Source organism: Martes martes (genome assembly GCF_963455335.1).
Source record: "Martes martes genome assembly, chromosome: 3".
Lineage (NCBI taxonomy): Eukaryota > Metazoa > Chordata > Mammalia > Carnivora > Mustelidae > Martes > Martes martes.
This window is the reverse complement of record NC_137890.1, coordinates 81,372,399-81,444,487: the sequence shown is the minus strand read 5'-3', so window position 1 is coordinate 81,444,487 and position 72,089 is coordinate 81,372,399. Positions and strand designations below refer to the sequence as shown.

Below are 72,089 nucleotides of genomic sequence, written 5' to 3'. Positions count from 1 at the left end.
TGCTTCTCCCTCTGACCTTCTTCCCTCTCATGCTCTCTCTCACTCTCTTTTAAATAAATATATAAAATCTTAAAAAAAATTAAGAACTTGTTCTTTGTAAAGCTAAATTGATAAACCTTTAGCCAAACTCATCAAGAGAAAAAGATAAAGGGCCCAAATAATATAATCAGACATGAGAGAGAAGGAGTTACAACCAACATCATGAAAATACAAAGGATTATAGGAGACAACTACAAAAAAATTACATGCCAACAAATTGGATAATCTAGAAAAAATAGACAAATATCTAAAAACATACAATCTTCTAAGAATCTGAAAGAAATATAAAATCCGAACAGATTGATTACTAGTGGTGTAATTGAATCAGTAATCAAAAAACTCCCAACAAACAAAAGCCCAGAGATAAATGCTTCATAGGTGAACTCTATCAAACATTTAAAGAAGAGTTGATACCTATCCTTCTCAAACTATTCCAAAAAATTGAAGAAGAAAGAATGCCTCCAAATTCACTCTACAAGACAAGCATTACTCTGATACCCAAACCAGACAAAGACACTACAAAAAAGAAAACGACAGGCCAGTATCTCTGATGAACACAAATGTAAAAATCCTCAACAATACATGCTAAAATATTAGTAAACCAAATTCAACTATACATGAAAAGGATCATTCCCCATGATCAGGTGGAATTTATTCCAGGGGTGCAAGCATGGGTCAATATCAGAAAATCAGTCAATGTTACTCATTATATAAACAAAATAAAATATAAAAAAATCATATGATCATCTTAGCAGGTGAAAAAAAGCATCTGACAAATTTCAACATCCACTCATGATAAAAATTCTCAACAAAGTGAATGTAGAGGGGACATACCTCAACATAATAGAGGCCATATATGAAGGGCACCTAGGTGGCTCAGTCAGTTAATCAAATGCCTTTGAGTCAAGTCATGATCTCAGAGCCCTAGGATTAAGCCCTGAATCAGGTTCCTCACTCAGTGGGGAGTCGGCTTGTCCCTCTATTCCTCTACCCACTTGTGTTTTCTCTCTCTCAAATAAATAAATAAAATCTTAAAAAAAATTGCAGCCATATATGATAAACCCAAGCTGACATACTCAGCAGTGAAAAGGTGAAAGCATTTCCTCTAAGATCAGGAATAAGAGAAGGATGTCCACTCTCATCACTCTTTTCTTTTTTTTTTTTTTAAGATTTTATTTATCCATTTGACAGAGAGAGAGAGAGCACAAGCAGGGAGAGCAGGAGGCAGAGGGAGAAGCAGGCTACCCGCTGAGCACGGACCCCAATGTGGGTCTCAATCCCAGGACTCTAGGATCACGACCTGATCCAAAGGCAGACACTTAACTGACTAAGCCATCCAGGTGCCCCTCACTCTCCTCACTTTTATCGAAGATAGCTCTGAAAGACCTAGACAAAGTATCAGAGAAAAAGATTCCAAATTGGTAAGGAAGAAGTCAAATGGCCACTATTGAAGATGACATTCTATATACAGAAAATCCTAAATATTTAGGGACACCTGGGTGGCTCAGTCGGTTAAGCAACTGACTCTGGATCTCAGCTCAGGTCATGATCTCAGGGTCATAAGATCAAGCCCCACTTTAGGCTCTACACTGGGAGTGAAGCCTGCTTAAGATTCTCTCTCTTCCTCTCCCCCTCTGCTCCTGTATACGAGTGCTCTCTCTTTCTCAAAGGGAAGAAGGAAGGAAGGAAAGAAGGAAGGAAGGAAGGAAGGAAGGACAAACCTTAAATGTTTTTTTTAATACAAAAACTAGGGGTGCCTGGGTGGCTCAGTGGGTTAAAGCCTCTGCCTTCAGCTCAGGTCATGATCCCAGAGTCCTGGGATCAAGCCCGCATCAGGCTCTCTGCTCAGCAGGGAGCCTGCTTCCTCCTCTCTCTCTGCCTGCTTCTCTGCCTACTTGTGATCTCCGTCCGTCAAATAAATAAATAAAATCTTTTTAAAAAAATGAAAAAAATAAATAAATACAAAAACTAATAAATGAGTTCAGTATATTTGTAGGATACAAAATTAATATATAGAAATCTGTTGTGTTTCTATACATTAATAATGAACTAGCAAAAAGAAAAAGTAAGGAAAAAGTAAGCAAAAAGGAAAAGTAAGGAAATCACTTAAAATTGCTCAAAAAGAGTAAAATACCTAGGAATAAATTTAACTAGATGGGTGAAAGACCTATACTTTGAAAACTGTAAGACATTAATGAAAAAAATTAAAGATGACACAAATAAATGGAGAGGTATACCATGCTCACAGATTGGAAGAATTAAAATTGTTAATATGGCCATACTACCCAAAACAATCTATAGATTCTATGCAATCCCTATCAAAATACCAATGGTATTAAACACAAAACTAGAATAAATAATCCTAAAAGTTGTTTGGAACCAAAAAGACTCCAAATACCCAAAGCAATCTTTTGAAAGAACAACAAAGCTGGATGTATCACACTCACAGATTTCAAACTATACTACAAAGCTATAGTAATCAAAACAATATGGTACTGGCACAAAAAAAGATGCATAGATCAATAGAACAAAATGCAGAGCCCCGAAACAAATCCACATGCGGTCAATCAACCTATAATAAAGGAGGCAAGAATAAATAATAGGCAACAGATAGTTTCTTTAATACATGGTGTTGGAAAAACTGGACAGCTGTATGCAAAAACTCAAAATGGATTAAGGACCTAAATGAAAGACTTGAAAGTATAAATATTCTATAAGAAAACGTAGGCAGGGGCACCTGGGTGGCTTAGTCAGTTAGGCATCTGCCTTTGGCTCAGGTCATGATCCCAGGGTCCTGGGATCGAGGCCCACACTGGGCTCCCTGCTCACTGCAGAGTCTGCTTCTCCCTCTCACTCTCCCTCTGTGCTCTCTCTCCCTCTGTCTCTCTCTCAAATAAGCAAATAAAATCTTTTTTTTTTTTTAAAGGAAAACATAGGCAGCAATCTCTATGATATTTGTGGGATCTGTCTCCTCAGGCAAGGGAAACAAATGCAAATACAATTGGGACTACCTCCAACTAAAAAGCTTTTGTACAATGAAGGAAACCATAACGAAACGAAAAAACAACTTACTGAATGGGAAGATACTTGCAAGTGATATATCAGATAAGGATATATAATATATATATAAAGAACTCATGCAAAAACCCAAACAATCCAATTTACAAATGGGCAGAGGAACTGAATAGACATTTTTCCAAAGAAGCCATGCAAATAGCCAACAGACACATGAAAAGATGTTCAACAACACTAATCATCATGGAAAATGCAAATCAAAACCACAATGAGATACCACTTCACACCTGTCAGAATGTCTAGTATCAAAAAAACAAGAAGTAGGGCACCTGGGTGGTGCAGTCCTTAAGCATCTGCCTTTGGCTCAGGTCACCATCCCTTGGTCCTGGGATGGAGGCCCACATCAGGGTCCCTGCCTGGGGGGAAGCCTGCTTCTCCCACTCCCCTTGCTTGTGTTCCCTCTCTCTCTGTGTCTCTCTGTGTCAAATAAATAAAATCTTAAAAAAAAAAAAAAGACAAGAAGTAGCAAGTATTGGTAAAAACATGGAGAAAAGAGAACCATGGTGGTGGGAATGTGAAATAGTGTAGCCACTATGGAAAATAATATGGAGTTTCCTCAAAAAATTTTTAAAAAGGGCACCTGGGTGGCTCAATGGGTTAAGCCTCTGCCTTTGGCTCAGGTCATGATCTCAGGGTCCTGAGATCAAGCCCTGCATCTGGCCCTCTGCTCAGGAGGGGGCCTGCTCCCCCCACCCCCCGCCGCTGCTCTGCCTACTTGTGATCTCTCTCTGTCAAATAAATAAATAAAATCTTTAAAAAAATTAAAAATAGAAATGATCCAGCTATTCCTTTTCTGTGTATTTTCTCAAGGAAAGTGAAAACACTAATTCAAAAGTATCTATGCAGCAGCCATAAAAAAAAAAAAAAGAAATCTTGCCATTTACAACAATAGATGGGACTAGAGGGTATTATATCAAGTGAAATGAGTCAACCAGAAAAGACAATTATCATATGATCTCACTGATATGTGGAATTTAAGAAACAAGGCAGAGGATCATAGGACAAGAGAGGAAAAAATGAAACAAGATGAAACCAGAGAGAGACAAACCATAAGAGACTCTTAGGAAACAAACTGAGGGTTCCTGGAGGGGAGGGGTGTGGGAGGATGGGTAGCCGGTGATAGATGTTGGGGAGGGTATGAGTTGTGGTGAGCACTGCGTGTTGTGTAAGACTGATGAATCACAGACCTGTATCCCTGAAACAGTAATACATTGTATGTTAATTAGTTGAATTTAAATGAAAAAAGATACATGCACTCCTATGTTTATTGTAGCATTATTTCAAATAACCAAGATATGAAAAAAAACCACCAATAACCAAGATATGGAAGCAACCCAATGTCCGTTGATCAATGAATGGATAAAGAAGATGTGGTGTATACATATAATATATATTGTATATTATTGTATATGTTATATACACACATATACAAACTCTGTTGATAAGTGATACTATATATGCTATATGTGATATGTGATATGGAATATTGCTCAGACAAAAAATAATGAAATCTTGCCATTTGTCACATGGATGTACCTAGAAGGTATTATGCTGAGTGAAATAAGTCAGACATAGAAAGACAAATATCATATGATTTCACTTACATGTGGAATCTAAAAATCCAAACAAATGAAACAAAGAAGAGAAACAGACTCATAAATACAGAGAACAAATTGGTAGTTGCCAGAAGGGATAAGAGTTTGGAGATGGGCCAAATTAAGAATTACAAACTTCAAGTTATAAAAAAATAAGTTGTGGGGATATAAAGCATAGCATAGGGAATATAATCAATTATACTATAATAACTTTGTACGGTATCAGAAGGTAACTACAACTGACCCTTAGACATTGTGGGGGTTGAGGGGACTGACTCCCGTGCAGTCAAATATCTGTGTATAACCTTTGACTTGCCCAAAATATAACTACTGATAGCCTACTATTGACCAGGAGCTTTACTGATTACATAAACAATTGATTAACACGTATTTTGTATGTTATATGTATTATATACTATATTCCTACAGTATGGTAAGCTAGAAAAAGAAAATATTATCTAGAAAATCATAAGGAAGAAAATACATTTATAGGGCTATGCTGTATTTATTTAAAAAAATTTTATAAGTGGACCCACACAGTTCAAATATGTGTTGTTCAAAGATCAGCTGTATACTTGTTAAGAGGAGAATTTTGTAATATATTTAAATGTGGAATCTATGTTATACACCTGAAACTAATATAATATTGTATTTCAACTATACTTCAATTTTTTAAAAATTAAATAAAAAGAAAAAGAAAACCACCACAAAAATTATGAAATGCCTTTCTTCGTCCCTGATAACTTTCTTTGCTTGGAGGTCTGTTCTGCCTGAAATTAATATAGCTTATTCTTTCTTTTGATTTGCATTAGCATTGAATATCTTTCTCCATCCATTTGGTTTTTTTCTTTAAGATTTTATTTATTTGAGAGAGCATGCACAAGCAGAGGGAGCTGCAGGCAGAGGGAGAAGCAGACTCTCTGCTGATCAAGGAGCCCAGCTGGGGGTTTGATCCCAGGATCCTGGGATCATGACCTGAGCTGAAGGCAGAGGCTCAGTCCGCTGAGCCATCCAGGTACCCCACCAATCACTTACTTTTAATCTGTATATGCTGGAGTGCCTGGGGGGCTCAGTAGGTTAAGCCTCTGCCTTCAGCTCAGGTCATGATTCCAGGGTCCTGGGATGAAGCCCCACGTTGGGCTTCCTCTTCAGCAGGGAGCCTGCTTCTCCTTCTCCTTCTGCTGCTCCTCTTGCTTGTGCTCTCTCACTCACTGTCTCTGTCAAATAAATAAAATCTTTTTAAAAAATCTGTATATCCTTTATATTTAAAGTGGGTGTCTTTTTCTTTTTTTTTTTTAAGGTTTTATTTATTTTATTTGACAGAGAGAGAGAGACAGAGCACAAGCTGGGGGAGCAGCAGGCAGAGAGAGAGAGAGCAGAGAGAAGCAGACTCCTCCTTAGGGACCCCAATGTGGGACTTGATCCCAGGACCCCAGGATTGTGACCTGAGCTAAAGGTAGAGACTTAACCACCCAGACCCTCTTAAAGGGAGTTTCTTTTACACAACATGTAAGTGAGTCCTGTTTTTTGTTCCACCCTGACAATCTCTATCTCTTAACTGGTACGTTTAGATCAGTGATGTTCAAAGTGATTACTGATATAGTTGGATTACTATCTACCATGTGTTTTTGCTGACTTACATTTGTTGTCCTTGTTCTTTGCTCCTATTTTTGTATACCATTCTTTTTCTGCCTTTTGTGGGTTTAATTTAGGGTTTTATGATTCTATTTTCTCTCCTTCTTAGCATTAAGTTGTACTTCTTTCTCTACTTTTTTAAGTGGTTGCTCCAGAGTTTGCTGTATACATTTACAATTAATCAACAACAACCCAGATGTCCCAATTTTTCTTCTCTTTAAAGAACATCTTTGGGGCACCTGGGTGGTTCAGTGGGTTAAGCGGCTGCCTTCAGCTCAGGTCATGATTCTGGGGTCCTGGGATCAAGTCCCACATCTGGCTCCACCTGCTTTGTAAAGAGCCTGCTTCTCCCTCTGCCTGCTGCTCCCCCTGCTTGTGCTGTCTCTCTGTCAAATAAATAAATAAGATCTTTTCAAAAAAATTAAAAAGATAAAGAACATCTTTTAACATTTCTTTTTTTTAAAAAGATTTTTAAAATTTATTTTAGCAGAGGAGGGTCAGAGGAAGTGGCAGATAATCTCAAGCAGACTCTTTACTGAGCACAGAGCCCCACAGAGGGACTCAATCTCATGAACCTGAGATCATGACCTGAGCTGAAATCGAGAGGCAGATGCTTAATGGACAGAGCCACCCCAGTGCCCTAAAGCACCATGCTTTTAGCATTTCTTACATGGGGGAAAGCACACACATTTCTTACATGAATGCACTACTTAAAACAAAGTCTCTCAAATTTTGTTTGTCTGAGAAAGCTGATTTCTCCTTCACTTTTTGAAGGTATTTTTGCAGGATACAGAATTCTATACTGGTGAGGTTTTTCTCTCCACATTTTAAATATTTCACTCATTCTCTTCTTGCTTGCATGGTTTATGAGGAGAAGAAATAACAAAAATAATTGTTATTTTTATTCCTCTATAGGCAGGCTGTTTGTTTTCTCTTCTTCCAAGATTTTTTATTTACTTTGATTTTCTGTAGTTTCAAAATGATATGCCTAGCTGAATTTTTCTTAAAGATTTTATTTATTTATTTGACAGAGAGAGACACAGTGAGAGAGGGAACACAAGCAGGAGGAGTGGGAGAGGGAGAAGCAGGCTCCCCGCTGAGCAGAGAGCTGGACATAGGGCTCAATTCCAGGACCCTGGGATCATGATCCCAGCTGAAGACAGACGCTTAATGACTGAGCCACCCAGGTACCCCATGAATGTTTTTAAAATTTTTTCCTGCTTGATGTTCTCTGAACTTTGTGGACTTGTAGTTTGGTACTTGATATTACTTTGGGAAAATTCTCAGTCATTAATGTTTCAAGCTTTTCTTCTGTTTCTCTCTCTTCTTTTTCTTCTGGTCTTCCCCCTGCTCATTTTAACACCTTTCATAGCTGTCCCAGGATTCTTAGATTTTCTGTTCTGTGTTGTTGGTCCCCCCCCCCCACCCCGCCCATTCCTTGTTTTCTTTGCTTTCAGTTTTGGAGGGTTTTTGTTTGTTTTGAGATATCCTCCAGTTCAGGGACTTTTTTCTCTTTTTTAACATACTGTGTTATATTAGTTTCAGGTGTACAATACAGTAAGTCAATATTTCCATACACCACCTAGTGCTCATCACAAGTGCACTCCTTAATCCCCATCACTTATTCAACCCATCCTTCTAACCCCCTTCCTCTCTGATAACCATCAGTTTGTTCTCTATAATTAAAAGAGTCTGTTTTTTTATTGGTCTTTCATTTTTCCCCCTTTGCTTATTTGTTTCTTAACAAATATATATACACAAACAATCCACCATGAGCAAGAATCAGTAGGGAAAAAAAATAGGACTTCAGGCACTGGGATGATTATAGCACATAAAATAATTTTATTTAGAGTGTTCACAGAAATGAAAGAGGGAACTAACAATAAAACAAAAAGAAAAGATCATTAAAAATGAGAAGTTACACTATCAAGGAAAGTGAAAAGACAACCCACAGAATGGGAGAAGGTATTTGCAAATCATACATCTGGTAGGGGATTAATATCCTGAATAGATAAAGAATCCCGGCAACTCAACAGCATCCATTAAATAAATAAATAGATGCACAAATAAATGTAAAAAATGAGCAAAAACTTGAATAGATAAGTCCTATGTAAGTCCCAAATAAGATACACAAATGACCAACAACCAAATGAAAAGAAGTTCTACGCGACTGGTCATTAGGGAAACACAAAACCACAAGAAGATACCACATCCAATTCAGTTAACAAGAACCTGGGATTTTTGGAGAAATGTCTGATTCTAGGGCTGGAGCAGGAAAAGTACAAAAGCCTGAAACATCTTATAATGCCAGAAAATGTGAAAAGCAAATGGAGATATGTCAAGAGGCATACGAATCTTAAAGAGAGCCCCAATGGCCAAATCTGAGAAAATTTAGGCAACAAAATAAATGATAGTAATGGATTATAATCAATAGAATTAAATCAGAATCTGTTAACCCATTCAGATATAAATAAAATAATTGCAGCCCTGGGGACCCAGAAAATGCCTCCCAGAGGAGGTGAGATAGAACCATTTGTCTGGCTTTGCTTTTGCGCAGCGGCTTTGGACAACACAAAGGAGCTGGCCCCTACTTCCCCTGGCCCCCAACAGCCCTCTCTACCCTGCGCCTCCGCGGGGCCTGCAGTCCACACCACACCCGGAGGCTGTGACCAAATCGTTCGGGTTCCCCGGGCGTCTCTACACCCCTTAGGGAATGGTGCCCTCCTCTGGTTCAGAGTCAGCTGACAACGCTATCCCATTCTTCTGGGTTAACCGCTCTAGGGAGGGGGCAGTTCTGAACCCGGAAGAGGTGAGGGTGTGCCAGGCGGGAAGGGCCAAGCTACATAAACGGTACCACCCAGCTGCAAGTCGCCTGAACCGGGCTCCACAAATCAAATTTGTAGCCAGAACCTAGGAAGGACCAAGCCGAAGCTGTGGCCTCCAGGGATCCGCAGCCCATTGCAGAGGCTGGAGGCACTGTAGGACCAGGGTTTCCAGTGCCAGGGTGTGCCTTGGTGTTCTCCAGCATTCACCAGCCCAGAACGCCCGCATTGCCTGAAGTCTCGGACCCTCCCCCCTAGAACTAGCCACAGTATTAACGGCGTCTTCTTACATGGGGCTCCCTGAGGGCCTGACCAGACCAACGCATCTGAAAATTCCAAAGCACACTCTGTACAGGGAATACAAATCTAGGATACCAGTGAAGCTGGTGACTTCCCGGATAAACAAAATTTCACCCATAAAAGGAAAATGATTCAGGAAGTTTTTAAACTTTCAATGGAGCTATTTATTTTATTTATTTACTTGTTTTTTTTTTAAGATTTTATTTATTTATTTGACAGAGAGAGAGCATAAGTAGGCAGAGAAGCAGGAAGAAGAAGGAGGAGAAGCAGGCTCCCCAATGAGCAGAGAGCCTGATTCCGGGCTCAATCCCATGTGATCATGACCTGAGCCAAAGGCAGAGGCTTAACGTCTGAGCCACCCGGGAGTCCCCTCAGTGGACCTATTTAGAGAAAGAATGCAAAGAGATTACGCCGGATTATTCAGTTCAAGGAATGCAATATAAATCTGCAGAGATTTATAATCCAAACCAGCCTTAATAACAGAAAAATCACTCCTGCTTAGAATCCTACAGCTCTGTCTTTGGCACTACCTCCTTATCATGCCTTTTGCCTATTCAGAAATTGCCGGCATGAAGATGGATCTTAGCCTGCTGTAATAAAGCTTGGGTACTATGGGCCTCTCCAGTGCCTTTCAATATTGCCATTTATCTCCTCGTGAATTACAAAATATGTGTGTGTGTGTGTGTGCGTGTGTGTATACATATACATATATGTGTGTATACATATACATACACACCATTTCCTCAAGCTTATCAATTATGAACACAAAGAGTGTTACGCACTCAAATAAATAAATAAAATTAAGGGAGAAGAGGAAACAGCAGTCAGTCAGGGGGATGACTTTTGAAAAACCTAGAGAAGGCAAGGCTGTGATAGAAAGTAATCAAAAGATGAAGTTGGTGGTGGCTTGTAGGGCCCAGTAGTAAATATCCTTCTATACCAAGCTGTTGTGTCCTTTCAAAATTCATATATTGAAGTTTTAACCCTCAGTACCTCAGAGTGTATTTGGAGATGAGGGTTTTTGTTTTTGTTTTTAAGATTTTATTTATTTGTCAGGGGAACGGAGAGAGAGAGCACATAAGCAGGGGGAGCACCAGGCAGAGGAAGAAGCAGGCTCTCCTCTGAGCAAGGAGCCTGATGTGGAACCCAGTCTCAGGACCCTGGGATCATGACCTGAGCCGAAGGCAGATGCTCAACAGACTGAGCCACCCAGGCATCCCTGGAGATGAGGTTTTATAGAGGTAATTAATTTTAAATGAAGTCATTAGGGTGGATCCTAATCTGATATGACTATCCTTATAAGAAGACAAGGTTAGGACACAAATACATGGAGAAAAGACTGTGAAGACAAAGGAAGAAGACAGTCACATGCAAGCCGCAGCGATAAACCTCAGGAGAAAACAACTCTGCTGACACCTTGATCTTGGACTTCTACCCTCCACCACTGTGAGGAAATAAATTGCTGCTGTTTAGGGCACCCAGGCTGTGGTACTTTGTTATAGCAGTCCTAGCAGACTAAAATAGTAGCTAATAGAAGTATCGAGGTAAAAGACAGGAAAAGGCTGCCTTTGTTGTTTTTTGGGGTTTTTTTTTTTTTTTAGGTAGTAGAGTGAAACCTGGACTGTAGCGGAGAGGCACAGATAAAAGGGAGATAGAACTTGTATAGGAAATTCTGGCACAAGGGTAAGAAAAATATGATTAGGCTTGGGCCAAGGAAATAGTGGGAATGTTAGAAGACAGGCTTATTTCAAGAAGAAAGGGAGAAAAAATCTGTAGGATTTGATCTCTGGTTGTCTTGTCAGGGAGAAGGTGGAAGAAGAAGAGACATGCATTATAAGAGCGAGCCAAGAGGGGTGCCTGGGTGGCTCAGTTGTTAAGTGTACGCCTTTGGCTCAGGTCATGATCCCAGAGTCCCGGGATAGAGCCCCACATATGAGCCCCACATTGAGCTCCCTGCTCAGCGGGAAGCCTGTTTCTCCCTCTCCCACTCCCCCTACTTATGTTTCCTCCCTTGCTGTTTCTCTGTCAAATAAATAAAAATCTTTAAAAGAAAGAGCCAAGAAATTGAGCAAAGCAACAGAGTGTCAACTGCGTACATTGAATATTTTAATTAGGATTAAAATTAGAACAGAGGCAGCCAAGGCATATTAGACTGAAGGATAAACCAGCAGACAGGTGAACTGGATCAACCCTATTAGCTTTAGGACTTTGAGTCAAGATTATGAAAATGTTTGGCTCAAGGCATTGGCACATTGGCACTCAATAATAAACATTTGTTTTTAAGGATGCCTGGGTGGTTCAGTAGTTGAACATTTGCCTTCAGCTCAGGTCATGATCCCAGGGTCCTGGGATTGAGTCCTGCTTGAGGCTCCCTGATTAGTGGAGAGCCTGCTTCTCCTTCTGCGTGCAGCTCCCCCTGCTTGTGTGTACTCTCTCTCTGACAAAATAAATCTTTAAAAAAACAAACATTTGTTTTTAAAAGACAATCCCAGCATCAAAAATTATGAAATACATATGAGTAAACTTAATTGGTGAGACAAAAGACTTGTACATTGAAAACTATAAAACACCGGATCTCCTTTGAAAAAACTAAACTGGTTGGTTTGGTTACAGCATAAATTAGGAAAAAAATACATTCCACTTCATATTTAGAAACTAAAATGAAATAGGGATAGGTTGTGTTACTTGTTAAATACATTAATTAAAATTCTATCTCCTGGGGCACCTGGGTGGCTCAGTCTGTTAAGCATCTGCTGTTGGCTCAAGTCATCATCTCAGGGTCCTAGGACTGAGCCTGGTGTCAGGCTCCCTGCTCAGTGGGGAGCTTGCTTCTTCCTTTCCCTCTGCTGTCCTGCTAGTTCTCTCTCTTAAAAAAAAAAAAAAAAAATCCATCACCTAAGTTAAATTTAAAGCCTACAGAGAGTGGAATGTAATAAAACACAGTATATAAATTAGATATAGTCGAAAAATGGCTATGGCATTTGTAGAACACAAAAATTCAGAAGTGGCAGGTAGCATTTTGTTGTCACAAGGAGCTGCAAAAACAGGAAAGAGGAAGCACACATATGCCAAATTCGGCTGCCAGTAATCGGTTCCCCTGGCCCAGTTTCTTAAAGTGTGATCTAGTGGCAGTCTGCACCAAAATCCCCTACAGAATGGTAAAAGTAGAGGCCCCAGGGCCCCACATCAGACATTTGCAGTTTAAACAAGCTCCCAGGTGTTTCTTAGGTTTCCTAAAGTTTAAGAACGCTTCTCCAAATCTCTGAAGACAACTGTTTTTCTGAGAAACCCATAGGAAATATTTGTCTCTAGTCAGAGCAAATTAAGGATGATAATCCACAAGAAACTTATTTGACTATTCTGAGATTAGAGAGTCTAAGAAAGTCATGGGTTTCACTTTAATATTGTGGGATTTTAGGAAGGAATATAAAAGATATAACTTCACTTATTGTTTAGTAAAGAAAAGATGTTTCTTGGAATGAAAGAGTTCTTCTACTCACCCCCCCCAAAAAGAAAAAAAGGTCAAGCTATAACAAATTCATTCTTTGTTCTAGTATTCCTTTCCTGAATAAACTCAGTTTCTCTACATGCATGTTTGTTTTGTTGTTGGGTTTTTTTTTGTTTGTTTCCTGACAAAATGTAGAATGAAGGTGGTAGACACTGTGCTTCTTAACTTCTGTGTTTTCCATGTTCTTGGTCCTTTGAATATGTACTGTTTCATAGACTCTCACAGGTCCTCCTGCTCTGCAGTTAAGTCTGCTGGTCACCCCTTCCAAGGCACCTTGGCCATTCTTCGCACTGGATGACATAGTGCTTGCCTTTAAATTTTTCCATATGCCTCCGTAGGCTAATTCCTTTCACAGTAATGATAGCTTCTTGTATCAGCATGGTCATTCCAAGATTCTCTAGATGAGGAACATATACCGACCTTTTATTAACTGACACTGAATTTGTGAGTGTGTGTGCGCATGTTTTTTTTTTTTTTAATCCCATGTTCTTTACCTCTGGATCCACAATAGAATGTTCTTGATATATATCAAAGATACACTAGTTTCCAAAATCTGAAGGTTCAACACTGTTGCAAGAGGGTACATCCCCCACTCAGTCGTGAGGTATCAGTGGATATGAAGCCTGTGGACAAATCAAAATTCTGATTCAACACATCTCTACTTCCATTATTCAGGTAGTTTCTCATAGCAGCTATACCCTGGGTGTCTCCATGGGTCCACCATGGCCCCAAGGGTGGGAAAATCTTTTATCTTCATGAGCCGTGGGCATGGGGTTGATGGGCCACTGGTTGTGACCTCCATTTCTTTTTTATTTTTAAAAATATCCCCCATTTAGGGGCACCTGGCTGGCTCAGTCAGTAAAGCATGAAACTCTTGATCTTGGGGTCGTGAGTTCAAGTTTAACAGTGTAGCGCTTAATTAAAAATAAAATAATGTAAATATATATAACATAGTATATAATATATAATATAATATAATATATAATATAATAATATAAAAATAAAGTAACAAGGGGTTCCTGGGTGACTAAGTCTGTTAATCATCCAACTCTTTTTTTTTTAAGACTTATTTGTTTTATTTATTTTTTTATTTTATTTATTTATTTGACACACACAGAGAGAGAGAGATCACAAGTAGGAAGAGAGGCAGGCAGAGAGAGAGGAGGAAGCAGGCTCCCCGCTGAGCAGAGAGCCCGATAGAGGGCTCGATCCCAGGACCCTGGGACCATGACCTGAGCCGAAGGCAAAGGCTTTAACCCGCTGAGCCACCCAGGCACCCCAAGCATCCAACTCTTGATTTCAACTCAGATAATGGTCTTGGGGTCCTGGGATTGAGCTCCAAGTCAGGCTCCGTGCTCAGCACAGAGTCTGCTTGTCCCTTTCCCTCTGCTCCTTCTCACTTACAGTTTCTCTCTCTCAAATAAAGTCTTTTATTTTTTAATTTAATTTTATTTTTTTTTAAAGATTTTATTTATTTATTCGACAGACAAAGATCACAAGCAGGCAGAGAGGCAGGCAGAGAGAGGAGGAAGCAGGCTCCCTGCGGAGCAGAGAGCCCCATGCGGGGCTCGATCCCAGGACCCCGGGATCATGACCTGAGGCGAAAGCAGAGGCTTTAACCCACTGAGCCACCCAGGCGCCCCTCAAATAAAGTCTTTTAAAAAAATAAAAAATAATAAAAATTTTTAAAAATTCAAACTTTTTTCTTTTAATGCACTATGTGTTGTGTTTGTTCATTCTTGTGTTCCATCTACCTTAGTCTTTATTTCTAACATTTTTTATTTCTAATTTTTTCTTGACATCTGTGCCTTCATTTCTGATTTTTCTCTAAGGCTCTATAAAATTGGGAATCATTTTCTTGAATTTTTTTCCTTTTTGAATCTTGTTTTTAAGTAATACGTTGCAGTTTTGATGTTATCTGAGCATGTCTTTCTAACATATTTTCATTATCTCTTCGGATTTCTGTTCCTTATTCTCTTTTATAATAATTTTATTAGGGTTTGGCTTTGATATTTTTGTTGCTTTTTTGTAGGTTGAATTTAGTTTTTCCGAATTATTAGGAAATGTAGTTCAGGATAGCTTTTGTACTTCAGAGATCTTTCATCTATTGTCCTTGAGTAGTGTTAAAAAACTATTTCAGCCTGCTTTCTTGGATTACTTGACTCTGTTCCCATTTTACATTTTAACCCAGACTTCTCTTTGCTTGGTCTCTATTGTTCCTAATCTGCTTAATTTTGATTTCTCTGTGTGGGACCCTGTCCTTGGAGGGACCCTTAACTGTTCAGTTTCCAGAATTTATATGGTCTTCCTATGGACTCCTTACACCCATCAGTTACTTAATTAGGAAAACCCCTTCCAGTGTCAGTTCTTGGATTGGCCTGCTGTAAATCTTCCAGTTAACACTTGTTGGCTCTCTTGAGGTTCTATTCTCAGATCTATCAAATGCCTCTTGCTTTGCTTTTCCTCATTCAGATGGCTGGTACTAGTTTGTGAGACCACTCTGTTATCTAGTGTAGTAAAAATGGTTTTATTTTAATGGGTTTTTGGTTTTGCTATTTGCTTTGTTTTTATTGGTGATTAGGGATAATCCAAAAACTACGTTGCCACTGCTGCTGCCATATCTTAGTTCTTAGTTCTGAATGAAGACCAATTTGCCAATCTGTTTTTAATTAATTAATTAATTAATTTGTAAAGGTGATCCGTGCCTTTTTAAAAAAAATTTTATTTATTTAACAGAGAGAGATAGCGAGAGCAGGAACACAAGCAGAGGAAGTGGGAGAGGGAGAAGCAGGCTTCTCACTGAGCAGGAAGCCTGATTGGGGCTTTATTCCAGGACCCTGAGATCATGACCTGGGGTGAAGGCAGACACTCAACTGACTGAGCCACTCAGGTGTTATTTTTATGCCCATTGCATTTTGAGTACTGTTTAAGAAATTTGTGTCTTGGGCCCCTGGGTGGCTCAGTCAAAGGTCTGCCTTTGGCTCAGGTTACCATCCCATGGGCCTAGGATGGAGTCCTTGCTCCCTGCAGAGCAAGGAGCCTGCTTCTCCCTCTGTCCCTCCCCCGACTCGTTCTGTCTCTCTCTCTCTCTCAAATAAAATCTTTTTTAAAAATTTGTGTCTTCCAAGGTCATGAAAATATTTTCCTGTGTTTTCATATAGACGTTTTATTGTTTTACTTTTCATATTTAAGCCTGTGATCAATCTTGAATACATTTAGTGCATGGTGTGGATAGGAGTCAAGGTTTACTTTTTCATATGGCTATCCAATTTATCTAGCACTATTTTTTTACAAAACCATCAATCATCCTTTCTTCATTGAATTGCAGTAGTACCTTTACTGTAAGGGTAGACCAGTTGTTTATATATTTGTAGTTTAGTTTCTGGGCTCTCTTTTCCACTCTACTTACTGGATCTATTTGCTATCCTTTCCACAAAATCAGACTTAACTAGTTTTATAATACATATTGATAGGGCAGGATAAGTAGATCCTGCACAAATTTATTGTTTTGAGAATGTTTTGGCTATTTTTTTTTTTTGAGATTTTATTTAGTAATCTCCACACCCAATGTGGGGGTTGAAGTTACATCCCTGAGATGAAGAGTCACATGCTCTACTGACCAAGCCAGCTGGACACCCATATTTTGGCTATTATTCTAAGACTTTCTATTTCCTATAAACATTAGAATCAGTTAATCAATTTCCACCAAACCACAAAAACTGAGATTTTGACTGGGACAGTAATGAATCTAGATCAGCATTGGGAGAACTGACATATTTTATGTAAGTCTTTCAATCTAGGAAAATGGTTATTCATGTTTTCTTCAGTGTTTTATAGGCTAATGTGTGGAGTTTATACATCTATTTTATAATAATTATTATTTTATAATAATACTTTATGTAAGTCTTTCAATCTAGGAAAATGGTTATTCATGTTTTCTTCAGTGTTTTATAGGTTTTTCTTCAGTTTTATAGGCTAATGTGTGGAGTTTATACATCTATTTTATAATAATATTTCCATGTATGTAATTTTTTGATGCTATTATAAATAGGACTTGGCTTCTTTTCTTTTTTTTTTTTTTTAAGATTTTATTTATTTGACAGACAGAGATCACAAGTAGGCAGAGAGGCAGGCAAAGAGAGAGGAGGAAGCAGGCTCCCTGCCGAGCAGAGAGCCTGATGCAGGGCTTGATCCCAGGACCCTGGGATCATGACCGGAGCCAAAGGCAGAGGCTTTAACCCACTGAGCCACCCAGGCGCCCCACTTAGCTTATTTTCTAACCATTTATTGTTAATATATAGGACTACAATTAATTTTAAAAATTTAAAATTTTTTTTCAAGTAAGCTCAACACCCAGTCTGGGGCTTGAACTCATAACCCCGAGATCAAGGGTCACATGCTCCACTGACTGAACTGGTCAGGCACCTCAGAAGTACAGTTCTATTAATATATTAACATTGCGGGGCGCCTGGGTGGCTCATTGGGTTGAAGCCTCTGCCTTCGGCTCAGGTCATAATCCTAAGGTCCTGGGATCGAGCCCCACATCGAGTCCCACATTGGGCTCTCTGCTCAGCAGGGAGCCTGCTTCCCTTCCTCTCTCTCTGCCTGCCTCTTTGCCTGCTTGTGATCTCTGTCAAATAAATAAAATCTTAAAAAAAATAAAAAAAAATATTGACATTGCAACCAATTTCCTTATTAAATTCTTATTAACTCTAATAGTTTGCCAGATTCTTCTAGTCCTTCTCCATAGACATGTCAAATGCAAATGAGTTTTATTCTTCCTTTCCGATTTTTACACCTTTATTTACCTTGCCTTATTAAACTGACTAGAACTTCAAGCAATGTTCAGTAGAAGTGGTAATAGTATACATTTTTGTCTTGTCCCTTAACTCAGAAAATTGTTATTTCATTCACTATTATGATGTTAACTACAGAGTTTTTTGAGGTTCCCCTTTTCCTAATGTTTCCCTCTATTCTTAAGTTTGCTGAGTTTTTACTATGAATGGCTGTTGAGGTTTTTTTTTTTTTTAGATTTTTTTTATTTATTTATTTGACAGACAGAGATCACAAGTAGGCAGAGAGGCAGGCAGAGAGAGAGGGAGGAGGAAGCAGGCTCTATGCCGAGCAGAGAGCCCGATGTGGGGCTCGATCCCAGGACCCTAGGATCTGACCCGAGCCGAAGGCAGAGGCTTTAACCCACTGAGCCACCCAGGCGCCCCATGGCTGTTGAGTTTTATCAAATGTTTTTTTCCTATCAAGATGGCTTGTGGGGGGGGCGCCTGGGTGGCTCAGTGGGTTGGGCCGCAGCCTTCGGCTCAGGCCATGATCTCAGGGTCCTGGGATAGAGCCCCGCATTGGGCTCTCTGCTCAGCGGGGAGCCTGCTTCCCTCTCTCTCTCTGCCTGCCTCTCTGTCTACTTGTGATCTCTGTCAAATAAATAAATAAAATCTTAAAAAAAAAAAAAAGATGGCTTGTATTGTTTTCCTCTTACTGTATGGTAAATTGCATCAATTATTTTAAATGTTAAACTAGCCTTTTATTTCTGAAATAACCCTACTTAGTTATGATGTATCATCCCTTTTATTACCGGAATCAATTTCTAATATTTTGGTTAGGACAGTAGTATAAAAAAGAGATGGTCTATAATTTTTTTTCTTATATTATTTTTGTCAGGTTTTGTTATCAGGGTATTTCTGGCCTTTTAAGACCAGTTGGGAAACACCCTTTCTTTCTATTCTCTGGGAGTGTATATTTTTAAGATTGGTATTATTTCTTCCTTAAGGAAGATTTCATCAGAAAATAGAATCTGACCCTATAGTTTTCTTTGTGGAAAAGCTTGTAATTTCAGAGTTAATTTCTTTCTTTTTTTTTTTAATTTGACAGAGATCACAAGTAGGCAGAGAAGCAGGCAGAGAAGGGGGTGAGGGGGTGGGGAGCAGGCTCCCTGCTGAGCAAAGAGTCCAGTGCAGGCTTTGATCCCAGGACCCTGAGATCATGACCTGAGCAGAAGACAGGCTTTAACCCACTGAGCCACCCAGGTGCCCTTGAAATCAATTTCTTTAATAAAGACAGGGCTACTGAGATTTTCTATTTTTTCCTGGGACAGATTTTTTTTTAAAGTAGGCTCCACACCCAGTGCAGAGCGTAACTGTGGAGCCCAGTATAGGGCTTGAACTCATGACCCTGAGATCAGAGACTCAAATCCAGATCAGAGACTCAAGTCCAGATCAAGAGTTGGACACACAAGTAACTGATTGAGCCAGCCAGGTGCCCCTCTTGGCACAGATTCAGTAAGTTGTGTTTTTCAAAGGACTTGTGTACTACCTCAAATTTGTCAAATTCTTTGACCTAAGGTGTTCATAACCTTTTGTTCTTAATGTCCACAGGATCTCCAGTTTTTTTGGTTTTTTTTGAAGTAATCTCCACATCCAACATGGGGCTCAAATCACTACCCCGAGATCAAGCATCGCATGCCTTACTGAGCCAGCCAGGCATCCCTCCAGTGATTCTTTAGATATCAGTTATTTTTTTAAAATTCCTTGATCTGTTTTACTAGGGGTTTATTAATTAGGTTTATCAATTTATAAGCATATGATTTATGAGTCTTTTTAAGTCAGCTTAAAATATGGGGTTTGAACGCAAAATCATGAGATCAAGAGTGACATGCTCTATCAACTGAGCCAGCCAAGAGCCCCATGAAAGTCTTTTTAACGTCCATGTGTGGGGCGTTAGTCTGATTTCCCAGGTTTTAGGTTTCTCTTGCTTTATTCATGTGTAGAAGCAAACTGATTAACTGCTCTTCATTCTAGATGTGACTTACAGAACATTATTCATAATCATCTGATCTCTACATTTAAAATCACTAGCTTCTGAAAACCTTGTCCTCAATACTACAACACTATTTTCCTTAACTAGCTTTGTCTTTTCTTTCAGCTTAGCTAAATTCTCAAATTATTTTTTAAAAGATGTTATCTATTCGAGAGTGAGCATGAGCAGGGGAAGTGCAAAGGGAAAGGGAGATGCAGGGTCCCTTCTGAGCAGGGAGCCTGCAGTGGAGGATCGACCCCAGGACCTGGGATCATGACTTGAGTCGAAGGCAGATGCTCAACCTGTTGATCCACCCAGGTGCCCCTAAATTCTCAAATTCTTAATCTCATTCTAAAATGGTCACACTTTAGAATTCAAAATTATAGAGCACTATTCACATCTACAATTTTGTACTTCATGTCATCTTTGTCTACAACCGCTTTTCCTATTATCTGCCACTCATGATCACAGCTACTTATGTGCCAAGGAGTTGGGAGGTTTTTTTATTTTTAAAATATTTTATTTATTCATTTGAGAGAGAGAGAGAGAACACAAGCAAGGGGAGAGGCAGAGGAAGAGTGAGCAGCAGACTCCCTGCTGAGTTGGGAGCCCTATGTGGGACTCGATCCCAGAACCCGGAGATTATGACCTAAGCTAAAGGCAGATGCTTAATCCCCTGAGCGACCCAGGTGCCCCGAGTTGGGAGTTTTAAACTAAAAGCAAAGGGGAACTTCAAAACTTTGAATCAGAAGAGTGCGATGACCTGAAATGATAAAGCATTATTTTTTCTACAGAACTTGAGCTCTTTACTTCACTTATTCACTTTTACATCCTATGTAGCAAGCTGTACCTTGTACATATAAAAAATTTATGAATTTCACTTGTCCTCTGTGAAAAGAGAAAACCAATAAACTGCCATTTCTTAAGGACTGTTATTCTGAACTGTACTTCCTAATTTCTCATATTAAATTAATGGTAGATGTTTCCTAATGCCTTTTCTCAATGAAATTAGAAAGATGAAAATAAACCCTGCGTGCAGTCCAGATCACTGATGACAAGTCCTTCAGCAGGGGAAACAGATGATAAACAAAACTGAACTGTTTTCTTCTTTCCTTCTATAGTAACAACATAGTAATTTTATAATTTAAAAAACCTGATAATGGAAAAAATATTATTCCCCTCGCTAGAATATTCTTATTATGTTCTGAATTTTGTTAATTTTTCCCTCAACATTTTGTAACAAAAAATTTCACATACCAAAGAGTTGAATGAAATTTATGGGGAACATGGATAAACCCAGCATCTACATCTTTTGAATTTTTCACATTTACTTCATTACAATATGAAGAGCTTGTCATGCCTTACAGGTATGCAGTATGTTGAAGAAAGAATTTTTTAAAGATTTTATTAATTTGTCAGAGAGCATGGGTGCGTACACAGAAGCAGGGGGAGCAGCAGGCAGAGGGAGAAGCAGGTTCCCCGCTGAGCAAGGAGCATGATATGCAGGACTGGAGCCCCCAGGACCCTGGCTGGGATCATGACCCAAGCTGAAGGAAGATGCTTCACTGCCTGAGGCACCCCAGGTGTCCCAGAAATGAGAGAATTTAAAGGAGATGATTTAATTTTGTTTTCTTGATGCATAAATTCAACGTTTTAATCAAATTATCTTAAGTAGCCACTGGTTGATTTAATTAGTTTACTCAGATAATCACTGATACAAAGGGTCTATCTAATATAATGTCATTCAATTAACTGTTAAGTTTTAATGAAATAATGAGCCCATTAATCATTTGGAAAGGAACTTCAAAACCTGCGTTATATTCTCTAGAGTAACCTCTTAGGCCTCCAAGAGTAAACTGGATTTTTGGAAACATCCCAAAGCTTCATTCAAATCCAACTCTGAAAGACTGAAACGGTCCAGTGTCAAAAACCAAAATGGTTATAAATTAATGAGAATGATTTTCCTAGGTATTCTAAAATTAATTTTATCCACTGTCATCACAGAGTCTACTAGTGTCACCCCAACAAAAAGAATGCACCTTGATCTGCTCTAGTTGTTGCTCATATGCCATTTTACTCCACAGCTTTGAGACAAAACCCAAGTATATGTAAGAATTTAATATATGATAAAGTTGGTATCTGAAATCAGATACAAGGGGAGAATTACTAAATATAGTGATGGGAAGTGTTCTTTTGAAAAACAAACAAACAAACAAACAAACCAACAAAAAAAAACCAGGGATCCTTAATTTTCATTAGTGTATTTCTCCAATTTAAGCATGTAGTCTCCTTTAGAGGAAAAAAAATTGCCACAATACCTAAAGGTTGACTTAATATATTTTTAATATTTCTCAGATTTGTACTAAGATAAAAATAGGTATACACTCTTTATTCTTAGAGTTCTCATACAACAGAAGCTAAAACATTTATAAATTAAGACCAATAAAATGCACACTAATCACCTTAATATATAATGTAACAAATAATGCTGTTTTGCTCAAATAATAAAAAAATGTTTTGCCCAAAAGAAATAAATCAGATATTTGGTTTAATAGCAAAAAGCTGCAGTTTCAGACTCCATTCTACTTTCAAACTGTTTCTGAAAGTTTTTACAGTATCTTGTTCAAACTAGTACTGATAAACTGAAGCCTTTTTCTCCTTGCAAAGTAATCAGAAAATGAACCAAACATGTTAAATGTTAGCCCTCAAATGCCAATTTTAAAAGGTGTGAATTGACAGAATGAAAAAATAACAACTGACTTTATTCATATCTGCATTAACTACTACTGAATCCAATTAGTTTTAGAATTTGGAACAGAAACATTCTTTACTATTTGCTATTATACTTATTGCCAACGAACTGCTGAGTTATAGGATCCTCCCAACAAAAATGGTGCTGACCATTAGGGTACAGATCTTTTCTGAATAAATTTAAGCCCCTATGTCAAGAACCACATCAGGTATATTATGTGTACAACAACAGCACACCATCATTTTTCTCGTTCTCATGTAATCCATGTCTTGCAGATTCCACAGTTTTATATTTTTTCAAATCAGATTTTAATTTTGAATACTTAACACTATTATTGATGTGCATTTCACTTTCCTCATGTTTGCTAAGAATATGTGATAAATGCTGCCAATCTTTGCACCCATTCTCATTCTTCAGTTGATTTTTCCCTTCCCCAAAAAGTTTGCAATACAAACAAAACACAGAATCTTTTGAAGTAGAATAAAGTAACCAGGACCGAGTGGTTTTATCACCATTTGGAAGAATTCGTGTGTAGTAAGTTTCTGAAAATTTCCTCCCTGTACTGTCTTTTGGAAAGTTAAAATTTCTTACTTGAGGCGGATCATTTTCAACAAGAATGTCCCGTTGTTTAGTATTTAAAACTCGGGGCCATGTACCTGGGTCTGTAGAAAGTACAACTGATATAATGCAGTCTTCTGTTTTTTTCTCTTCCAGTGGCTCTTGAAATTTATCAGCTATGGTTAACACAGAAGAAGTTAAATTCACACTCTGTTTGATCAGTGATGTATCTGTGCTATATTCTGCCAAAACCTGTAGCTCTGGAGTCTTTTCCTTTTTATTCGGTATTCCCTCTTTTTTTTCTAAAACAGTATCCAATGGCCCATATAATTTTCTTTCATTTTCTTCTCTAACAGCATTCCTTTTTCTGTTTTCTGATGCTGACAAATTTTTTGATTTTGTTTCCATCATCTGGGGAGAAATAGATTACAATTTTATCTTAGATTTGTTGAAAGGAGGGACACCTGGGTGGCTCAGTCAGTTAAGCGTCTGCTCTCAGCTCAGGTCATGATCTCAGAGTCCTAAAATCGAGCCCCAGTTGGGATCCCAGAAGGAAGCCAGCTTCTCCCTTTGCCCCTCCCCTCCACTTATGCTTTCTCTCTCAAAATAAATAAATAAAAAGATCTTTAAAATTAATGTATATACAAATGCCCAATAAGCACATGAAAAGCTAATCATTTGTCATCAAAGAACTACCAATCAAAACCACCACATACCACTTCACAACCACTATGACGGCTATAATAAAAGGATATATAATGACAAGTGCTGGACAAGATGTGAAAAAACTGAAACCTTCCTAGGGCAGATGTAGAATGGTACATGTGCCTTGTAAAACAGTCTGGCAATTTCTTTCTTTCTTTTTTTTTTTTTTTTTAAAGATTTGAGAGAGAGAGATCACAAGTAGGCAGAAAGGCAGGCAGAGAGAGAGGGGGAAGCAGGCTCCCCACTGAGCAGAGAGCCCAATGAGAGGCTAGATCTCAGGACCCTGAGATCAAGACCTGAGCTGAAGGCAGAGGCTTTAACCCACTGAGCCACCCAGGTGCCCCAGCCTGGCAATTTCTTAATTAGTTACCATATGACCCACCAATACCAGAATGAAAATGCAGGTCTAAAAAGACTTGTACAAATTATTCATAGCAACATTATCATAATAGCCAAAAAGTAGGAATAATTCAAATGTCCATTACTGATAGATAAATACAAAATGTGGGTGTTATCCATACAATGGAATACTATTTGGTGATAAAAACAAGTTATATGCCACAACATGGATGAACCTTGAAAACAGTATGATATGTAAAAGCCAGTCACAAAGTATCACATATTGTGTGATTCCATTTAATAAAAACACATAACTGATTTTAGAGTCAATAAAATCTAAAAAAAATAAAAATAACAAAAATGTATACAATGTGAATGGCACCCTATTAGCTGTAATATTTTTGTATACAGCACAACTTGAACACTGCATTTGGTAATGTTTAAAAAACTAAGAACCTTGGGGTACCTGGGTGGCTCAGTCGGTTAAGTGTCCAACTCTTGATTTTGGCTCAGGTCATGATCTCAGGATTGTAAGATCAAGTCCCTCATCGGGCTTTGTTCTCAGGGCAGAGTCTGCTTAAATTCTCTCTATCTGCTCCTCCTACCTCTAAAATAAATAAATTCTATATACAAAACAAACCAACTAAAAGCTTTGTTTTGATTTAACCCTGAAAGCAACACTGGCAGCATGAAGTAAAAAAAGCAGAAGCAACATAATCAAATTCATACTTAGAAAGGTTGCTCTGATTGTATTATGGATTTTTTTTTTAAGATTTTATTTATTTATTTGAGAGAGACAGATAGTGACAGAGAGAGAGAGCGCAAAAATGGGGAGGAGACGGAGAAGCAGGCCCTCCGCTGAGCAAGGAGCCCAATGTGGGGCTCAATTCCAGGACCCTGGGATCATGACCCAAGCTGAAGGCAGACACTTAATCGACTGAGCCACCCAGATGCCCATATTATGGATTTCTAGCTGTAAGGAAGACCAAGGATACAGAGACAATCAGAAGCTACGGTAGTTTAATTCTGGCAAGAGATGATGGTAGCTATACATCTAGGGCTGTAGGAGTAGAGACAGGATAGAGTTGAGAGATATCTGGATTATTGGTACTGAGTGGCTCTGGAGGCTAAGGAAGAGGAAGGAGTAAAGAATGACCCTAAGTTTCTGCCTGGGCATCTGATTGAATGGTGGGATCATTTACTGATAGAGGAAACAGAGCAAAAACAGGTCTGGAGTTTCAGTTTTAGACAAGGAATTTGTGGAATATTCAAATGGATATATTAGTCTATAATTGAAAAAAGATCTATCTACACACAAATGGAAAAAATTAAAATAAAAAAAGGAAAAAAGGAAATACCACCTACAGATATATTTTGGAAGTTACCAAAATCTATTCATTGAATTATGGGATTGGATGAAACTGTATTGAAAAGGCATATAAAAAGGCCAAAAGAAGGTCAGTTACTATAGTTAGTGTTATCTTTTATATAACCAAACCCAAGCTTAGTCTTGTTTCTCCTTCCTGAGTTTTCCAGTAATGAACAGATATTCAACTTGTTATAGCCATAATTCTCAATGGATGGGCCATGTCCCAACTGTCTGACCTCGGGCAAGTTACTTGACCAATGAAGGTTCAATTTCTTTGGCAATAAAATGAAGATATCAACTGCACCTAACTAGGGAGACTGTTTAGATGATCAAATGTAAAAATACATGTAAAACTGTATTGGGCACCACAGTAAAATTATGTTAGCTATTATTACTGGCATGAACGCTAACAATGATACTGTGATCATTTGATAATTACTGAATATGGTCTAATATCAAGAACTGATAATAAGAAGACAAAGGTGGCTCATCTAAACACTCATGGGTTTTCTGCTTATTCTAGGTTCCAAGATTAAACTGGTTATCTCTTTTCCTATCTGTGTCTTCAGGTATCTTTCTGGGGACATTCAACTGAAATTCTCTGAAAATGAAGTTCAAAAATACCCTAGTGCAGTACTACATCTCTCATAACCAAAATTTTTACTGGTGACCTGAATGAAAACTGAGGCTAAGTAAAAACAGGTGAGCAGGCACCAGTTTAACTAAAACACTGAAAAGAAAGGTACCAAGATGAAGAGCACTGTATTTATTGACAGAATCTCTTTTCACTCTCAATAGTGTCCCAGTAAAATGGTTAAGTCACCCCACATATAAGGCTACTAATTCTGAAGATTACTAAACTGAATGAGATATAGATCCTGGCTTCAGGGAACCTACCACTTATTAAGGGCAATAAGGCACATGTATAATTAAATATTCATGTCAGATGCAGTAAAGCCAACTAAGGTTTTGGACTGAGGTCAAATCTTATTTGGGGTATAAGACACTTTCTCTGAACTTCAGTATCTTTAACATATTGTAAAAGTTTTATTCAATCAAAATTGAATATACATTTAATATAAATCAACAACTAGCTATATCTGGTTAATTAAACAGCACTCCCCTTCCACCTTTACCCATTTTTGCTTTCCCAGAAGTTAATCACTTTTACCACTATTAGCTAATTCGCTTGGTGTTTATGTCCAAATCTCAAAGTAATATGTTTTATCACTATTTACGGGCTTTTCCTCCTAGTTTCAGACATCACAAATTGGCTTTTCAATAAGGAAGATAGAAATTTAGTTTTCTTCCTTCTCAGTGTATTTACCATGTGTACCATCCAGCCACCTATTTATCCTCTGTTGTAGGATTTCTTTTTTTTTTTTTTTTTAAAGATTTTATTTATTTATTTGACAGGCAGAGATCAGAAGTAGGCAGAGAGGCAGGCAGAGAGAGAGGAGGAAGCAGGCTCCCTGCTGAGCAGAGAGCCCAATGTGGGGCTCGATCCCAGGACCCTGGGATCATGACCTGAGCCGAAGGCAGAGGCTTTAACCCACTGAGCCACCCAGGCGCCCCTGTTGTAGGATTTCTTAACTGTCATGCTATTGACATCTAGAGCCAGAAAATTCTTTATTGTGAGGGCCTGTTCCATGCATTGCAGGATGTTTAGCAGCATCCCTGACCCCCCACCCAGTGGATGCCAACTATGATAGTGAAAAATATTTAGATGTTGCCAAATGTCCTTAGGGGGAAAAATGACCCTTGGTTAGGTCATTGGGTAAAATCAAGATTCAAACTTTACATTTATAACTGTGTATGCTATTCTCAGATAAACCACTAACTGTAAGATTTCAGTTTTTCCTTAAAGTCTTCTACTATTACTAAGACTTTTTATTGTGAAAAGGCCTGTCACTAACCATTAATGTGGTGGTGTGGGGGGGTACATCATTTATAAAACATCTATATTTTACGGAAATATTCTTGTATTTGCCAACTGTTTATGAGGTATTTTGCATCACTGAGATATACACAGCAGAATGGAGAGACTTTCTCTTGCGGATGAGAGTGGCAGATAATATAGTAATTCAAGAAAGTCTGGATATATAATTGCTGCCTATTTTGACTATGTGTATTTTCTTGTTTTTACTTCCTTTGGTTTTCATTTAGGAGTAAAAAGTGGGTCATCTATGTGCAAGCTTCATACTCTTCAGATAATAAGCATTACATGTGTGTAAAGTTTATGAGCTCATTGCCTTTAACAAAAAGTCATAGTCGAAGCAGATATAAGTAAATCATCCATTAAAAAAAAATACTTGTAAAAATATTAAGACCTTATAAAAACACTGGTTCACTACCAAATTAGTTCACTGTATTTTTACCATGCACTCATTTGTTGTTTTTTTTTAAAGATTTTATTTATTTATTTGAGAGAGAGAGAGATCATAAGTAGGCAGAGAGAGAGAGAGAGTGGGAAGCAGGCTCCCCGCTGAGCAGAAAGCCCTATGTGGGGCTGGATCCCAGGACCCTGGGATCATGACTGGAGTCGAAGGCAGAGGCTTTAACTCACTGAGCCACCCAGGTGCCCTGCCATGTACTCTTCTGAAAAGATAACATCTATGCTCAATTGTTTTTGCCTATTTTGTTTTTGAAGATTTTTATTCATTCATGACAGACAGAGACAGACAGAGGGAGAAGCAGGCTCCCCAAGGAGCAGGGAGCCCAATGCAGGACTTGATCCCAGGATTCTGGGATCATGACCGAGGCCGAAAGCAGACGTTTAACCATCTGAGCCACCCAGGTGCCCCATTTTTGCCTATTTTAAACTGTTCATTGTTCTCGTCTATAAGCCACATCCAAAAGCTTTACTAAAAATGAGGTACGGTATATATAAAGAAAATAATAAAGGTAACATATAGAAGTCTTCCTTTAAAAACTTAAAAGTTAACTATAGACACCTATTGTTTCTTCTATAATAAGTCTTGCACACTTCAGAGTTACTTTTCCCTTAAACTAACCACTAATATCCTCATCCAGTGAAATAGGGGTTACGAATATTCCTGGTTTTGCATTTATGACCCATCTTGAATAAATTTTTTTGTATGGGAAAAAAAATGGGGTCAAAGCTCATTTATTTCCAAATAACCAAAAATGCATCCAACCTTGTTAAAAAAATCTTACTTTTCTCATTAAAATTATATGGTACCAATTGATGGAAGATAGTAGAGTAGGAGGGTTTTGAGCTCACCTTGTTCCATGGATGCAAGAAGAGAACAGCTATACCCAACACAACTAACTGGAAATGACCTAAAGACTGGCAGAATACATCTTCCATGGCTAATCATAGAAGCCCACATCGAAAAGAGATGTACTTGGGAACCAAATACCTGGTGTAACTAACCACAACTAGGAGGGACATCACAAGCGTGGAGAAGAAAGGCTTAGATTCCACACAGGGCACCCTTGACACTGGGGACCTGCACTGGGAAGATGAGTTGCTGTAATGTATAGCTTTGAAAACCAGCAGGGGTTAACTCCAGAAGCTTTAAAAATCAGTGGGCTTAACTCCAGGACAGCTGGAGGGTGATAGAAAACTAAGTCCTCGCCCTTAAAGAGGCAGCATACTAAATAATGACCTGAAACATAGAAGAGAAGTAACAGTTTGAAAGGCATCTGAGGTACACATGAAGATTTATTGACTTGTCTGAGAAAGTGTGCCAGAGGGGCAGGATCTACAGATTACTCTAAGAAAAGTGCTGGTGGGTACCATTCCTCCCACCCCTAGCTTAGATAACTGGTCATTTGCAATGGCCAACACAAATACTCTCCATTTACCTTGCTAGCACTGTGTGCCCTGCCCCATCCAACCAGGCAGCCTCAGCTGGGACTGACATTACTCTAAAGTGATTCCCACCCTGGGAAAGTGGGGGGAAATAAGCCCACCCACCATGCCTACAATTCTTGTAGCTGGGAATCTTAGCTGGCAGCACAGGGAGCAAGACCTGCCCTTTAATGCACTTATAGCTGTGACAGAAAGGGAAACTGCAGACTACTAGGCTGATGGCTGCCCCACCCATCAATGAGACCACAACAGCTGCCTGCAGCAGCCATGAACAGGTTCCTCAAGAGCACCCGGAGCAAACCCTGCCCAGTGCACCCACACCAAACAAAGTGGGTCATTATAGGTGGGTGGAATGAAGGCAACTGTGGCTCAGTTACAACAGGAGGGTACACACAGCCCACACAAGGGACACCCCTGGAGCATTTGATTCTGGTGACTAGGAGAAATTGTGTTATAGGGCACCACAGGACTTCTACATAACACCACCATTTTCAAGACAAGGATATGTAGCTGACCTTAATATGGAGAAAAAAACACAGAAAATTAGATAAAATGAGACAGAGGAATGTGGCCCAAATGAAAGAACTGGACAAAACTACAATAAAAAAGCTAAATGAAATGGAGATAAGCAATGTGCCTGACAAAGAAGTCAAAGTAATGCTCACAAAGATACTCACTGGACTTGAGAAAAGAGTAGATGAACTCAGTAAGAACTTCAACAAAGGGACAGAAAATACAAAAAAAGAACTAGTCAGAGCTTAAGAATTCAGTAACTGAAATAGATTAGAAGAAGCAGAAGAACAGAGCAGCAATCTGAAAGAGTACTGGCAATCATTCAAGCTAAACAGCAGAAAGAAAAAAGAAAAAAAAACAAGAAAAGGTTAGCAACATCATTAAGCATAACAACATTTGCAGTGTAAGGATGCCAGAAAGAAACTTATTTCAATAAATAATAGCTGAAAACCTCCCTTATATGGGGAGGTAAAAAGGTTTAGGAAGCAGAGAGAGCCCCTAACAAGATGAACCCGAGAAGGTCCATGCCAAGACACATAATAATGAAAATGGCAAAAAGTAATAATAAATACAGAATTTTTAAAGAAAAGAAAATAGTTACAGAAAAGGGAAACCTAAGGCTATATCAGCTGATTTTTCATCAGAAACTTTGCAGCCCAAAACAAAGTGGTATGATATATTCGAAGTGCTGAAAGAAGAAACCTATAACCAAGAATACTTTACCCAACAAGATCATCATCCAGAATAGGAGAGTTTCCCAGACATACAACAGTTAGAGTTCATCACCACTAAACCAGTCTTAAAAGAAATGTTAAAGGGAAATTTTAACAGATGGTCTTAGCCAAAAGGCCGAGAAGTGATTAAAGGGAATTTTTAAAAGATTTTATTTATTTCTTTGAGAGAAAGAGAGCAAGAAAGAGAGAAAGCATATGAGTGGAGAGGAGGGACAGAGGGAGAGGGAGAAGCAGACTCCCCACGGGGCTCCATCCCAGGATCCTGGGATCATGACCTAAGCCGAAGGTAAAAGCTTAAGTGCCTGAGCCACCCAAGTACTCCAGGAATTCTTTCTTTTAAAGATTTATTTATTTTAGAGAGTATATGTCGGGGGAGTTCAGGGGGAGAGGGTAAGAGAGAAGGGAAGCAGACTCTTGGTTGAGCATGGAGCCCGATGCAGAACTTGATCCCAAGACTCTGAGATCACAACCTGAGCCAAAACCAGAGTCACACACTTAACTGACTAACCCACCCAGGGGCCCCACAAGAAATGTTAAAGAGAATTCTTTAACTGGAAAGAAAAGGTCATAAGTTACAGAAAATTACGAAAAGAAAAAAATTCACAGGTATAATCTAATATATAGTAAAGGTAGTAGATTAATCAATTATAAAGCCATTATGGAGGTTAAAACACAAAAGAAGTAAAATCTATTGCACCTACAAAAATTAGTTCAGGAATATGCAAAATAAAAGGATGTAAGTAAAATATGACATCATATACATAAAATGTGGAAAGAAAGTAAAAATGTAGTGCCTTCAGAATGTGTTTGAAATAACGCAACCATCAACTTAACAGAGACTGCTATACATGTAAGATGTTAAATATGAACTGAATGGTAACCACAAATCAAAAACTTGTCATACACAAAAAATAAAGACAAAGGAATTCAAGCATAACATTAAAGAAATCCATCAAACCATAAGGTAAGACAGCAAGAAAGGACATACAGTTGTAAATATCTATGCACCAAACACAGGATACATAAATACATAAAATAAGTGTTAACAGAAATAAAAGAGAAATTGATAGTAATAGAGTAACAGAGGGGACATTAACACCTCACCTGCATCAATGGATAAATCATCTAGACTACAAATCAACAAGAAAACTATGGTTTTGAATAACACATTAGACTGGATGGGTTAAACAGGTATATACAGAACATTCCATCCCAAATCAGCAGAATACTTTCTTTTTAAGTGCACAAGAAAACACTCGCTTGGACAGATCACATGTTAGGCCACAAAATAAGTCTCAATAAATTTAAGACTGAAATCATATCAAGCACCTTTCCTGAGAACAGAGTATGAAACTATAAGTCAATTGTAAGAAAAAATGGGAAAAAGCCAAATACATGGAGGCTAAAAAACATTCTACTAAACAATCAATGAATGGGTCAATGAAGTTACGAAGAGAAAATAAAAATAAATATGGAGGTAAATGAAAATGATAAATGAAGATGGCCCAAAATTTTGGGAAGAGGAGAGTTTATAGCAACACAGGCCTACTTTTTTTTTTTTAAGATTTTATTTATGTATTTGACAGGCAGAGATCACAAGTAGGCAGAGAGAGAGAGAGGAGGAAGCAGGCTCCCTGCCAAGCAGAGAGCCCGATGTGGGGCTCGATCCCAGGACCCTGGGATCATGACCCGAACCGAAAGCAGAGGTTTTAACCCACTGAGCCACCCAGGTGCCCCAACACAGGCCTACTTTAAAAGAGCAAAACAACGGGGCGCCTGGGTGGCTCAGTGGGTTAAAGCCTCTGCCTTCAGCTCAGGTCATGATCTCAGGGTCCTGGGATCAAGCCCCGCATCAAGCTCTCTGCTCAGCAGGGAGCCTGCTTTCCCCTCTCTCTCTGCCTGCCTCTCTGCCTACTTGTGATCTCTGTCTGTCAAATAAATAAATAAAATCTTTATAAATAAATAAATAAATAAAATAAAAAGGCAAAACAAATCTCGAACAATCTACCATAAACTTAAAAGAGCTAGAAAAAAGAACAAAGCGAGTCCAAAGCCAGTAAAATGAAGAGAATAACAGAGTAAAAATAAATTCAGAGATTAAAAACACAACAGAAAAGACCATTTGAAAAGATAAAATAGAATAATTGATAAAGCATTAGCCACCCATCAAGAAAAAAAGAAAACTCAAATAAAATCAGAAATGGAGAATAATGACACTACAGAAACACAAAAGATTTTAAGAGGATATTACAAAAAATTATATGCCATCATAGAGACAACCTAGAAGACATGGGTAAATTCCTAGAAAAATATAATCTTCCAAAACTCAATTAATATTCAAAAAACTCTCAACAAAAGTCCAGGACTGGCTTCGTAAGTGAATTCTACCAAACATTTAAGAAAAGTTAATACCAAAAAAGAGAGAGAGAGAGAGAAAGAAGAAAAGTTAATACCTATTCTCTAAGAGAAGAAGGAAAATTAGCTTAAAATTAACCAATAGATTTCAAAACTCATTTGAGATGGGAGCTGAATGACAGATCGACAAAAATGGAACTAAATGAGATTCTAAGATAAATTTGGTTAATGTAAAGCTAACAGGAAGAAGCTATTGTATACTTGATCATTTAAAATGCACTGAAAAGGGGTGCCTGGGTGGCTCAGTGGGTGAAAGCCTCTGCCTTCAGCCCAGGTCATGATCCCAGGGTCCTGGGATCAAGCCCTGCATCGGGCTCTCTGCTCAGCAGGGAGCCTGCTTCCTACTCTCCCTCCTACTTGTGATCTCTGTCTGTCAAATAAATAAATAAATAAATAAATAAAATCTTTTTTTTAAAAAAAATAAATAAATAAAATAAAATGCACTGAAAAGAATTACCTGTTTATATTCATTGACACAACCTTGGCAGCAAAATCTTGTCTGCTGACCTTCAATGATCAGGACATTGTTTCCAGCACTTTTACTGGGCAAGTACTCTCCACACTGTTCACAGCAATTCATTATCAGACCATTGGCTAACCTGTACTTATTAAAGCACTGGTTACTGCACAGCTTATGTATTACATTATTAACGCTGACTTCATGGCGAATCTAAAAGAAAAGCCAGAATTTATTAAATAGAGTCAGATTAACACAATAAGCAATGAGACAAAAATACAACTCCCCCCACCACTCCAAAAAAACCTCAAAACAAAAAAATCAACCTCTAGTAATTTCTCAGTGGAAGAAATATTCAGGGAAAAGACTGAAAAGCACATTTTGTCATTCTTTCATTTTTATCTCTGATTTCTTTGTAAAACCGATTTTACAAAAGAAAAGATTCGTAGAACAAAAAAAACACCTATAAAATCAGTAATAACTTCTCCAGAGACACTTAAGAACTAGAAGAAATGAAGTGGTTTAGAAGACTTTGATATGACCTTCTTCAAAGAAATGGATTAGGAATTTCTGGTATTAAAATTCATTGTCCTAGAAAATTTATGGGAGGGGCTAAAGAAATAATATTACCATATTCAGGATGGTATCTGTATATAAGCAAGGTGGTTCTTGCTTTGCTCAGTTCTGTAGTAACTAAGATAAAATCATGTCCTCAACTTGCAAGACTCTGGGAAACACCAAATTCAGTCACCAAGGACTGTGTTAAGTGAAGACTGCCTTCTTTCAGCAACTGGAAAGATGGCAATACCACTTAAGAAATATGAGGGTATCAACACACTTCCACTCCACTTGTTCTACATGTTCTTGTACCAGGATTGGTTGCATCTTTCACATCCTGAACCTATACTTTTATTTAGAGTGACTAGTAAGAACAAAATTCACCACAGAACTATTGCTTTGTTTAGGAGCATGTTCAATTTCATGGAAACAGCAGTGTACTTTCCATAGCATACAAACGGGGTATCTGTTCCTAAGAGAGTTAGTTCTAACATATCCTTATCCTTCCCCTTAATATCCAGGGCATTATTATGTAGATGGCAGAGCATATAATAACACTGAAAAGCTAAAATTATCCCTGTTAACCTAGATAATAACTGAAGTAAGATATAAAAATCCAGACCTCTGTTAGTTTACTACAGATTATACATCTTGATTTATTAATTCTTTTTCTAAGATTCTGGTTGTCTTCATAGGGAGGCAAAGACGTACTACAAAATTCTTGGGAGGAGTCTCTTGACTCAACTTGAGGAACAGTAGTAGCCTTTTTTGTAGGTACATCTCTGAAACCAAAGATACAGACATAATCTAAGAATACTGCACTTTAATAAAAGTCAAGTATATGAACAATAAACAACATTTTTTGTTTTTTCATGATTTAATCCTAGGAATCAACTATAACTTTTGGATCTAACAAAACCTATTTTTTTGGTTTCATTGTCAAGTGTTCCTAATTAATATGGCAAGAGATGATTTGGAGGTAAAAACATTTTGTAACAAAGAACCTTATCACAGGTTATTATGACTTTTTGAAGCATTCAAAAAGGGTGGCAACAACTTGGTAGAACTAAGGTAAAAGATGGGAAAGGGATGAGGCAAAGACAGTGGCAGGGAGAGGGTCAATTTATTTCTATATCTACATTCCATTTCCTGCCAAGAATAAGGACAGTACAAATGAACCCATAGCTCTGATACACTTTAGGATAACTCAAGCTCAAAAACCTGAAGATACCTTTGCAACAATTGTATCCATGAATCTGTGCAGCTCTCCAATTACATTCAACATACATCTATACTGCCACAATTCAACTATATGAAGCCATGTTGAAAAGTACAGCTTACTTTTTACTTGTAACATTGCGTTTCTGTGGAGTGCCCTTATGAGAGAAAGAAGAAAGGCAGGTGGTAGAACAAAAAAGGTGAACTGATCCTTTTCGTTGATAAGCTGTCTGTCCCTTCTGTAAAGGTTTTCTGCAGTGTGCACAAGTGATTTTAGCTGGTTTTGTAAGTTGCTGTTGGACTGAAGACTGGAAAATCTGTTTAGGAAGGGAGGCCACTGGTGCTAAAGAATCCACACCTGGCTGTTTCTGATTACGGGGAAATGATGCTGACTGGGAGATCCAAGAATCTTAAAAATAAAACATACAAGAAAAAGTCATGGAACAAGTCAAAATCACATCAGAAAATTATGTTAAATTTTCATTTTGCGTAAGTTTAACAGAATAATGACGAAGCCCTATAAGCAAGTGGTTAAAGTCAGGCAGCCCTGTTGCACAATCCCAGGGGAATGCCTCACTTTGTGTTTTTTTTTTTTTTTTTTTTTTTTTTTGTGAGAGAGAATCTTAAGCAGGCTCCAAGCCCAGTGAGGAGCCTGATGGGGGTGGGGATGGATGTGGGACACTCGATCTCATGATCCTGATATCATGACCTGAGCCAAAATCAAGAGTTGGATGCTTAACCGTCTGAGCCACGGAGGTACCCCTTCACTTTGTATTCACAGTGAACGATACTCTATTGTGAAAAATGTAGTATGTGTTGACCCTTGAATCAGGTAATGCGGTAATCATCACTTAAGTCAGAGACCCCAAGTTCAAAATGCATCTTTTTTTTTTTTTTAAAGAATTTTATTTATTTAACAGAGAGAGAGACAGCAGGAGAGGGAACACAAGCAGGGGGAGTGGCACAAGGAAAAGCAGGCTTCCTGCTAAGCAGGGAGCCTGATGAAGGGCTCAATTCCAGGACCCCAGGATCATTACCTAAGCTGAAGGCAGATGTTTAACCAACTGAGCCATCCAGGCACTCCCCACTCCAAACACTTTTTAAAGCAACTATTTCTACAATTCCTTCTCAGCCTTCTAAATATTATTCCATAATCATTAATACAGGTGATAGGTTAATCTGGAAGACTCAGTTTTCCTAACTTCACGACAGGGACCCCTCCATCATATATTATTGTTAGCTTCAAAATGGTACAGTATTATGTAAAGGTAACAGTGTTTCTCAAACTTTAACATGCATGAGATCACTTGGGAATCTTTTTTAAACAGAGATTCTAGGGTTGCCTGACTGCCTGTTGGTAGAGCATGTGACTTTTGATCTCGGGTTTGTGAACTTGAGCCCCATGATGGATGTAGCAATTACTCAGAAATAAAATCATATATATAATATGCATTTATATACACACGTGTATATACATGTATATTCATACACACACATCTATATAAATATAAATCCATTCATTCAAAATCAACAGGTCTAGGGAAGGGTGTAAAGTTCCCCATTTCTAACTCCTGCATGATGGTAAAGCTTTGAGGCCCCAGAGTACTGAATTATTCTATCACTATCTTCAAAAACAGTTTTTGTAGGAGGGCCTCGGTGGTTCAGTTGGTTGAGCATCCAACTCTTGATTTCAGCTCAGGTTGTGATCTCATGGTAGGATCTAGCCCCAGGTCAGGCTCTGAGCTCTGCCAGGAGTTTGCTTGGAAGTTCTCTGCCTCTTCCCCTCCTCTGGCCCCCACCCACCCTCCATCAGGCACTCTCTCTCTAAAATTAAAAATTAAATCTTAAAAAAAGAAAAAAAAAAGCTTTTGTCATTAGTGAGAAATCTATTGCCCCCAAAGGCGTCTCACAGTATTAATACTGAGAACTATATTTTCATTCCTAAATTCCTAACTACTGCTTCTAATTTTCTTTGTCCTATTTCAAGATACCTTTATCCTTTTGAAAAGATTTATTTATTTTTACAAGAGAGAGATTGAGTGTGTGCACCAGTGGCAGAGGGGGTAGTGGGGGGACAGAGGGAGAAGCAGACTCCCCGCTGAGCAGGGAGCCTGGTGCAGGACTTGATCTCAGGACCCTGGGATCATGACCTGAGCCAAAGGCAGATGCCTTTTTTTTTTTTTTTTTCAAAGATTTTACTTATTTATTTGACAGACAGAGATCACAAGTAGGCAGAGAGGCAGACAGAGAGAAAGGAGGAAGCAGGCCCCCCGCTGAGCAGAGAGCCTGATTCGGGGCTCCATCCCACAACCCTGAGCCGAAGGCTTTAATCCACTGAGCCACCCAGGCGCCCCCCAAAGGTAGATGCTTAACTGACTGAGCCACCCAGGTGCCCAAGATACCACCATCTTACAAGCAAAAATAAAACAGATAACAAATACAATTCTTTCATTCTACAGAATGACAAGCTGGCAAGTATGGAATGTAGTATAATAAAGTTTTTTTTTAATCACCTAGGGCTAAGTTTGATTACAGATGAATTTTCCTACTTTCTGAACCACTCTAAAGAAAATAAAATTACAGGGGCACCTGGGTGGCTCAGTGGGTTGGGCCTCTGCCTTCGGCTTGGGTCCTGGGATCGAGCCCCACACGGGCTCTCTGCTCAGCGGGGAGCCTGCTTCTCCCTTCCTCTCTGCCTCCCTCTCTGCCTACTTGTGATTTCTCTCTCTGTCAAATAAAAAATTAAATAATTAAAAAAAAAAAAGAAAATAAAATTCAGATTCATCTATAGAACAAACATAGGTTGCACTCTGGGACCACTTTTTTATATATCATCCAGATGCCACACTAGATTGAATAAATAACAGGAATAAAAAAAGCAACAATTACAAGATTTTTCATTAGCATTAAAATGGGAGAAATAGGGGTGCCTGGGTGACTCAGATGGTTAACTAGCAGCCCTGGCTCAGGTCATGATCCTTCTCAGCAGGGAGTCTGCTTCTCCCTCTGCCCCTCCCCCCACTCTTGCTCTCTTTCTGTCCCATTGTCTCTCTCAAATAAATAAAATCTTAAAGAAAAAAAAAAATTCCCTCTGCCCCTCCCCCCATGTGCACATCCTCTCTCTCTAAAAATAAATAAATAGGTGCTCCTGGGTGGCTCAGTCAGTTAAGCGGCTGCCTTCAGCTCAGGTCATGATCCCAGGATCCTGGGATCAAGCCCCACATAGGGTTCCCCACTCAACAGAAAGCCTGCTTCTCCCTCTCCTTATGCCTGTCACTCCCCCTGCTGTGCTCTCTCTGTCAAATAAATAAATAAATGAATAATCTTTAAAAATATATTAAAAATATAAAAATAAACAAATGAATCTTTTAAAAATACGGGAGAAATAAAAACTCTGAGCAAAAAATACTGGGCTTTTAAATTTTGTGGACATATCCATAAAGGCAGCATACACAAACACACACACACACACACACACACAATTATGGAATGTGAAACAGCTGCTTAGAACAATAATTAGATTCTGAAAAAAAAATTTAAGACTTTATTTATTTACTTGATAGAAGACACAGAGAGAGAGGAAACACAAGCAGGAGGAGTGGGAGAGGGAGAAGCAAGCTTCCCGCTAAGCAGGGAGCCTGATGCGGGGCTTGATCCCAAGACTCTGGGATCATGACCTGAGCCGAAAGCAGACACTTAACAACTGAGCCACCAGGCGCCCCCTGAAATTTTTTTTTAATATTTTATTTTTAAATATTTACATCTAACATGGGGTTTGAATTCACAACCCTGAGATTAAGAGTCAAATGCTCTTCAAACTAAGCCAGCCAGGTGCCCCAAGATTCTGAAATATCGTTTTCACAGTAGCTTTGATGGCTACATAAATAAAACAAATGTTTCCTTTGTTAATAGCACAACTGTTTTATTTCTCCAAATTTCAAATTTTCTTATTTCATCAATTTTTAAATTTCATTTTATTTTTGGTATTTGTATCTCCAGCTTAAACTTAACCTTTTAATCAAATTCTTCCATGTCCTATCCTAAGAATGTTTTAAGAGGAGAAGGGCCCTAGTAGGTTACTTAGTCCAAATCCTGGTTATATACAAGGAAAATTGAGCCCTAGAAGTTACGTGATTTATCCAAAGCTTAATAAATACTAGATACCCTACTGACTTTTAGACGTTATTCGTTTGTTCTCACATCTAAACTCTTCTGCCTAAAAATATTTCAGCATTTCTACTATAGTGTTGGTGTGCTAATGAGAAAAGTTCTTTTGGTGTCTCACATAAAGAGACACCAAACCCACTTTTGGTGGGTTTTTTGTTTTTGTTTTTTGACTGTTAAAGAATAATGTACACATAAAAGTTTATAAATCTTTATGTGTGGAGCTCAATTAAATTTTTTAAAGTCTTTTTTTTTTTTTTTTTTTTGAGGGGTGGGGAGGGAAAGAGAGAAGGTGAAGCAGGCTTCACACCCAATGCAGAGCCTGATACAGGGCTCAATCTTGACTGAGATCCCGACCTGAACCCATATCAAGAGTTGGATGCTCAACAAATGAGCCACCCAGGCACATGGCTCAATTAAACTTTTTACAGTGAATATATCTGCCTGACCACCACCCACATCAACAAACAGAAAAAGTCCAATATCCCAGAAGCCTTGTCTTTTCTCAATAATTTCCTTCTTTTCCTGTAAGCCATCCCTATTCGGACTTCAAAGATTAGTTTTCTCTTATTTTGAAATTCACATATACTAAAAATCATACAGTATGTACAATTTTGTGGCTGATTCCCTTAACTCAACATCTTGTCTGTAAGGTGCAGTCACATTACGTGCAGTAGTATTCCACTGTGTGGCTAGAACTATTTATCAATCCTACTGTTGATGGACATTTGATTGTTACAAATTTTGACTATGATTTCTGTACACGTCTTTTTTTTTTTTTAAGATTTTATTTATTTATTTGACAGACAGAGATCACAAGTAGGCAGAGAGGCAGGCAGAGAGAGGAAGAAGCAGACTCCCCGCCGAGCAGAAAGCCCGAAGCGGGGCTCGATCCCAGGACCCTGGGATCATGACCTGAGCTGAAGGCAGAGGCTTAACCCACTGAGCCACCCAGGCGCCCCACTGTACACGTCTTTTAATGGTTTCTTAAGGTATTTATCCTGCATAGGGTTTGTAAATGTTCTTGAATTTGTAGGCTAATGTGTTTTTTTTTTGCCATTTTAGAAAATTCTCAATGGTACCTCTTCTGTCTCATTTCTCTCCTCCTCCTCCTGGAACATTAAACACATGGGGCTTTTTGTCAACTATCATAGACATCTTACATTCTTTTCTGGTTTTCCACCTTTCTATGATTCAATCTGGACTTTTTCTTATTTCTTCCAATTCACTTATACTCTTCTTCAGCTATGCCCAACCTGCAGTTAAAACATAGTTCCTTAAAATCTTTATCTAATAATCCTATTATCTGGATCTCTTGTAGGTTCACCTCTACTGTCTCTTCCTTTTCATTTTCTGTGACATGGCCTTGTCTCCTCATGTTCCTGATTGCTTTTTATTGTGCTTATATGGAAAGCTGAGGCTCTGTATTATACCAGCAACCCAAGCCAGAGGTTGGAAGTAGTTTTTCGGGGGGGGGGGGGGGTGTTTGTTTTTTCTACCAGTATCCCTCTTTGTGAACTCCCGTGAATCTGTTGAAAGTTCTTACAGCCTCTGTGTTTTTTCTAGAACTGTGCACCCATAAGAGAAAAGCGGCTTCAAATGACAGATTACTTCTCTGGGACTCCTTCTCTTAGATCTTAGGACATTCATTTTCCCACTGTATTTATGCTCTGTGATGCTTTTGATGCACATTTTATATATTTTGCCCCTTCTCCCCAGTAACTTTCTGCAAGAGGGACTGGAATTACCTTGTCTTTTATTATCAGAAATAGAATGCCCTAGAATCAGAATAATAGCCAGAAATGACTATACTGCAATAAAAATAAAACAGAGGCAAGAGCGATTTCTACATTAAGGTATTTTCTGTGATGAGTTTTTTGCTGTTTATATAAAGATTTGTGATGAGTAGAAACCTTTTGCTGAAAAAGTCAACGCTAGAAGTTAATGAAAGGATTAAATGACTCAAAGGTCCATTCTAATGGATATCATCCTATTTTCATAAGATGAAATGCAAAGGTTTATGTGCATTTTATGCAGAGCCATAATTCTGTATGATAAAATTTGAACCTGTAAGCCCTAGATTTATTTGTAATTCAACTCCAGAAACCTTCATTTTCTTATTTTTTTCCCCTGTTTTGGAAATCCTTCTACTTATAGAAGTAGAAAGCACATAGAAACTAAAGTAAGGGGGAAGAATGGACTTTCCATGGCCTGACATAGACAAGAGGCCACAGTGAAACAGATCCACCCTCTCCGATTGCTCTCGGCAAGATCCATCAAAGCACTGCCACAAGCCTGACAGTTTGTGAGCATCCCAGAGGAGGGCCAGCACAACTCCAGAGAGAGTCCTGCCCCGGGAGAGTGGAGGACAACCATATGCCAATCTGCCTGCAGGCCCCGCCCACCACCAAAAGCTTCTCAGGGGACAACACAGGGAAAGTGCCTGCAGTCAGGGCTACTTCAGCTCTGGTGGACAACTGGTCTGACTCAACTCAAGCCCAAGGTGGCCCCCGACTGTCCCACTAACACCACGGGGACCAGACTGTGCCCACAACAGACAGAGAGCCATCGCAGGCAGGACTAAAGGCAAACATGGCTCCACCACAAGAGCAGGACACCCCTGGGGAAACACACGTAGGAGACACCCCTAAAGTACCAGGTTCTGGGGAACAGCGGACACTGCACTGCAGGACCTCTTTGTCATAAAGCCACTACTTTCAAGTGTGGGAGACATCACTTACTTTCCTAACACAGAGAAACAGACACAGCAATAGACAGAATGAGGATATAGAGGAATATGTCCCAGATGAAAGAACAGAAACAAATCACAGCAAGAGACCTAAGCAAAATGGAGATAAGAAACATGTCTGAGGGGCACCTGAGTGGCTCAGTGGGTTAATCCTCTGCCTTTGGCTCAGGTCATGATCCCAGGGTCCTGGGATCAAGCCCCACATCGGGCTCTCTGCTCAGCAGGAAGCCTGCTTCCCCCCTCTCTCTCTGCCTGCCTCTCTGCCTACTTGTGATCTCTCTCTGTCAAATAAGTAAATAAAAATTAAAAAAAAAAAAAAAAGAAAGAAAGAAACACATCTGATACTGAATTTAAAATAATGTTCATAAAGATCATCGCTGGAGGGGCACCTGGGTGGCTCAGTGGGTTAAAGCCTCTGCCTTCGGCTCAGGTCATGATCTCAGGGTCCTAGGATCGAGCCCCGCATCGGGCTTTCTGCTCAGCAGGGAGCCTGCTTCCTCCTCTCTCTCTGCCTGCCTCTCTGCCTGCTTGTGATCTCTGTCAAATAAATAAATAAAATATTTAAAAAAAAAAAAAGATCATCGCTGGAATTGAGAAAGGAGTGCAGAACCTCCATGAGACCCTCCACCAAGAGACAGCAGCCTTAAAGAACGAATTAGAGCTACTGGACAGAAAAAAAAGTAGACCACCTGGAATAAATAGCAAACGAGGAATTAGAAGAACGGATCAGCCACCTGGAGGACAGAGTTATGGAAAATAATCAAGCTGAGCAGATGAGAGGGGAAAAAAAATACACAAAATGAGAACAGACCCAGGGAACTCAGTGACACCGTCAAGCTTAACAGTCGCATGACAGGGATCGCAGAAGGAGAAGAGCGAGAAAAGGGGGCAGATCTGTCTGAAGAAAGAATAGCTAAGAACTTCCTGAATCTGGAGAAGGAAAGAGAAATACAGATCCAGGAGGCAGAGAGAGCCCGCAACAAAACCAACCCAAAGAGGTCTGCACCAAGACACAAAGTAATTAAGATAGCCAAAAGCAGTGATAAAGAGAGCATTTTAAAAGCAGCAAGAGAAAGGAAAGCAGTGACATACAAGAGAAACCCCAAACAGCTATCAGTGGCTTTTTCAGCAGAAACTCTGCAGGTCAGAAGAAAGTGGCATGATAAATTCCAATGGCTAAAAGGAAAAAAATCTAGAGCCAAGAATACTCTATCCAGCAAGGCTTTCTTTTAGAATAGGAGAGGTAGAGTTTCCCAGAAAAACAAGAGTTAAAAGCAAAACCAGCCATGTCCCTGTCACCCATGATGCCATCGGCCTGTAGGTCCTAAATTCAGTCCAGCCGCCCTCCTGCCCGAGTGGGCGTGCCACAGCCTGCCACCTGCCAAGTCAATACGCCTTCACCAGAGATTGACGAGGACTCAAACTGACACTCTTCCCCTCAAATTTCAGCCCTGTGCTCAAGTCTGTGTGCAAAAGTGGGCATAATTATAACAGCAGAATGAAGCATCCCAATCCCACACAGTGACACTAATTCTGTGGCATATATCATGGATAAGAAGATTGTACTAGGCTGAGAACACCTCCAACAAGCAATCAAAGAACACATACAGCATGAGGCTAATTACTAAAAGAAACAAACCCAGGAAAAATAAAACAGGATGAAATCAGAGAGGGAGACAAACCGTAAGAGACTCTTAATCATAGGAAACAAACTGTGGGCTGCTGGAAGGGAGGTAGGAGGGAGGATGCGGTACATGGGGGACAGGCATTAGGGGGGGCACTTGATGGAATAAGCACTGGGTGTTCTATGCAACTGATGAATCACTGAACTCTACCTCTGAAACTAATTATACACTATATGTTACTTAACTGAATTTAAATAAAAAAGAAACCCCCACACACACAAAAAAGAAACTGAAGTAAGACACTCTGACTCAAAGTAGCAAAATAATAATAATAATAAAGTTGATGCCATCTTCTTCTACAAGTCTGGGAGAATTTAGTTTTACTAATGCTAACAGCAAGCAAAAACAAAACCTAGGGCCAATATTAAAATTAGATAACTTTTACTACACTACACAGAAGTTAGAGAAAATCAGCAACAATGACAGACTGTCCTTTTGACAGCTGACTTAACATTTAAGAAAGCTTCAAAAAGAACTTCAGCATTACTTTTCACCTGACAACTTGGTAAACATTCTTTTTAGAATTCCATACTAAGTGTTATTATTTAAAGGATATACTTCTGTAACTTTTGCCCCCCAAAACAGAATTTTAGAGAACTCAGGAATGTTGTAAATTCATGCATACTTCATAAATAATAGGAATTTGTTGCCATGAATCAAACAAAATAGTTTAAATGTATGTAGTCAAGAATATCTCCATTTAGATGAATGTCAAGTGAGCTATTCTGTGCTTCTTTTCTGTTACATTTTAAAATCACTGATACTTCACATTATAAGAAAATAAAGAAATGTAAAATACACTTCTGAATTAGTGAGATAAAGAGCTGACAAGGCAAGAATAATCGAAACTACTTCTAAATAACATTTTCAAGTTTCATTTATGCCCACAATTGGAGTGAAATGATAGTATAGCATCTAACTACAGTATGCTTCTCCATAGTATCAGCTTATGCTATACTTTTATTTATTTATTTATTTATTTATTTTTAAAGTAGGCTCCCTGGAGCCCAATGCAGGGCTTGAACTCACGAGTCAGATGCCCAAGTGACTGAGCCACCCAGGTGTCCCCCATGCTATGCTTTACACTGAAAATCATCTTTGGGGTGTCTGAGTGGCTCAGTCTGTTAAGCGTCTGCCTTCAGCTCAGATTCATAATCCCAGGGTTCTGGGATTGAGCCCCATGTAGGGCTCTCTGCTCAGCAGGAGCCCCCTTGTTCCTCTCCCTCCCAACCCCCCTGTGTATACTCTGTCAAATAAACAAAATCTTTAAAAAAGAAAAGCATCTTATTTATACACATTTTCCAATAAATTCGCAACTTCATCAACTTATTCTAGAAGGTGAGAAATGGTGAAAGCAAACATTAAGTAACAGGTGGCAAAGTTTCTGGTTTTAAGTCCAGAGTTTATGTGTACAAAAGATGGAATTCATGCTTACACAAGTAAACATCTACAATTTAAGAAAGAATTATAGAACAAAATATAGGTAGAAGAGCAAAAGAAATAAACAGATCCAAAAGGACAATTTTCTTTTTCTTCTTCTTCTTTTTAAAGATTTTATTTATTTGCCAGAAAGAGAAACTGAGAGAGTGGCAGGCAGAGGGAGAAGCAGGCTCCCCACTGAGCAAGGAGCCCGATGGAGAACTTGATCCCAGGACCCTGAGATCATGACTAGAGCCAAAGGCTGACACTCAAAACTGAATGAGCCACCCAGGCGTCCCCAAAAGGACAGTTTTCAACAGACATTATTTCAAGTCTTCAATTGCTTTTAAGTTTAACACACCCTTTGTTACAGAGATCACAAGTTTTTATGACATGATTTCTTAGATTTAATTCTTACTCAATAAATGAAAGATGTACATAGTAATAAATAGATGACAAACATGAACAAAACGTTTGCAAATAATTTTTAAAACTTCAGTGATGTGTAAATTAAATTAAGATGGCACCACCTTCCAAGGACCAGTTTAGCATACATTAAATAATACTCCTATCCTCAAACTTACAATACGGAAAAATGAATGCTGTAAGGAAAGTAATACCATTTTTTGGTGGGGGGTAATTTTGCATTGACCATCAAAGTTTTAAAAATATGTTGACATGGGGTGTTTGGCAGGCTCAGTCAGTTGGGCATCTCACTCTTAGTTTTGGCTCAGGTCATGATCTTAGGGTCATGGGATCAAGCCCCAAGTCCGGGTCTGCACTCAGTGCGGAGTCTGCTTGGGATTCTCTCCTCTCCCTTTCCCTCTTCCTCCTCACATGTGCATGCACACATGTGCTCTAAAATAAATACATAAAATCTTTAAAAAAAATATGTTGACACTTTGACCTAACAATTCCACCTACAGAACTTTTTTCAAGAAAATAAGAAAAGTGTGCCAGTTTGCAGAAATATTCATGAAAAACCTCTTTACAATCGCAAAGACTAGAAATAACTTCAAATAACTATTAAATGATTATATAAATATAAAAAAGATAATTCTATTTGACAAGAGCTAATATGAAATGTCAAATACTCCTCTTTCCTCACTCCAGGTCAAAAACAAGGCAAGGCTTTTTATACTCTTCTTACCAGTTCTATTCAACACTGTATTAGAAAAAGAAATAAACAGGGATCTATGAGGCCAAACTATTTCCAAGATAATACTAAGATTCTTTGCATTTTTCACTGTGGTGGCATTTATAAAAATGGTGCAAAAGCAGTGACAGGTAAAACTGCTGGGAGTTGAACCAAATTGTATTTCTTCACTATCACACACCTACAGAAAAGAAAAAGTGTCACCTGTACTTATGGTTGTTATAGCAACACCAACTGGTGAATACAATTCTGATACTAACTTGGAATTAGCATTGGACCCCACAGGTTTAAAGGCATAATCCCCCAAAAGACTGCCAGTCACTTCAGATGCCACCCATACTTCTGGCCAACTAGCTATAAATCTGGGAGGTTCCCAAGACCCCCACCCCCCCACCCACCTGAGGGGCCTTAGGAGAGCTCTATACTTACAATCATAGTTTTAATATTAAGGATTCAAATCAGGACCAACCAAATGAAGAGACAAAGGAGGGTAAGGTCTAGAAGACCCCAAATGCAGAGATTCTGTGCCTACTCTCTATGGAATCAGGTAGCATTTCCTACCTGGCACATTGATGAATACACCAACCAGCAGGCTGCATTGAGATTCGGTGTCTACAGTTTTTATTGATGCCTCACTGCATGTAACTGAACTCAATCTCCAGCATCCCTCTCCTCCCTTGACGTTGGCTGGCTAAAACCTCCAACACTCTATAATCACATGGTTGGTCTTTCTGGTGACCCTCCCTCAGCCTCCGTCATTTCACCTAAGTCTTAGCCCAAATTCAAGTGTAATCCAAAGGGCTCATAATAAGAAAACACAATCCCAATACTAGGGAAATTCCAAGGATTTAGTCTTTCTCCTAAGAACTAAGGACACAAAAGCCAGTAAACTTGTGTATTATACAATAGATGTCTGTGATGAAATAGTAAAAATTATCATTAATTTTACTAAGTTTAAGCTTTCGACTATATGTTAATATTTTGTATGACAGATAAACATGCATAAGCAGGGAAGCATACATAAACCACCTCTGTTTCATACCAAAGTACAATGGCTGTCTGAAGGAAAAATGGTAAAGTGCTTGTAAAATAGTTACATTGCAAGCTGAACTACTTTTTCATGAAATACCATTTTTACTTGAAAGAATGACAAACTGGCTATTGACATTTTCTTGAAAACAAATCAAGAAAAATTCACTTCTCTAGAAAAATGACAGTATTAGTTGCTGAGAAAATTTGAGCTTTCAAGTAAAAATTAGCGTCTTTGAAAACTGTATCCACTACTGTCAGCTTGACAGCTTTCTAAAGTGTCAACATTTAAAATAAAGTGTCAACATTCATAAGTTCAGTGCATCAATATTTTCCAAATATGTGCATTTTTTAATTGACTAAAGCACAATGTTACCAAACATATAAAGGTAAAAGATTCATTCACAGATCAATGAATCTTAATGTAATAAAGTATGAAAACCTCACTAGATGGTTTCAGATTCCACACTGTTAAGAAATTTTAAGAAACTGCCACTTGTCAAGTTTTGGTGCTGTGTCAAAAAACCTCACAACTATCCATAATTATCTGGAACAGTGCTCTCCTCTACAACCAAACGTCTATGTGAGGGCAGATTTTTATTTTACACAACAAGATATAGCACAGATTCAATGTAGAAATAAATGTGAGAAGATACCATATACTTGCTGTCTTCTATAACATCAGACTTTAAAGAGATTTGCAGAAATGTAAAACAATGCCACTGTTCACTAAATTTTGAAAATAATTTCATTATAGTTTAGTGTACAGTTTCAACAGTAAAAAATGGGAAACCGCAGGAACACCCAGGTGGCTGAGCTGGTTAAGCATCTGCCTTTGGCTCAGGTCATGAACTCAAGGTCCTGGAATTGAGTCCCCATCAGGCTCCCTGCTCAGAGGGCGCCTGCTTCTCCCTCTGCCCCTCCCTGTCACTCATGCTCTTTCAAATGAATAAATCTTGGGGGGTGGGGGGAGGGAAACCATACAAATAAAAAAAAAAAAAAGGTAGAGGAATGGGTATCTCGGACAGAAATATTTTATAGACACAGAAACTTCTGTTTTTTATTTCTTTTTTTTTAATTTATTTTTGTTAGAGAGAGCGAGCGAGCGAGCACAGGCAGACAGAGTGGTAGGCAGAGGCAGAGGGAGAAGCAGGCTCCCCGCCGAGCAAGGAGCCCGATGTGGGACTCGATCCCAGGACGCTGAGATCATGACCTGAGCCGAAGGCAGCTGCTTAACCAACTGAGCCACCCAGGCGTCCCGAAACTTCTGTTTTTTAAAGATTTATTTTTTTCTTTAATTTTTTCTGAAGATTTTATTTATTTATTTGACAGAGATAGAGAGCACCAAGTAGGCAGAGCGGCAGGCAAAGGGAGAGAGGGAGAAGCAGGCTCTCCACTGAGCAGGAAGCCCGATGAAGGGCTTGATCCAGGACTGTGGGATCATGATCTGAGCCAAAGGCAGCCACTAAACTGATTGAGCCACCCAGATGCCCCTACTTTTCTATTTTAGACAGAGAGAGAGAGAGAGAGAGAGCGCGCACAAGAGCGAAAGTGAGCACGCGCTCGAGAGCACCTGTGTAAGCATGAGTGGGAGGGGCAGAGGGAGAGAATATCCCAAGGAGGCTCAGAGCTGATTATGGAATGAGAGGTGGGGCTCAATCTAATATACCTGAGATCATGACCAAGAGTGGGGCACCTAATCAACTGTGCCACCCAGGCATCCCACAGAAACTTCTATTTCTAAAATAACATATTAAAATTTAGATTAAGTGAACCAACAGAACACAAAACTATATATAATATGCTCTGAATTTATTTTTTAAAACCACAGAGGCAAAAACTGTATTCAAGCAAAGAAACCAAAATTTTAACAGTAGTCCCTGCTAGTTAGTGGGATATGGTGACCAATATTTTCTTATTTCTAACCATGTTTCTTACAAATGTTCTGTAATAATCAGATAGTATTCTCGTAACTACAGAAAACGATTAATTTAAAAAAGGAAAGAAAAAAATTCTAGCATTCCATTAAAAGAGTAAACGAGGTTCTGATGTTTAGCTACGTTTTAGAATTTCCCAAAATTCTGGGGCGCCTGGGTGGCTCAGTGGTTTGTTAAAGCCTCTGCCTTCAGCTCAGGTCATAATCCCAGGGTCCTTGGATGGAGCCTCCCCTGGGCTCTCTGCTCAGCAGGGAGCCTGCTTCCCTTCCTCTCTCTCTGCCTGACTCTCTGCCAACTTGTGATCTCTGTCTGTCAAATAAATAAATAAAATCTTAAAAAAAAAAACTATTAAAAAAAAAATTCCCAAAATTCTAAGTTGGTCAACAGCTTATAAAGCACTATAACAGGGACGCCTGGGTGGCTCAGTTGGTTGGGCGGCTGCCTTCGGCTCAGGTCGTGATCCCAGCATCCTGGGATCAAGTCCCGCATCGGGCCCCTTGCTCGGCAGGGAGCCTGCTTCTCCCTCTGCCTCCGTCTGCCAGTGCGTGCTCTCTCTCTGACAAATAAATAAATAAAATCTTAAAAAAAAAAAAAAAAACCAAACACACTAACAGCCAAAAAACAGTACCAAAACAAATTTTAAAACTCTCATACCCCCACACTAAGTCATTACAAAGCTACCAGAAAGATAATATTTTTTAAACAGCTTTCATTTATATTTTAACAGAACAAGTTGGTCCATGTAAGTTTTTTTTTCCTTTTCTTTTTTTAAAGATTTATTTATTTGACAGAGAGGGAGGGGGAGAGAGACACACACACACAGTAAGTTGAAAGAGAGAACACAAGCAGGGAGCGTGGGAGAGGAAGAAGCAGCCTCCCCATTGAGCAGGAAGCCCAACTGGGGCTTGATCCCAGGACCCCAGGATCCTGACCTGAGCCAAAGGCAGAAGGCAGGCACTTACTGACTGAGCCACCCAAGCACCCCTGTCCCTCTAAGTTTTAAAAATACAGGGCTCTGGCTTAAGGGCAAGAAAGGTGACCAACTTCTAAAATAAAGCAACTAATAAAACGCTGATTTAAAATAAAAAATCAGAGACAAGAAGTCCAAAAATAAATACCTCACATACAAAAATTGAAATTTCAAGTTATGTAATTACAAATTAAATAAAATTCAATTATTACATATTACTTTATTTCTTCAATTCACTATTTTTTATTCTATGATTTTTACATTAAAATAAAGATACTAGGGACGCCTGGGTGGCTCAGTTGGTTAAGCGGCTGCCTTCGGCTCAGGTCATGATCCCAGCGTCCTGGGATCGAGTCCCACATTGGGCTCCTTGCTCCGCAGGGAGCCTGCTTCTCCCTCTGCCACTCTGTCTGCCTGTGCGCTCTCTCTGGCAAATAAATAAAATCTTTAAAAAAAAAAAAATAAAATAAAATAAAATAAAGATACTAGTTAGCAGGGTGGTGGCAGTGAAGTATGGAAGTTTTCAATTAAAACACTTCAGATGTATAACACATTGGGTAAAATAGACATAATTTCTGAAAAATCAGGGACCAAGTAGACTGCAAGTATAAAAAATTTTATATATATATTTTATCCTTAATATGGAAGTCAAGAGAAATAAAGTATTTCATATATAGAAGGTAAATAAAATCACTTACTGCTTACCAGGACTATGATGAGTTGCATATCCTCCATTCTGAAATTCATCTCCTGCCACATTCATTCTACCAGGATTAAAAGGTCCTACTGCAGTCTTGGTCTGTGAAGTCAAAGATGGGGTGTATGTTTGTATATTAACACCAAAATTACTTGACTGAAGTCCTTTAGCGACATCTCCCAAGTTGGTATTTTATAGTGATGTTATATGTGTAATCATTAAGTTCGTATCTCGCCCAGCATTCACAGAGCTTACACCTGTTTCTAAGGTTGTAACATTAGTAATAGGAATTTCAGAGTCGATTCTGTAGTGATAACATTATTACCCATTCCTGCATTTACCTTACTTCTTGAAAGACTGGAAGCGGAGAAATCCAAATCTTTGGTTCTATTTTTAGTTCCAGGAAGTCCCCATTCAATAAAATTGGAAGAATTTTTCTTTTCCCCTCCATTTGTTTCTATGTCCTCTTCATCATCGATAACAATTGTCTCACTTACATTTCCCTTCTGAGAAAGCAAATCTCTTGAGGAAGGAAGAATTATGGAGTAATTTCCTTGTAGCCTTTCATTTCTTGATGAAGCAAACATAAAATTTCTTTGATCAACTATTGCTGGAGTAGAAGTCGAAGGAGGTTGTACAGATTCAATAAATACGACATCATCATCATCATCTTCTACTGATGAATTTCTACATCTGTTAACTAAAGGACTAGCTGGGTTACCAAATGAATTTCCTGTATCCATGAGACTAGCTGCCATGGCTTTATGCTCTAACAAAACAGGAGTCTGTTCATCCAAGTCTAATTCTCTCACTGAACATTTATCCATGCCAAAGAACCTGTAGGAGACAGAAAATAGTTAAAAAAAAAAAAAAAAAAAAGTACTAGTATGATTACTGAGTTTTATCACAATGAAATAACACAAAGGAAATTTTAAATTCTCGTGACTTTTACTAACTTTTAGGGAAAAAATTATTATTTTGTTTTTTCTCTCCCACTAACCATTTAATGCTTACCTCAGAATTTGATGGAAATTAATCATCCAATTTGTGGTAGTCCTTTAAAAATTTACTCATAGTACTCAATTTAACCTATTTATCCTTTACAATGAAAAAAAACCCACAAGTCTTCCTTTGAATTAGTAACAAAACAATCCTATCAGATACCAATAATCCTTGGTCTAAGCTATAATTACTGTACTTTTATCTACTAAAATAACTATGATATAGTCTAATCCTTATTTCCCTAGTATCTTTTGTCACTGATTTTCAAATTCGCTGCTTCCGACATAACTTTGATTAAATCTTTCTTGTTTTTGTCCAGAAATTGCCAAACATTGTTATGGGTGTTTTATGTAAAATTCTGAAAACAGCCCCATAATGTAGGTATAATTTAATCCACTTAGCAAATCAGGAAAGAGTGGCGCCTGGGTGGCTCAGTGGGTTAAGGCCTCTGCCTTCGGCTCGGGTCATGATCCCAGGGTCCTAGGATTGAGCCCCATATCAGGCTCCCTGCTTGGTGAGCCTGCTTCCCCCTCTCTGTCTCTGCATGCCTCTCTGCCTACTTGTGATCTCCACATGTCAAATAAATAAAATCTTAAAAAAAAAAAAAGGGAGTAAGGATAAGAGTTATCATTAAAACAAAGATATAGGGGCACCTGGGTGGCTCAGTCGTTAAGCGTCTGCCTTCTCCTTGGGTCATGATCCCAGAGTCCTGGGACTGAGCCCCATATTGGGCTCCGTGCTTGGCGGGAAGCCTGCTTTTCTCTCTCCTACTCCTCCTGCTTGTGTTCCCTCTCTTGCTGTGTCTCTCTGTCAAATAAATGAATAAAATCTTTAAAAATAAAATAAAATAAATAAATAAAAGACACAAATAAGACTGTTTTGGGGACGCCTGAGTGGCTCAGTAGGTTAAGCGTCTGACTTCAGTTTGAATAGTAATCTTAGGGTCCTGGGATTGGGCCCCTAGTCAGGCTCCACCCTTACTCTGCTTATCTCTCTCCCTTTGCCGCTCCCCCTGCACATGTTCTCTCTCTCTCAGATAAATAAAAATCTTTAAATAAATAGTGTTTTAGTGTTTTGCCCTTTTGTATTTACTTTTAGTGACATCAGTTGTTTTTATTTCCTGCAGGTTGACATATTTATCTTTTATTTTTTTAAGATTTTATTTCCTTATTTGACAGAGATCACAAGTAGGCAGAGAGGCGGGGGGGGGGGGGGGGGAGGGGGAGCAGGCTCCCTGCTGAGCAGGAAGCCCGATGAGGGCTTGATCCGAAGACCCTGGGATCATGACCTGAGCCGAAGGCAGAGGCTTTAACCCACTGAGACACCCAGGAGCCCCAATATATTTATCTTTTTAAAAAACTGTGGCAAAATAGGGGTACCTGGGTATCTCAGTCAGATAAGTGCTTTTTTTTTTTTTTTAAAATATTTCACTCATCCATTTAAGAGAGAGCACAGAGGGAAAAGTGAAAGGGAGAAGCAGACTCCCCGCTGAGCAGAGAGCCTGCTGTGAGGCTCAATCCCAGGACCCTGAGATATGACCTGAGCTGAAGGCAGACACTTAATCCACTGAGCCACCCAGGCACCCCAAGTGCTGACTCTTGATTACAGCTCAGGTCTTAACCTCAGAGTCATGGGTTAAAGCCTCATACTGGGCTCCACAATGGGTGCGGAACCTACTTGAAAAAAAAATTTGTGGCATAATACATATAATATAAAACTTACCATTTTAACCATTTTTAAGTGTACATTCGGTGTCAGTTTTTTAAAACTTTTAAAGAAGGTTTTATCTATTTATTTGAGAGAAAGAGTGAGCATATGCAAGGGGGGAAGGCAGAAGGAGAGGGAGAAGCAGACTCCCCACTGAGCAGGACTTGATCCTAGGACCTGAGATCATGACCTAAGCCAAAGGCAGTTAACAGACTGAGTCACCCTGGCACCCTGAGAATATGTATTTTAAAATTTGCAAAAGTTTCTGGCTAAATTCTTTTTTTTTTTTTTTAAGATTTTATTTATTTATTTGACAGAGAGAAATCACAAGTAGGCAGAGAAGCAGGCAGAGGGGGAGGGGGAAGCAGGCTTCCTGCGGAGCAGGAAGCCCAATGCAGGGCTCGATCCCAGGACCCTGAGACCATGACCTGAGCAGAAGGCAGAGGCTTAACCCACTGAGCCACCCAGGTGCCCCTCTGGCTAAATACTCAACTTATTAGTTGAATAATTCATTAGCCATTCAATATTCAATTATGTTTACACATACAATTACATAGAATCTACATAGTAAAAAGAATCTGTTAGATTTTTAAAAAAACATTTAGAGAGAGAGAGAGGGAGCACGCTCCCGCACACACATATGCATGCAAAAGGGGAGAGAGAATCTCAAGCAGACTCCCCGCAGAGTGCTGAGCCCAACTGGCAGGGAGGGGGAGAGCTTGATCTCAAGATACTGAGATCATGACCTGAGCCCAAACCAAGAGTCAGATGCTCAACCAACTGAGCCACCAAGGCACCCCAAGAACCTGTTGTTAAAAAAAAAATTAGCTCAAATAGAAATGTTTAGATTATGACAAGATTAGCACATGATGAGAAAAGTAAACTAACTTAATGAACCTTCAAAAATTAAAAACCAACAGGAAAGTACTTAGAAATATTTAATTATTGAGGTACCTGGCTAGCTCAGTTGCTAGAACATGTGACTTGATCTTGGGGTTTTGAGTCTGAGGCCCACGTTGGGCATAGATTACTTAAAAATAAAATCTTAAAAAAAAAAAAACACCATAAAGAAATGATTGTTTTAAACGTTCATTTTTTTGGCCACTTGTAACTGTAAGCTCTATAAAAAATAATCAAGAGGTAGGTTACAAAAACTGTTGTTAATCACTAATTAGTCCTAAAACATGTCCTGTTGCATCTCTGCAGACTTATACTGTCAGTCAGGTCTTTCTTACTATAAAAATACATATTTACATGAAAATCATCTCAACGCAAAAGCCAATTTCATGTTTAGTTCCTGTTTAGTGAGTATCTGCCACAAGCATTCCCATTTAATCAGAAATAAAATTACTATCTAGAAATCAAAAGCTTGAAGGGATTAAGCTGATAGAACAATAACATACAACTAACTTCATTTCCTTTTAACAGCCATAAACAAAGGTAAAGTTTCTACTCCCAAGGAAAGAAAGAACAAGAAAGAAGCAACAAAAAGAAACAAAGCAACAAAATTTTACAAGCTTAATAGTGAATGGATAAGTAGTTAGATCTCAGCCTCTCTGAGATAAAGCAGCTCTAAGAGTGGAAAAGCTGAGAGAAACATCCTGATTCATGCTGTAGAATTTTCAATAGGCTCAGAAACCAGTAGCTCCAGATATTCCTGAAACAGGGGAAGGGGGAGCTAAAATGAGTTTGTGAGATCCCAGATCCAGTCTTTCCCTCCAGGTTGAGGATGACAGGTTTTTCCTACCCTGACACAAGTTCTAGACTTTTATTCTTTAAGAAAAATGGCTTTTCTAAGTGATAACTAAGTCAGTGTACTTGTTACCTTGCCAATCTTAGTCCCTACTAGTTCCCTTTCTCTGTGAATGCCCAGCATAGCTCTAGAACCATACCTACATCCTACCAGCTCACAAAACTCCATGCAATGTGAAATATCACCACTTCAAGGATCCTAAGAAAATTACCTAACTGAAACAATTTCCATTCCCAAAAGCTAGGCATAGCAATCTACCTCGTGATGCCACAAGTCCTAGGTCTAACTAACTAAAATGGTGTACTGTGAAGAATAGAGTTAAGTGCAATGTCAAGTTTGGTAAGGAACAACAAGGCCAAGGGGAAGGCAGGAATACTACAATATGAGTTATTCTAATCTCAAGTTTCTTTTCAGTGACCAACTGTAAATTGTTGGATCAGCTTTAAAGGACAAAATAGGCAGGATCTAACACTGTACTGAATCTCAGGTAACAGATATATAGAATCAGTGATTTATTTTTCCAAATCACCATCTTCAGATTCCCAATAAAATTTTTATTCAGACTCCCCAAAAAATCATTATTCAGACAAGGACTGGTGTTAAGAAACCATTAACTGAATATCTGACAGAGAACTGGACATTTTATTGTACCAAAATGAAACATCACATAGATTACTTTCTGGTACAAGGAAAAGACGCATTAACTTCAGGCTGTCACTACCAATTCAGTGATCAATCTTAGAACCACATTAGTGTAACTACTACATTATATATTTCCTGATGTACTTCTACTGGGAAGACTGTTAAGGTACTTAAGTACAAATCTTCCTCAAGTATAAGACAAACACAAAAAAATACTCTCTGTCAACCTTAATACAACGTAAGATTCAGTACATTTTTCTTTAATCCAACAGCAAAGAAAAAAAGCAGTTTTATCCATTGTGAAAGAACAAGAAGTTAAATTCAAAGTATTAAAAATGAAACGAACTTAAGACCTATTTTGGAACTCTAGAAAATGCCAGTGGTTTTTATCAGCAAGCATTACCAGTGCTTTCCCAGGGATTACCCAGGTTTGGCTCTGAGGACAGGGTCCACCTAAGCAATTAGCTTTTTGCCTTCAAGACAGCAAAGATAAATCGCATAACTGCGGCACTAAGTGTATTAAGCAAAAAAATCAGGGTGCCATTACTCACAAAGAGTATGTTTTCTTTTAATATCCGGCAACGTTTCACCAGGTAAGTCTGTAGGTGATTCCTGATCCTAGAACGACAGGAGAGAAGAAGGATGAGAAATGATTTAGTTACAGCCAATTTGGAAGCAGCACCAACTCCTAACTACCAGAGGGAGGAAGTAAAGAGTAAGAAATCAAGGAGTATCCGTGCTCCTCCACCCTCCCCCACCCCACAATGTTGTGGGGAGACGAGATTAAAAAAAAAAAAATCAAAAAAAAACCCAAAACTGTAAGGACCTCAACGACTAGACAAAGCTACATCTCGTTCTTTAAATTGCAAAATGGAAAGCGGAGGACAGCAAGCTTGATCTAGAGAGGACCACGCGGGGTGGTTGGAGGGCAAATGTTACCTTGACGCCAAAAAGGGAACTGTATTCCCTCCTAACTTTGCACACCCAGCGTCATTCCCGTCCCTCCCCGCACCAATTCAGAGATGAGGGAAAGCTCAAGTCTCCGCCAGGCTGCTATCTCCTACAATTGTCCCAAGCAGTTGCTATGACTCCGAGACTTCCCGGCTCGTCCGCCATTAAAAACTTGCCCGATTTAGACACGAAGAGAAGACACGAAATGCCACGAAAGGAAGAGCAACGGAAGGGGCCGGATGGGGGAAGACGCAGCACCCGCGACCGGAAAACCCTGGGGACCTCAGGCTACCGCGGACTCGGTGGGAGCGCAGCCCGGAGAGCGGGAGAACGAACTGAAGCGCCCCTCCCCCCACCCTTCCACCACCACCACCCCCCCACCACCCCCCCACCACCCCCCCCCGCAAGAAAAAAGGAAAAATACCCCGCGACCTCCCACCGCCCGGGCCCGGGCAGCGTCCGCCTCACCCAGCCCTCCCGGCCTCGCCCTCACTCTCGCAGCCCTTCGGGCCGCACGCGAAGACGCCTGTGACAAGAGCGGAGCCCGGAGCAGCCCCCGAGGCCCCGACGCGGCAGCGCCGACAGCGGCCGAGCCGCGGGGTATTAATCCCGGGTCGGTGGGAGGCTCCGGAGGCTGCCCTCACCCATTTCCACCTCCCCAGTCGCCTCCGCCTCCGCCTCCCCCTGCCCTTCCCGAGGCTGCGCTGCTCCCAGCTATCGGCGGACCTGGACTGGAAAGACAGCGGGGATAAAGCTCACCCGGTTCTGGCCGCGGCTCCGCGGAACGAACCTCCCCTCCCCCGGCCCACCCCCCCCTTCGGCAACACGCACAACTCGGTCCAGTCCCGGGTTTAGCGCTGGTGAGGAGGAGGAGGCGGAGGCGGTTGTGGAGCGGCGGAGCCGGGGAAGGCCCCGCCCTCCGCACCCTCGTTGGCTGGCTGGAAGGGCGGGCCGGGGCGCCTCGGGGACGTCCATTGCTACGTCTGCCTTCTTTCAGGAAAGCCCCTCGAGGCGGGTGGTCCGGAGGGCCGTCCATCAGGCGCAGGCCACACCCCCCGACTTTACCTTTCCACTACGCCCTGGGCCGGCGCTCGGCTTTTGGCCGCGTCCCCTCCCCTCCTTATCCCCGCCTCCCAGACCACCCCCACCCCCAGGTCCGTCAGGGTCAGGCAGCCCGAGTTTCGGTGCCCGCTGCACCGGCCTCCGGCTCGGTTCCTGGGCGCCCAGGGTGCTCTCCAGGGCCCCGCACAGCCCGAGGGACGGAGGCCGTGGCCGCCTGCCCTAGCTCGGGCCTGGGCGCCCAGGCCCCTGGAGCCGCTCCCAACGACCCTGCCCGAGGAGCGACGCGGCCTCGATGTCCCCAACGCCCTCCCTGTCCAATGCCTGAAGCCCCGCGTGAGGGGCGAGCCCGGGCAGGGGCTGGAGCGAGGCAAAGTGGGAGGTCGGAGCAGCGCGTGAAGTGAGTTCCCGAATGTGCTGAGGGGAGTGGGAACACTTCCACTCTCGCCTCACCCCCGTGGGGAATTGTCCCCCCACCTCCCGTCATGGCTGCTGGAGGAGACGACGTCCTCCATTTTGTCGGGACTGCTGTGGGAACTTGGGACCAATTCAAAACCAAACCCCGTGGGGCTGGGAAACTTGGCCCCGCGAAGCCCCAACTGGGCTCCGCCATTCGGCCGAGGGGATAGCCCTTGATTCCAGCGTCTGCGCCTGAGGGGTATCACGGTGGAAAGACCCAGACGCCGCTCCCCGCCTCTATCAACCAAGATGGAGGAAGCTGCTGGCTCCCCTGTTGGAGGGGCTGGAGCCTCCCCTCGGTGTGTCCTTCGGCACTGCCGTCGTCCTCCTCCGCAGCCTCTTTCGGTTGCCCTCCCCCAGCCTCTACCCAGCCTCTCCACTGCCTTCCACCACCTCCTGGTCCTCAACGGTTGATGGAGACTCCACTCCACAGTCAGCTCAATCGCTTCGCCCAACCAGGGCCCGCCCGATTGCGGGGAGCGAGCGAAGGTGCGGAGTGTTGCGGCGCGCCCCGGGACAGGTGTGCGGGGGAAAGCCACATGGACCATGGGGGTTCTCTTTTGTTCATCGTCTACACCTACGTCTTTGGCGCACGTCAACGTGCAGTGCAATTTCCAGTATTCTATGTAAAGATAAAAGTGAGGCCTCTCTCGTCTCACCCTAGCGGTTGTTAGTGGGATTACAATTGGTGGTGTTGGGAAAAGAAATGGATGGATAAATGAGACTTCTCAATTTCATGGTTATCTAACGCCACTACCTATTAATAAATAGACGTGTGAGGTTACAGTTTAAAGTTTTACACGATGATGATGAACATGAGGTTTTAAATGAATTGATCTACTCAGTAAAAACTGATTTTGAACGGTTTTAGTTGCCACTTACACAACGTAATGCAGTAGAAATTGAGATTCATTCTAATTACAAATCCATGACCACCCTCATTTCAACCTCACTTGCTATTTTGTAATTAAATAATTTAGGATGTTGTAAGGTCCAAATTAAAAAAATAGTGACACTGATAAATAACAAGACAATGCTACTTAGGGGCGCCTGGGTGGCTCAGTGGGTTAAAGCCTCTGCCTTCCGCTCAGGTCATGATCTCAGGGTCCTGGGATCGAGCCCCACATGGGACTCTGCTCTGCAGGGAGCCTGCTTCTTCCTCTTTCTGCCTGCCTCTCTGCCTCCTTGTGATCTCTGTCAAATAAATAAATAAAATATTAAGAAAAAAAGACAATGCTACTTATTATGGATATTTTGATAATTAAAGACTTACTGTTCAAGGAAAGGCAGATAGACATTGTGACCAAGAGTATGTGTTCTGGGCCAGGTTGCCTGTCTTTGAATTTTTATCATTATCAATAAGTTCCTTAAACTCTTTTAATAGCTGTTATATTGGACAGCATAAATAACAAAATATTTCATGACAAAAAGTCCTATAGGAAATCACAGCATTCATCTTGAATATTATGAGGAGAGTGGGGAAAAAGACCGAAAAACCAATCAGCCATTTAAACTTTTCAATCTTTCTTCCTTCTTTTCCGGTTTCCCTCATTTTATTGCCTAAAAGACATTTTTGTTTTGTTGTAAATAGTTTATTAAGTTAAGCATTAATTCCCTCTGTCTCTTTTCTCACTGGTCCTTCACCCCTACGAATGTTTTAATCTGTGGTTATGATATACTGTGTAATACTTGGATCATGATTTTAGAATACTAAGCCACTTTTCAAAAGTAAATTTTGGTTTCAATTGTATTTTCTCCCAGCTTCTTCATTTTATGTACTGATTCCAAGCATTAAATTTTTTTTTTAAAGATTTATGTATTTATTTAAGAGAGAAAGGGTGGGGTTGGGGCAGACAGAGAGGGAGAGCCTTAAGCAGACTCTTCCCTGAGCAGGGAGCCCACCTGGGGCTTGATCTCCCAACCCTGAGATTGAACTGAAACCAAGAGTTGTTTGTTTAATGGACTGTACCACCCAGGTGCCCTAGAGCTTTTCTTTTTGTGTTATCATAATTTTCTTTTTGTATTACAATAATATGCATTAATTTTGTATTAAATATAATTTTATGAAGAATTTATTTCTTCATGTACCACTGAGCTAGTTGGGAATTAATAATCTGAATTAATAATAATAAAAGCTAAACTTTATCAAGTTCTTACTGTGTTATAAGTACAATTCTAACTGTAATATGTGTGATTATTCATTAAATCCTATGAAAATTGTCTAAAGTGTTTTTATTAATCCATATTTTATAATTATCTTTTAATTTTTACCCACATGATGAAATGGACACAGAGTTCAAGTAACTTGCCTATGATCATATAGCTAGCAGGTGATAAAGTTAAGATCAAACACAGACAATTTGCTTCTAGAGAATGTACCCTTAGTCACAATGTTTGCCTTTCCATGGGTAAATCAAATCAAAAGATCAATAATTAGGGGCAACTGGGTGGTGCAGTCAGTTAAGTCTCCGACTTATGATCTTGGCTCAGGTCATGATCTCAGAGTTGTGAGATCAAGTCCCATGATGGGCTCCACCCTGGGGATAGAGCCTGCCTAATATTCTCTTTCTCCCTGAGCCCCTCACTAGCCCCCCCAAAAATAAAATTTTAAAAGATCAATAAGTAATAACATTGCTTTGTTGTTCCCTTTAAACAGTTATTACACAGACATAAAAACCACAAGTGGTCACATATGATATCAGAATTAGTATTCTATAAGTTGTTTGTTTTTTTACAATGACTGTGTCATCATTTATTTATAATCTGTTTTTTTTTTAAGATTTTATTTACTTATTTGTCAGAGAGAGCATAAGCAGGGGGAACAGCAGGCAGAGAGAGAGACAAGCTCCCCGCTGAGCAAGGAGCCCTGAGATCATGACCTGAGCTGAATGTAGATGCTTAACCAACTGAGCCCCCCCAAGTGTCCCTATGTTGTTTAAATGAAGTAATATGTAGTGCCCCACGAGTTACAGGCCTGACTTGCACATGATGCAAGCTCTAATGATTTAGAATTATTATAAACTTACTCTCAAAATAAAGATGTATAAGTAAGTTCATGTGTATTGTGGGGTGATAATAGTGTTGGGAGTTTTTGGAATTAACCTCTATGTAAAATACATTTTAAGTGATACATTTAAATACATTAAATGCATTAAAATACATTTTAAATGATAAGCAGTAAATCATGTTAATTTGGAGTTTACAAGTTCATTATTAATACTCAACAGTACCTGCAGTAATTATTTTCTACCTAGACCAGCAAAAGATAATTTTAAGAAGTATTTTACCACTGACATTATTTAAAATTGCCTGAACATAGTGATTATAAAAAACAGACTAATTCTTAGATTTTATCATTGTCTTTAAATTCCCTACAGAAACTACAACTCCCAATTAACAACTTCCCCTGCTGCCCACCCCATCCATGGGATGACATGAGATATACATATTTATATACATTTGTGTATATGTATGCATGTATATATTTTTATATATTAATGTATATACATGTATGTAAAATAATGGCATATTATAATCACCAAGTAATAAAGTACAGCTATCATATACATACATAAACCTAATATATATCACTTACAGTGGGTTGAATGTTGCCCTCCCCAAAATATATGTTCACCCAGAACATGTAAAATTAATCTCATTCAGAAAAAAAGGTCTTTGTACACCTACTTGAGGATTGTGAGATGAGCTCATCTCAGATAAGAGTGAGCCTTAAATACAATGACAACTGTCCATAAAACAAAACTGACAAAGGAAAAGTACATGTGAAGACAGAAACAGAGACCTACAAATGGCCAACAGACATATGAAAAAGTGCTCAACATCACTCCACATCTGGGAAATACACTTTAAAACCACAGTGAGATACCACCTTATACCAGTCAGAATGGCTAAAATTAACAAATCAGGAAATGACAGATGTTGGTCAGGATGCGGAGAAAGGGGAACCCTCTTATACTGTTGGTGGGAATCTAAGCTGGTGCAGCCACTCTGGAAAACAGTATGGAAGTTCCTCAAAAAGTTGAAAATAGAGCTATCCTATGACGCAGGATTGCACTACCAGGTATTTGCCCCAAAGATACAAATGTAGTGATCTGAAGGGGCACCAGCACCACAATGTTTATAGCAGCAATGTCCACAATAGCCAAACTATGGAAAGAATCCAGATGTTCATTGACAGATGAATGGATAAAGAAGATGGGGTATATATATACAATGGAATATTATGCAGCCATCAAAACTTGAAATCTTGCCATTTGCAACGATGTGGATAGAACCAAAGAGTATCATGTTAAGCAAAATAAGTCAATCAAAGAAAGAATTATCATATGATCTCACTGATATGTGGACTTTAAGAAACAAGGCATAGGATCATAGGGGAAGGGAGGGAAAAATGAAAAAGATGAAACCAGAGAGGGAGACAAACCATAAGAGACTCTTAATCTCGGGAAACACTGAGGGTAGCTAGAGGTGGGGGGTGGGGTAATAGGTGGCTCAGTGATGGACACTAGGGAGGGTATGTGTTAGGGTAAATGCTGTGTGTTGTGTAAGACTGATGAACTGCAGACCTGTACCCCTAAAACAATTAATACATTATATGTTAATAATAATAATAATAATAGTAATAAAAGGAAATAACCAAATCTCAACCAACAGGGAACAAGTTTTTAAAATTATGTTACATCCAAGCATACTCTCCCCTACCCATTCATGTTTCACTTTCTACTCTCTTAGAAACTAGACATTAAAGACTAAGATATTAAAAAACAACTGCTTATCTGAAAAAATTAGAGAGTGACCATGTATGCCCATGGGAAGGCTCAGAAAAAATATGAAAAGATCTTAAGTGTACACCTCAGGTTGATTCTTGGTGCACAGACAGGCTACAGAAATAGAAAGCAATAACAATAATAAAATCAGTAAACCCTGACAAAGGATGAGACTCTGATTTCCAGAGTTAATGCATGGTTGGATTGAAACATCCAGTGTACAACAAAAAAATCACAAAGCATACAAAGAAAGAGGAAAGTATAGACCAAAGGAAAAACAATGTTAACATTAACTGTTGATATAACAGCAGCTACATAGACAAAACTTCAAAACAATCATGTTAAGGATGGTCAAGAAACTAAAGGAAGACATAAAGTCAACAAAATACTGTGTGAACAATAATATAAATATTGATAAAGAGACAGACAATCTCAATAGAAAGCAAAAGAAATTCTGGAGCTAAAATGTTTAGTAATGGAATTGAAAATTTCACTAGAGGGATTCAAAGGCAGATTTGAGCAGGCTGGAGGAAGAATCAGTGAACTTGAAGATAGGACAATGGAATTCTGCTGAGAAATAGAGGAAAGGTTAAGGAAAAACAAATAGAGCCTAAGGGACCTATAGGACGTCATCAAATACTGACATATGCATTGTGGGAGTTCCAGAAGGAAAAGAAAGAAAGGGGCAGAGAAAGTATTTGAAGAAAAAATGCCTGAGAGCTTCTCAAATTTGATGAAGGCATGAATATAAAAAAGAAGTTCAATGAACTACAACTGAAATGAACTCAAAGTGGCCTAAACTGAGACACATTATAATTAAGCTTTTAAAAGTCAAACACAGAACAAGATTCCTGAAAGCAGCAGCTAAGAAGCATATCATCATATATGTGGGATCCTTGGAAGCCAGAAAAAAGTAGGCTGATATGGTAAAAGTGCAAAAACAAAAAAACTGTCAACCATGAATCCTGTATCAGGAAAAACATTTATCCAAAAGTGAGAAAGAAATCAAGAAAGTCCCAGATAAACAGAAGTTGAGAGTTCATGACCACTAGACCTGCCATGGAAGAAATGCTCAACAGAGTCCTTCACTGTGAAATAAGCAGGCACTAGGCTATAACTCACACCTGTATGGAGAAATAAAGCTCTCAAAAAAGGTAATACATGGATGATTTAAAGGCTAGTATTATTGTATACAAACCATGTTTTTGTTTTCTACATGATTTAAAAGACTAATAAATTTCAAGGAAAATAAATAATTATTAGTGCAAATGCTGGTATCACTGGAACTTTGGTTTGTAACTTTAAATGTAGTTTTCTAAATAATTTAGGGGACTATGGAAATACATTCCATTCACATAGACTGAAAGAACAAATATTGTTAAAATGTCCATACTACCCAAAACAATCTACATATTTAATGCAATCCCTATCAAAATACCAACATTTTTTTTTTTTACAGCGCTAAAACAAACAATCCTAAAATTTGTATGGAATCAAAGAAGACCCATGAATAGCCAAAGGAATCTTGAAAAAGAAAAGCAAAGCTGGAGGCATCATAATTCCAGACTTCAAGTTACTTACAAAGATGTAATAATCAAAATAGTAAGGTATTGACACAGAAATAGACACATGGATCAATAGAACAGAATAGGAAACCAGAAATGAACCCACAACCATAATGCAATTAATCTTCACCAAAATCAGAAAAAATACCCAATGGGAATAAGACTGTCTTTTCAACAAATGTTTTGGGAAAACTCAACAGCAATATGCAAAAGAATGAAACTGGACCATTTCCTTACTCCATTCACAAAAATAGACTCAAAATGGATTAAAAACTTAAATGAGAGACGTGGAAACCACAAAAATCCTAGAGAAAAACACAGACAGTAACCTCTTTGACATTGGCTGTAGCAATTTCTTTCTGGATATATCTCCTAAGGTAAGCAAAACAAAAGCAAAAATAAACTATTAGAACTACATCAAAATAAAAAGCTCTGCACAGCAAAGGAAACAATCAACAAAACTAAAAGGCAGCCTATGGAATGGGAAATGATATTTGCAAATGACATATTAGATAAAGGGTTGGTATCCAAATTATGTAAAGTACTTATAAAACTGAACATCCAAAAGTGAATAATCCAAGCAAAAAAATGGGCATAAGTCATGGACAGACATTTCTCCAAAGAAGACATCCAGACAGGCAACAGATATATGAAAAGATACTTAAAATCACTCATCATCAGGGAAATGCAGAGCAAAACTACAGTAAGCTACCACCTCACACCTGTCAGAATAGTTAAAATTAACAACAAAAGAAACAACAGGTGTTACTGAGGATGTGGAGAAAGGGGAACCCTCTTGCACTGTTGGTGGGAATGCAAACTGGTGCAATCACTATGGAAAACAGTGTGGAGCTACCTTAAAAAGTTAAAAATGAGACTACCCTACAATCCAGCAATAACACTACTGGGTATTTACCCAAGGAATAAAAAAATACTGATTCAAAGGATACATGCAGCCCGATGTTTTTAGCAGCTTTATCTACAATAGCTAAATTATGGAAACAGCCTCAGTGTCCACTGATTGACAAGTGGAGAAAAAAGATGTATAAATATACAATGTAGTATTACTCAGTCATAAAAAAAAAATTAAACCTTTCCATGACATGGATGGAGCTAGAGAGCATTATGCTAAGCAAAATAGTCAGAGAAAGACAAATACCATATGATTTCATTCATATGTGAAATTTAAAAAACAAAAGAAATAAACAAAAGGGGGGGAAGAGGCAAAGCAAGAAACACTCTTCTTTTTTAAAAAGATAACTTTGATATCTACATCTCTTTTTTTAAAAAAAGATTTTATTTATTTACTTATTTCTCAGAGAGAGAGAGAAAGCACACAAGCAGGCAGAGTGGCAGGCAGAGGCAGAGAGAGAAGCAGGCTCCCTGTGGAGCAAGGAGCCCCATGCAGGACTCACTCCTAGGACCCTGGGACCATGACCTGAGCAGAAGGCAGCGGCTTAACCAACTGAGCCACCCAGGCGTCCCCTCTATATCCCATTTTTTTTTTTAAGATTTTATTTATTTATTTGACAGACAGAGATCACAAGCACGCAGAGAGAAATGGAGAAGCAGGCTCCCCGCTGAGCAGAGAGCCCGATGTGGAACTCGATCCCAGGACCCTGGGATCATGACCTGAGCCGAAGGAAGAGGCCTTAACCCATTGAGCCACCCAGGCTCCCACTTTTTTTTTTTAAAGATTTTATTTATTAATTTGACAGATAGAGATCACAAGTAGGCAGAGAAGCAGGCAGAGAGAGAGGAGGAAGCAGGCTCCCCGCTGAGCAGAGAGCCTGATGCGGGGCTCAATCCCAGGACCCTGGGATCATGACCTGAGCTGAAGGCAGAGGCTTTAACCCACTGAGCCACACAGGCACCCCAGGCTCCCACTTTTAAAGAAGATTTTATTTATTTATTTGCCAGAGAGAGGAAGCGTACAAGCAGGGGAAGCGCAGGCAGAGGGAGAAGCAGACTCCGCACCCAGCAAGGAGCCCGACATGGGACTCTATCCTAGGGTCCTGGGATCATGACCTGAGCAAAGGCAGACGCTTAACCGGCTGAGCCACCCAGGCATCCCTGGAATTTAAATAAAGCTCAAAAAATAATTTAGGAGATTGATGAATTTTAAACAGTTTATGTTTTGGGGCACACAACGTAGAAAGGTAATTTTGTGACATTAATAACTGAAAAGGGTGTGGCTGTAAGGGAGCAGTTTTTGTAAGTTATTAAAGTTAAGTTAGTATAAATTCAAATTAGAGTGTTAGAATGTTAATGTAATCTTCATGAAAACCACAAAGAAAGTAACTATAGAATATACAGCAAAAAATGAGAAATGAATTTAAACATTAGTTAAACAAAAAAGAAGACAGTAATACAGAAAACGAGGGACAAAAATGTTATAGGGTAAATAGAAAACAAATAGTACAATGACAGAATTTAGTCCCTCTTCATCAGTAATTACTTTAAATGTAAATGTAAACTCACCACTCAAAAGACACAGATTGGCAGAATGGATAAAAACACGTGATATGCTTTCTACAACAGACTCATTTTAGGTTCAAAGACACAAACAGGTTGAAAGTAAAAGGATGCAAAAGGATATCCCATGCAGGTGGTAACCAAAAGAGAGAAGGAATGGCTAAACTTTTATCAAAGTAGACTGGAAATCAAAAGTTTACAGGAGACAAAAAAAGGGATGTTATATATAAACATGAGGTTCAGTACAGCAACAAGATTCAACAGTTATCAATATTTATGTACCCAATGACTGTCCATCAAACTATATGAAGCAAAAACTGACAAAATGGTAGGGAGAAATAGACAGTTGCACAATAGTAGTTGGAGACTTCAATACACTACTCACATTAATGTATAGAACACCAGAACAAAAGTAAGTAGAGAAATACAGGCATATCTTGGAGATATTCTTGTTTTGGTTCCAGAACACTGCAATAAAGCAAATATTGCAATAAAATGAGTCAAATTAATTTTTGGCTTGCCAGTGCATATTAAAGTTATATTTACACTATACTGCAGACTACTAATTGTAGAATAGCATTACACCTAAAAAACAACACAAGCTCAATTTAAAAATAGTTTAAAAATACAATCTGCATTGAAGGCAGATGCTTAACCAATTGAGCCACCCAGGAGCCCTCACAAATATTCCTAATGGCATTTAGAATGGTACATCTTTTCCAGAAAGTTTTTAATTTACTTTGTCCTGATCTATCAGAAGAATCTCTATCTATGGCAGCTTTGGCCTTACCAAATGTATTTCTGAAATAAGGCTTGAAAGTCAAAGTTACTCCTTGGTCCATGGACTACAGAATGGATGTTGCAATTCAAAATTACTTCTTGACCCATGGGTTGCAGGATGGATATTGCACCAGCAGGCAAGAAGGCAACCTTAATCTTAATGTACATCTCCATCAGAGCTCTTAGGTGACCCAGTGCATTGTTAATGAGCAGTAGTATTTTGAAAGGAAACTTCTTTTTTTCCTCTCAATAGTTCACTTAAAATATTCAGTAAGCCACACTGTAAACAGATATGCTGTCATCCAGGCCTTGTTCCATCTATAGAGCACAGGCAGTGTAGATTTAGCATAATTCTTAAGGGCCCTACAATTTTCAGAATGGTCAATGAGCATTGGCTTCAACTTAAAGGTGCCAGCTGTGTTAGCACCTAACAAGACAGCCTGACATTTGAAGCTTTGAAGCTTTCTCCTAACTATGAAAAATGCTAGATGGCATCTTCTTCGAGTAGAAAGTTCTTTTGTATAAAATGAAAATCTGTTGTTCAGTGTAGCCACCTTTATTATCTAAGCTAGATCTTCAGGATAAATTGCGGCAGCTTCTGCATCAGTACTTGCTGCTTTACCTTGCCCATTTGTTATGGAAATATCTTCTTTCCTTAAACCTGAGGATCCAATCTTCTCATATCTATAGCTTTCTCACCTCTTAGCCTTCACAGAATTGAAGACAGTTAGGGCTTGCTCTGGATTAGGCTTTAGTTTAAGGGAATATTGTGTCTGATTTGATCTACTATTCAGACCATTGAAATGTTCTCCATATCAGCAGAAATCAGGCTGTTTTGCTTTCTTATTATCTCTGTGTTCACTGGAGGAGCAATTTTAACTTGCTTCAAGAACTTCTCCTTTACATTCACAATTTGGGTAATTGTTTGGCACAAGAGACCTAACTTTCAACCTACCTTGGCTTTCAACATGCCTTCTTCAGTAATTTTAATCATTTCTAGCTTTTTTTTTTTTAAGATTTTATTTATTTATTTGACAGAGAGACAGCCAGAGAGGGAACACAAGCAGGGCAAGTGGGAGAGGGAGAAGCAGGGTTCCCGTGGGGCAGGAAGCCAGATGTGGGGCTCAATCCCAGGCCCCTGGAAACATGACCTGAGCAGAAGGCAGATGCTCAATGACTGAGACACCCAGGTGCCCCAATCATTTCTAGCTTTTGCTTTAAAGTGAGATGTCTGACTCTTCCTTTCATTTGAACACTTAGAGGCCATTCTAGGGTTATTAACTGGCCTAATTTCAATACCGTTGCAACTCAGGGAATCTAGATGTTTGAGGAAAGGGAGAAAGACAGGGTTATGTTTGTACTATGATGTTTAAGTCATTTAGAGGCATATCTCATTTTATTGTGATTTGCTTTCACTTCACAGATACTGCTTTTTACAAAGTAAAGATCTGTGGCACTTCTTAGTCTAGCTAGTCTATTAATGTTATTTTTCCAACAGCATGTGCTTACTTGATGTCTCTGTGTCACCTTTTTTTTTTTTTTTAAGACGTATTTGAGAGAGAGAGAGAGAGAGAGAGAGAGAGAATGAGCAGGGGGAGGGAAAGAGGGAAAGAATCTCAAGCAGACTCCTCACTGAACACAGAGCCCAGCTCAGGTCTTGATCTCACTACCCTGAGATGACAACCTGACCTGAAATTAAGAGTCAGATGCTTAACTGACTGAGCCAACCAGGCGCCCATTTTGATAATTCTCACAGAATTTCAAACTTTCAAAACAATAATAGTGACAGCATATTTCATGGTGTATGCTTATGAAAATATCTTTGTACATGTACATATATGTATGTATATGTGTGTGTATATATAAGCATATATAAAATATGCTTTTGGGATGCCTGGGTGGCTCAGACTGTTAAGTGTCTGCCTTCGGCTCAGGTCATGATTCCAGGGTCCTGGGATCGAGTCCCGCATCGGGCTCCCTGCTCAGCAGAGAGTCTGCTTCTCCCTCTCCCTCTACCTCTCCCTCTCCTTGTGCTCTCTCTGTCTCTCTCAAATGAATAAATAAAATACCTAAAAAATAAAAAAAAATTTAAAAAATAAAAAAGATTTTTAAAAAAATATGCTTTTGTATGCTTTTATATAAGTGAAATGAATGACAGCAATGACACAAGAGGTAAGAAGGAGGAATTTGGATTATATTGTTTTACAAGGTATTCACACTACCCCTGAAGTGATATAATGTTGTATGAAAGTGGACTTGGATTACTTGAAAATGTACACTGCAAACTCTGGAGTAACCACTAAAAAAAAGTTTTCAAAAAAAGTATTTAGAGGTATCTGTGTGGCTCAGTCAGTTAAGTGTCTGCCATCAGCTCAGGTCACCATTCCAGGGAGCTTGCTTCTCTCTCTTCCTCTGCTCTTTCTCTCTATCTCAAATAAATAAATAAAATCTTTTTTTAAAAAAGCATTTTTAAGGGGCGCCTGGGTGGCTCAGTGGGTTAAAGCCTCTGCCTTTGGCTCAGGTCGTGATTCCAGGGTCCTGGGATCGAGCCCCGCATCGGGCTCTCTGCTCCGTGGAGAGCCTGCTTTCTCCTCTCTCTCTGCCTGCCTCTTTGCCTGCTTGTGATCTCTGTCTGTCAAATAAATAAATAAATAATCTTTAAAAAAAAAAAAAGCATTTTTAAAAAGTATAATTGGGGCATCTGGGTGGCTCAGTTGGTTAAGCATAATTTTGCCTCAGTTCCTGGTCTCATGTAGCATGAGATGGCATCCCACATGGGGCTCCATGGTTAGTGGCACGTCTGCTGGAGATTCTCTCTCTCCCTCTCCCTCTGGTCTCCCACCTTTAAAATAAATAAATAAATCCTGAAACAAAAAGTGTAATTGAAAAAAAAGAAGTGTAATTGACTTGTTAAGAAATGAGAGCCAGGCCACAGTGGTGCAAGCCTGTAATTTCAGATCCCTGAAAGGCTGAGGTCATGACCATGGATTTTGAGGGACTGGGAAATATGTCACTTTGTAACGTAGACATCTGCACCAAATGTGGCACCAACATGGTGCTCCTGGGGGATACCACGTGGTCTAAAACAAGGGGTCCCAGTCAAGGCTTGCATAGAACAGGTCAAACTACCTGTGTTGGGCAGAGGTAGAACAAGTAATGTGTGCAGTTTTGCTCCGGACATTTGATAAGACCTGTTCTTAGAAAGAAAGAAAAGAAGAAAGAAAGGGAGCATACAAAATATTCAATTAAAACCACAAAAAACAAGGGACTCCTGGGTGGCTCAGTTGCTAAGCATCTGCCTTTGGCTCAGGTCATGTTCCCAGGGTCCTGGGATCAAGCCTAGCTTTGGGCTTCCTGCTCAGCAGGGAGCCTGCTTCTCCCTCTCCCACTCCTCCTGCTTGTGTTCTCTCTCTCGCTGTGTCTCTCTCTGTCAAATAAATAAAATCTTTAAAATAAAAATTAAATAATAAAGCTGTCCAAAGTCTTCTGGGGCACCTGGGTGGCTCAGTGGGTTAAGCTGCTGCCTTCAGCTCAGGCCATGATCCCAGGGTCCTGGGATCAAGTCCTGCATCAGGCTCCTTGCTCAATGGGGAGCCTGCTTCTCCTCTGCCTCTGTCTGCCTCTCTGCCTGCTTGTGCTCTCTCTCTCTGACAAATAAATAAAATCTTAAAAAAAAAAAAAAAAGGTGTGGCATATAGACAATGGAACATTACTCAGCCACCAAAAGAATGAAATCTTGGGGTGCCTGGGTGGCTCAGTGGGTTAAAGCCTCTGCCTTCGGCTCAGGTCATGGTCTCAGGGTCCTGGGATCGAGCCCAGCATTGGGATCTCTGCTCAGCGGGGAGCCTACTTCCTCCTCCCCCTCT

General features: G+C 39.5%; 1 protein-coding gene across 4 annotated transcripts; it reads right to left on the bottom strand.

The window, feature by feature from the left end:
• Nucleotides 1-20,320: 20,320 nt before the first annotated feature.
• Nucleotides 20,321-57,966, bottom strand: ZMYM5 (zinc finger MYM-type containing 5). 4 transcript variants are annotated; one of them, XM_080798289.1, is made up of 8 exons: nucleotides 57,858-57,966; nucleotides 56,699-56,765; nucleotides 51,385-51,880; nucleotides 51,052-51,145; nucleotides 35,361-35,646; nucleotides 34,642-34,801; nucleotides 33,462-33,674; nucleotides 20,321-23,502 (listed from the first exon to the last, which is right to left on the bottom strand). In XM_080798289.1, the coding sequence occupies exons 3-8, from the start codon at nucleotides 51,868-51,870 to the stop codon at nucleotides 22,747-22,749; spliced, it is 1,995 nt and encodes a 664-aa protein (XP_080654415.1). In that variant the 5' UTR covers nucleotides 51,871-51,880; nucleotides 56,699-56,765; nucleotides 57,858-57,966; the 3' UTR covers nucleotides 20,321-22,746. The 4 variants fall into 4 exon arrangements, 3 of the variants coding, with proteins under 3 accessions (XP_080654415.1, XP_080654416.1, XP_080654417.1); XM_080798290.1 differs by having other exon boundaries at nucleotides 57,825-57,865; XM_080798291.1 differs by lacking the exon at nucleotides 57,858-57,966 and adding an exon at nucleotides 57,743-57,817.
• Between the last annotated feature and the right edge of the window lie 14,123 nt (nucleotides 57,967-72,089).

Coding starts and splice junctions, on each gene's coding strand:
- ZMYM5 (XM_080798289.1), bottom strand. CDS start 51,870: ATGGATAAATGTTCAGTGAGAGAATTAGACTTGGATGAACAGACTCCT. Junction 51,146..51,384: donor CCAGTCTTTCAAGAAGTAAG/GTAAATGCAGGA, acceptor TTGACTTCACAG/ACCAAGACTGCAGTAGGACC. Junction 33,675..34,641: donor TCTGTAGTAAACTAACAGAG/GTCTGGATTTTT, acceptor CTTTTCTTTTAG/ATTCGCCATGAAGTCAGCGT.